This window comes from Salvia miltiorrhiza, chromosome 5, assembly GCF_028751815.1.
Source record: "Salvia miltiorrhiza cultivar Shanhuang (shh) chromosome 5, IMPLAD_Smil_shh, whole genome shotgun sequence".
NCBI classification, from domain to species: domain Eukaryota; kingdom Viridiplantae; phylum Streptophyta; class Magnoliopsida; order Lamiales; family Lamiaceae; genus Salvia; species Salvia miltiorrhiza.
In genome coordinates this window covers 43062994-43135082 of record NC_080391.1, presented here as the reverse complement: position 1 = coordinate 43135082, position 72089 = coordinate 43062994, and the positions used below count along the sequence as shown (strand labels likewise).

At 38.5% G+C, this 72089-nt stretch overlaps 3 protein-coding genes and 1 long non-coding RNA gene across 8 annotated transcripts; 2 read left to right on the top strand and 2 right to left on the bottom strand.

Moving 5' to 3' along the window:
• Positions 1 to 9228: 9228 nt before the first annotated feature.
• On the bottom strand, positions 9229 to 13123 carry LOC131024651 (lysine histidine transporter-like 6). The gene is made up of 8 exons (XM_057954158.1): positions 12971 to 13123; positions 12744 to 12874; positions 11801 to 12184; positions 11335 to 11728; positions 11004 to 11109; positions 10702 to 10793; positions 10502 to 10570; positions 9229 to 9422 (listed from the first exon to the last, which is right to left on the bottom strand). Exons 1-8 carry the CDS (start codon positions 12998 to 13000, stop codon positions 9324 to 9326), a joined length of 1305 nt encoding a protein of 434 aa, XP_057810141.1. The 5' UTR covers positions 13001 to 13123; the 3' UTR covers positions 9229 to 9323.
• Positions 13124 to 15734: 2611 nt separating this feature from the next.
• Positions 15735 to 23885, bottom strand: LOC131024649 (uncharacterized). 2 transcript variants are annotated; one of them, XM_057954156.1, is made up of 8 exons: positions 23432 to 23885; positions 22657 to 23358; positions 16726 to 16834; positions 16535 to 16642; positions 16388 to 16460; positions 16210 to 16317; positions 16056 to 16130; positions 15735 to 15968 (listed from the first exon to the last, which is right to left on the bottom strand). In XM_057954156.1, exons 2-8 carry the CDS (start codon positions 22664 to 22666, stop codon positions 15957 to 15959), a joined length of 495 nt encoding a protein of 164 aa, XP_057810139.1. In that variant the 5' UTR covers positions 22667 to 23358; positions 23432 to 23885; the 3' UTR covers positions 15735 to 15956. The 2 variants fall into 2 exon arrangements, with proteins under 2 accessions (XP_057810139.1, XP_057810140.1); XM_057954157.1 differs by lacking the exon at positions 23432 to 23885 and having other exon boundaries at positions 22657 to 23383.
• Positions 23886 to 38777: 14892 nt separating this feature from the next.
• LOC131024648 (myosin-7-like) lies at positions 38778 to 42634 on the top strand. Of its 4 annotated transcripts, XM_057954153.1 has the most exons (9): positions 38778 to 38974; positions 39057 to 39215; positions 39581 to 39671; positions 40399 to 40491; positions 40634 to 40782; positions 40977 to 41088; positions 41167 to 41187; positions 41296 to 41379; positions 41789 to 42634. In XM_057954153.1, exons 5-9 carry the CDS (start codon positions 40736 to 40738, stop codon positions 41798 to 41800), a joined length of 276 nt encoding a protein of 91 aa, XP_057810136.1. In that variant the 5' UTR covers positions 38778 to 38974; positions 39057 to 39215; positions 39581 to 39671; positions 40399 to 40491; positions 40634 to 40735; the 3' UTR covers positions 41801 to 42634. The 4 variants fall into 4 exon arrangements, 3 of the variants coding, with proteins under 3 accessions (XP_057810136.1, XP_057810138.1, XP_057810137.1); XR_009101968.1 differs by lacking the exon at positions 40977 to 41088 and having other exon boundaries at positions 38779 to 38974; XM_057954155.1 differs by lacking the exons at positions 38778 to 38974; positions 39057 to 39215; positions 39581 to 39671 and adding an exon at positions 40044 to 40309.
• Positions 42635 to 64283: 21649 nt separating this feature from the next.
• LOC131024647 (uncharacterized) lies at positions 64284 to 67253 on the top strand. Its single transcript, XR_009101967.1, has 2 exons — positions 64284 to 66359; positions 66776 to 67253. It is a non-coding gene; the product is annotated as an uncharacterized LOC131024647 (long non-coding RNA).
• Positions 67254 to 72089: the final 4836 nt, after the last annotated feature.

The following is a 72089-nucleotide window of genomic DNA, read 5'->3' as shown; positions in this document are numbered from 1 at the left end:
CTTCTCGAGGGATTCACCGCTTCGGTATAAAAGGAAAGCTCAAGCCTAGATTTATAGGCCCATACGACATATTAGAAAAAGTAGGCCCTGTTGCCTATAGACTCGCGTTACCTCCAAATTTCGCGAATGTTCACAATGTCTTTCACGTGTCGCAATTGAGAAAATACGTGTTTGACCCGAAGCATGTTATTCATCGAGAGGATATATCTCTCGAACCAGACCTGAAATACGAAGAAAGACCCGAAGTTGTGTTGGATAGAAAGATCCAACAGTTGAGAAATAAGTCAATTGCCCTGGTCAAAATACAATGGAGACATCACGGGCAAGAAGAAGCAACTTGGGAATTGGAGGATAAAATGAAGGAGAAATATCCAGAATTATTTCCCGAAGGTGAGATTTCAAATTTCGGGACGAAATTTTTTTTAAGGGGGTAAGGATGTAACACCCCGTATTTTGAGAAGCTAATTGTGCCCTAGCTCGTATTTAAATTGAGTTTAAATAGTAGCTAGAGGAATTATGCACGTGGGTGAATAAATGAGATAAGAATTATTTTTGAGAATTATAGAAGGCGATATTATTTTTCTCGGGTCATATAAATTCTCTTATAGAGAAACCTATCTTCGCCCTATATTTTATTGAATTGTCTATGTGATTTAAATATTTTACGTGGTAGAATATTCACATATGATTTTGATGCATTTTTATTATGATATGGTAATATCATAATTGAGATAAGTTTTTCCCACACGAAAATAAAAATATTTCCGTGGGATATATTCCTACACACTAAATTAGTGATGTATAGTAGTCAAGCATATATGTATATAACTATCTATATTTCTCTCTCTCACTCTCTCTCACTCTTGACTCTCTCTCAATCTCTCTCAATCTCTCTCACTCTCTCTCACTCTCGACTCTCTCTCAATCTCTCTCACTCTCTCTCACTCTCTCTATCTCTCGACCTCTCTCAATCTCTCTCACTCCCTCTCGGTTTCTCTCCCTCACGCAGCCCTCTCTCTTCTCTCTTCTCTCCCTCATTACTTCATTCTCCTCCCCCATAAATGTAGCACACATGCAAGCATAGTAAGGCCCTAAAAGGCTAACCTAGTTAGCCAAACACAATCCCAAACTTTAAGCTCTCACACCTCTCTCTCATATCTCTCTCTCTCGTCCCTCACTCTTCTCTCTTCCCTCCTTCTCTCTTCTCTTTCTCTATTCACCTCATCTCATGACATCCTCAACCATTAATCCATCATTTACTACAAGATAGTGTATTTATGGAAGATCACACATGCACATGCAAGTCTCTCTCTTCCCCCCCTTACTCGATCACTCCCTCTCGGCTCTCTCTCTTCTCCCTTCTCTCATTCTCTCTTCTCATTCTCCTGCACCATTAAGAGGGTGACATACTCACCATTTATCATCCCATTTAAGTCAAGATATGCATTGATGGAAGCAATCCCTCCATCACATCCTCTCATCAAAGCATCAAGACAAGCAAGCTATCTGTCTCCCTTTTTCTTCTCCTTCGGCAGCCCCTCCCCTCTCACTCCACCACACTTTTTCTTTCTTGTTTCACCAATTATAGTAAGGATTAAGGAAGCCAAAAGTGCTAGCATCACACTAAGGCCATCAAGGGTGCATCAATCTTAAGCACAAGCTCCAAGAGGCTTACGCATCATCCCCTACTCCACCTCCATTAATCTTGTTGGTAGCAACCTCAATTCTCCTCTCATGTTATATATATATATTTTCCTTGATATATAAGCATGTATATTGAAGTATATAGAAGCATGATAGTCCCCTCTCCACTCTTGTAATTCTCGAAAATTTTGATATAAGAAAGCATGATGAATTCTTTCAACTTTCCACTACCTTCATGTGCTCATACACCTCTCCATGTTAGATGCATGAGAGGAAGAGATATATTTCTTGAGAACCCTTGAAAGGGCTATATGTGTTGATAAGTGAAGCATGATAAGTTCTTAGTAAGAAAATGCATGAGAATGATGGTGAAAGCATGAATCTATGATGATATGTGTATATGTTATAAATTCGACCATTTCGGGAATTTTCTTACGTTCTGGACTGATGAATCGACGAGGTTTCCCTCGTCCAAAAATCTTGAAAATTTTATGGTGTGTACATATATGAGTCTTGTAAGCACTGGTAAAATTTCAAGTCATTTGGACTTGGTTTACTACCTTTTTAAAATACAAAACGTTTACTGCGCATTTCCACCGGAAATTTGAAGGGCAGTCTGTGGAGTCACACTTTTCAGTAACTTTCAAAATTATTCAGCCTCCCATATTTTTATGGGAGAAATATACAAGTGTTATACAGACTCATGTAAAATTTCAAAGCATTTGGACAACGTTTGCTAATTTTTAAAAATCCTAGCTTCCAGTCGTGCCAAACTGCCGAATCTGGTAGACTGTGGGAAAACACCCATATCTCTTAAACCACTTGGAGTTTTTCACTCTACGTTTTTTAAACGAAACTAGACTCAAAGAGGTTTTCATCGGTATAAGTCTCGAATCCAGGAGATTCCTGAGTTAAAGCAGTTTATTCGTTAAAGTCGAGACAGAACAGAATGTTAAACTGGAAGTGTCCGAAAATTTTACCTTGATTTTGTGTTAAGAATTTTTAAAGAGCTTTGGTGGAATTATACACCATGATATGGCATGAAAATGCTACTAGAAAGTTTTTAAATATTTTTCAAGGCTTATATGAATATTTGGGATTTTCCCCACAAAGAAAAAGATTTCAAGTTCATATAATGACTTTTAAGTCATTTGATTATTAAGATAAGTTATATGCATATTATGTGAAATAAGTGATTATTTGAAGCATGTATGATTAAGTGATTTTTTGAATGCTATTTGCCTAGGATTGAGAGTCCTTTAATTGGATAAGATATCTGATTATATTGGGAAGTCCAGTTGGGTAAATAGTGGAGAAGTTATAAGATGAGATTAAGCACATGATGAAAGTTTAAGCTTAAGTATGAGATATGAGTTAGATGAGTTTCTAACTAGAGTTTATTTTGTCTCATGACAATCTAAACACGTGCGCCACTAAAGGTTCGAGTGACGGTCGGCGTTAGTACAACCCCGAGCGTTGTGTCATCGACTCCTGAGACAGGTGGGCTTTATTCTAACTCTATTATGGCTAGCTACCATGATAACGAGTTCAAATGCAAAGTATTATGAAAAAGAAGCATGATGAAGCATTATTGATGAGTATTATGAAAATGAAGCATGTTGAAGCATTATTGATGCATATTATGAAAATTGTCATCTTGCCATATTTATTATTGATGAGAAAGAAGTATGGTATGTTGCCTTATGAAAGACATGACTAAGTTCATGAAGCAAGATATCGGCCTTTAACTGATCCAGATGACAGTAAAGGTTATGTGCACAAGAGGTGATCGTGAGCCGTCTCTAGTCGGCCGGTCACGGTGATTTGAAGGAGGCCTCCTTCTCTTCACCTAGTATATATATATTATATGAGTTATCATAGTTGGCACATACCCAGTATATAATGTCTGCAGACTAATGATATTATTATGATGATGCAAATGAGTTTATGACAGAAAAACATGAACAGGTATTTTTAATCTCAGTTAAATCCTGTTGATGCATTGAAAAGGGCAAGATTGACATATAGCTCTAAGAGCAAGATTTAAATTATTTCCGGCATGTGTCCACTGAGTGCTTTTTGGTACTCAGCCCTGCATATATTTCTAAATGTGCAGGTCTGGCTTGGCGCGAGGATGGGTGAAAGTTGTTGGAATTGTCAGTTGGCTGTGTCTTTCCTATGTCTCACATTTATCTCATAAGCTTTGACTCTATAAGTTATTAAACTCCCTGCTATATATCTTCACACATATAGTAACGCATCGCTGCACAACTCTGATGAATCTCTTTATTTAATTTGCTGTTGCCTGTAATATCCCATAAGGGAAAATACTTCTCAAACCTTGCTAAGTCTCGAATTATGTTTTACCAAGCAAGTAATTTAATTTAGTCTTAAAGTCTTTCTTGAAAAAGAGTATAGTTGCAAATGCTTCCGCTAAAGCAAGACATAAATTCTATTTCTTTCATGATTATTTTTATTAGTCGTACGATACTTGGTATACGCTATCACTGGCTATATCGGGCTGCGACATCTAGGTACCATCAACTATAGATTTGACAAGAAGATGTACCTAAAACGGTCTTCCGAACCACATAGACAATATAATATGAGTTCATAGTGGTGTCATTTGGATTGACCAATGCACCAGCCGAGTTTGTGAACCTCATGAACCGAGTGTTTCACCCATACTTAGACAACTTTGTCTTAGTTTTCATAGACGATGTCTTGATTTACTCGAAGAACGAGAAAGATCATGAGAAACACCTGAAAATTTTCGTAACGAATGTGGAGAACAAAGCATCCTTATGCCAAGTTCAGCAAGTGCAAATTTTGGCTTCATGAAGTCACGATTTTGAGGTACATTGTATCATCAGAAGGGGACAAGGTGGACCCTGAGAAAGAACGAGTTGTACACAAACAAAGACCGTTTACAAACTTCAATGAGATCAAAAATTTCTTGGGATAAGCAAGTTACTATAGGAGGTTCATAGAAGGATTTTTCCAATAACAAGACTAACGGTGCAATTACTCAGGAAGGGAATTAAAATTTTCTTGGACAGAACAATGTGAGAATAGCTTTCAACAACTCAAGGAAAGGTTGACTACTGCATCAGTGTTAGCTGTCCCAAAAGCTTATAAAGAATATGTGATCTATACAGACACATTCAAGAATGGATTTGGTCGCGTGTTAACGCAAGAAGGAACAGTGATAGCATATACGTCACGATAGCTTAGACCACATGAATTGAACTATGCAACCTATGATCTACAATTAGTTGCAGTAAAGACAATACCTATATGGATTTAGGTGCGAATATTCATAGAACATAAAGGTCTGAAATACTTTTCAAGCAAAGGGATCTTAACATGAGTCGAATAAAAAAACTACGCGAGAATTCGAAGGCAAGACGAGAGAAAATACCTAGAAATTTTGCGATGATATGCAAATTTCGGGACAAAATTTTTATTAAGAATGGTAGTATGTAGTAGCCCGCTCTTTTATTTATGATTAAGATTAGTAAATGTGATATTTAATTATTGCATCCTCTAGTAATGTTAATCCAGCTGAAATTCTGAATTAGATATTTCCACGTGAGATGGTCGTGGATTTATTCCGACTTGTTAATCTAATTAAATCTACGGATTTAATTTAGATATTAGACGACATGTGAAGCAAATTAAATCTACGGATTTAATCTAGAATTAGCAGGCAAGAAAATAGATATTGAAATGCGGGATTCATTAGAGTAACTAGTATTCGACTACAAACACGCGATATTAGCAAAACTCAGAGCTAGTATTACATATATAGATTTACCAAGGCAGAATGATTTTCTATGTATAATCACATCACACCTTTTATCACTTACAATCATCATCCTTCCTACCCCTAGTTCCTACCTTCCTATTAGACCATCTGCGAGCAAAAGAAATAGGCAAGAAAAGAAGGAAATGCATAGAACAGTTCAGCTGCAACAACAACTCCCATCCTTTCCTTACAGCTGGAGCAGATTCAACCATGCCAAGGTACACCTAGGGGGTCTTTCAGCCACCCTATGACAGCCTGATCTCTCCAGCCAACCACCACCTCCAAGGCTTTAACGTTCAGCCAACAAAACTAATCATTCATTTTCTTAGACACCAGATTTCAGAGGGAGTAAGTTGATTCCTGCTGCCAAGCTTCGACTTACGTTTTCTCCATTTCATTCTTGCTTCTCCTGCATTTGTAAAGAAAATTATTTGCAATTTCAGCTATTTTCTCATTGAATACAATAGCAACAGGCAGCCAAACACCAAACTTCACGAGGTAAATACTAAGCTCAGCTCCAGTTCATGCATCATATCATCAAGCATATGTTTAAAAAGAAATACATAGTATACAGGTGTGTATATATATGCATAGAGGGATTAAGCAATCACGAAATCAGTTTATACCTATGTTTCCTTCACAAGGCACTAAGAAACTCTTGGTACAGAAACAGGCCACTATAGCTAGTAGAACCCTTGCATAATCGACATAGAACAAAAGCTTCAGGAAATGGGTGTATATTACACTTTGATAGCTATAGTTCATCAAGAGATTCACGAACGAGGATTTATTATAGCATAGAAATCGAAGTTAGTATTTGGGGAAAAAGGGGGAGTCTTTGGGTCGAACCTGTCCCATTAAACAAGGAGAAGGGCGGCTACCTCGATTCCACCGGACCAGAGAGTACCAATGGCGGTTGAGAGACAAAAGCGACCCCATCGAAGGTCAAACCAAGGCAGACCGTGGAGCCAAAACAAAGACACAGCGGCGAACCCGGGGCCGCAGATTCAGTTTTAATAGAGAGGGCACGAATGGCGTTGTCCTCGCCAATTTTAGGGGAACCTCTGAGTGGCAGCGGAGCTGGAGAACTCAGCGGTGGCCGCACTGGGAGCTCACGGTTGAACTGGCAGATTGAGGAAGAGAGGAAGAAGAAGGAGAACTATGGCGCGAAGGTGTCGACCACGCCGGTTGAGAGAAGCGACGCCGGAGTTTTAGAGCGTCAAAGACAGCGGTCTGCCTCGCCGGAGAAGATCCACGGCAGCGGCGATTTCGAGCTAGGGCTCATTTAGAAGGGCGGTGATTTCTGATGAAAAAGAGCTAGGGCTCGGGTTTGAAAGGGAAAAGTCACCTGAGTTTTTCAGTGATAGGGTAAATGTGAGATGAGGATGAGAAGTGGAAGAGCGGCGACTCGCCGGACTCGCCAGCGGATGTAACAGCCGAAAAACGGCGGCGGCACATCTCGCGTAGAGAGAGGAGACGTGGAAGCGATTTTGAGAGAGAAGATAAGATGTTCGGCGTGATTAATTTCAGAACAAAGGGGTTTGGGCCAGCCCTTTTTGGGCTTAGTATATTTGTTATTGGCCTGAGTTTCATTTAGAGCTTATGGCCTAAATTAGTTCATATTAGAAATTATTTCAAGTATTGTCTTGCCATAAATGTTTCAATTTTAGTATGATATCTATTGCTTTGGCTTTGCCAATGATGCAATCGAATTCGGGTCCTGAGCAGTTGATAGCTATCCTGTTAGGACTAGTGTACACCAGTGACCGTGAGTCATCTAGCGGGTTGGCCGATCAAGTGACCGTGAGAGGTGGCCACCTCTCCGGCACACAGTTCCAGATATGATAGATTACAAGAGAACTTAGTCTGCAGACGAACTTTAAGAGTCACAAATGAATTTAGTAAGCTTGGGCCTTTTAGCTAAAACTCCCTTGCTGTACTGTTTATGATGGCATGACAATTTACAGCTTTACGAAGCATGTTTATATGTTTACTTAGGCATACGTGTCCACTAAGTATTTTTGTACTCAGCCCTGCATATATTTCTAAATGTGCAGGTTGAGCAGTGGTTGATGAAGATGAAGTGAGGAGCGGAGCTTTTGTCATAAGTTGATTGAATAAACTCTTGGATGCATGTCTTCATACATGTAATCAGATTTTATTTCCACTGCGTATTCTTAAGTAATAAGCCTTTTGAATTAAGTCGGATTCATCCGAACTTACGAGTTAATTGAATATTTGTGGCTAAACATAAGTTATATTATAAATGTCCCCTTCGTTGTCAATGATTAAGTTCGATCCTTCATTATATATTTACCCTTTTCTATCCCCTCTTCTAATCTCCATCCCTTAGTCATGGTTTCCCGGCTTAATTATCCTTAATTAAGTCCGGTCGTGACAATCGGTTAATCCGATAACCGATTCGGGTTAACCGAATAACCAATTTTTTTAATTAATTATTTTATATATATATATTTATATATATATATATGTAATATTTTAATTATTAATTGGTAGAAAATTAGAAATTACAAAATTGGGAGGAAGAACCCTAGTCCAGCGCCTCCCGTCAGTTATGTTCTGCCCCTCTTCCTCTTCCCAAATCCCGTCTCCCTCCCCTCTCCATCCGATCGTCCAACGCCATCGCCGCCTCCGTGAGACGCCCTCCGTCCAAATTTGTCCACGCCGCTTCGCCACGCTGAATCAGTCGACGCCGCCCTGCCCTTCGATTCTGAATCAGTCCAGGTTGTTCCGCGATGCAGCTCCGCCACGCCGCCGGCCACTTCGCTGTTCATCCGCCATCCGGTAAGTCCTCTTCCTGTATCAGCTAATTAACGCCCAATTAAAACCTAGTTTAATGCTTTCCTTTGTATGTAGATATGTAGTTATGTTGTGATTCTTGTGAACATTTTTCTATGTTTATTACTTCTATTCTATGGTTCGGTAAAGAATTATTCAGATGGAGCTAAATGAAGCAACATAAGACACAAATGATTATACCAAGGAAAATTTTGTTTTTTATTTGTTATCAATTTTCGTCTCAAATTAAAATTAACATGATGGAGCTAATCCACCCAATCTTATTATATAGTCCATATATCTTTAATTTGATTGAATTGCTTATCAGAAATGATTATATTGGGGGCAGCAGAGCATTCTGAACTGCAACGATGTATTTTTGTATCATGCCTATGCTAAATGGAGGCTGAATCTTCTGAACCGAAAATTTTATTAATGTGATTGTCTGAGTTTGTGATTGAAATGAGGCTAAATCTATTCTTTGAACTAGATTAAATGGAAGCTTCACACGAACATACTCAACAAGCTTCAAATGTCCCTCCAAATGGAGAAGAAGCACCCCAATCTCAGTCACATACAGAAGCTACTGTTACCACAGGAAAGAAGAGCTTGATTTATGTTGTTCTTGTTTTTGAACTTATGAATTACTAGATGTTTGCTCGTGTTGAACTTAAGAATTAATAGTTGTTTGCTCGTGTTGAACTTGTGTTTTTATTCATGTTGGTGAACTTGGTATGTTGACAACAATTTATTTGAATTTTATTTTTTAAATGGGTATCCAAATAACTCAATTAGTTAACCGAAGCGGGTATTGGGTAACCGAACTCCTAAATCGGTCCGGGAACGGTTATTAAAATTTGGTAATTTCGGGTTCGAGTAACCCAAAATTCGGGTATGGGTAACCGAACCCGAACCGATCGACAGCCCTAAATGCGAGTGTGCTTCTAAGTCGTCGCTACAACTATAATCTACAAAAATTCTAAAATTCTGGGTCGCCTTTATTCAAATTTCATTCATCTCCACACATTACCTAATCCAAGACTTGATTCCAACTACAACTGATTTAATAATATTATGAGTAGAAATCATATGTTGAAGAATCGACGACGACGTTTCGCACTCCGCTGATGGTTGATGCGAACATGATGAACACTCCAATAACAATGCATGCCTGAAAATTCCCCACAAAAATACTAAATATTAGCACACTACAATGGTTTTCTTTACTAAACTTAATCATGAAAATTTCTATAACTTAGTATGTAGTATAAGTATCAGTTTTTGTGAAAAAGATTAACAAGCCCAAATATGATGCCACTAAATATTACTAGAACAAATTAAATTAATTCCTCTAATTAAACTTAATCTCCATATGATTTCGTCTAATGTTTTCCTTCTTTTTATATGTTTTTCTCGATAATTAGAACGAGTAATAATCAAATTATCTGAAGTAAAAAGGTTCAAACGCGATGAGAGGTAAACAAAACGTATAAAGTAAATAATTAAAATGAAGGATGCATGTACAAAAAAATTGTTCCCGATTTCTAGTATTATACTTCTCATATATATATATAGTAAACTGTACAAAACAAAGTTACACAAAATTACTTGAGCATCTTTATCTCATATAACTTGTTCATTTTTAACTCATTTTTTTTTTACATATAATCAAATTAAAGCTCTCGTCACAATATTTAATTTAAAATGCATATTGAATATATTTTCATTAACATAATAACATGATTTTGCAAAACAATAAAATTATAGGAAAAAGAAAAAAAAGAGAGGAAATATATAACATATAATAAAGCTTCAATTTTATTCTAATCACAAAATTGCCACTCAATTTTACATGTTGATTTCTAATTGCCGATTCACATTTTTTTATAATTAAAATTACAATTAAATAATTAAATTTAAAGATTAAGCCATGATGCATTAACCAGTCCACCGTTAGACCAACACAAGAAGATTCACGTTTTAATATATAGTAATAGATTTGCATTAATTTTTTAGAAACACGTCTAATGAGTTTTAATATATATATATATATATATATATATATATATATATATATATATAGTAATAGATTTGCATTAATTTTTTAGAAACACATGTCTAATGAGTGAGAATATATTTAGATTAGTTTGTCCTAGCTATGTGGACACCTATATATAATGAAATGAAATTCGAGATCGAGATAATATAAAGATGTAAAACGAAGATAATAAAAGAAAGTTGTGGAGTTACCCAATTGAATGTCCACGACAAGCTGAATCTCCGTGGTTTTTTAATTTTCAGCCAAATTATGCAGGGCAACTGCATGAACCCCAGCCCAAAAAAGTTACATTTCTATGGATGAAAATTTACAAAAAAAAAAAAAAAAAAAAAAAAAAAAAATCAACAAAGTGAATAAAAAAATACTACTACAATTTAAGTAGTAGACTCACTATGTAAGAAGTTGAAGCAAAGCCAAAGCCACCAAACAGACCGAGAAGGTCGCCAAAAAATGGGAATGTCACAGCAACAAACAAAGTAAAAGCTGCACACCATTAGAAAAAAAATTAATTTTAGTCGTGTATTTTCATAATGGAATAAATGATCAAAATAATCTTGTCAATGATTCGACTCCATCAATATGATGAAAAAAATATCACTATATTAATTTTATCATGTTGTTATATGAACTAAGCTTTAAAATGAAATAAAATACTATAAAATTGTATAAAGAAATTGGTTAAAAAAGGCTTGCCAACGTAAGTAGAACGAACAAAGAGCCTGAGCCCTAGTCCATGTGTTACATTGAATCTTGCAGATACTGTCCTCTCTACAACCTCGAAAAATGGCATTGCATAAATCTGCAAATTAATTAAGGTGATCATTCAAGTATATATCTCAAAAAAAAAAAAAAAAAAAAAACGTTAACTGCCTGCATATTTGAATAATAGTTTAATTCCGAAAAAAAGAAGTTCATGCATTGGCCACTAATCTAAATAATACCCCTCCAACCTATTACTTTTGGACTCGAATATTAAAAAAATAGTATAGTTAGTGTATAAAATAAGTTGGTGAAAAATGTTGACCTGATAGCTTCCTACAACATGAACAAAAACCATGAAATTAGCGGCGGCGATGAGCCACGACGGCTTCTCTAGGGCGACGAGAACGTTGTCGGTAACATCCTGTCCAAAGGCCCAGTAGCCCACAAGTGCGACCGGAAAATAACAGATGGCATTGACGAAATAGGCCCACACGGCGCCCCTCCACATCGGTATGCTCGATGGTTTCTCTGGGGCCGACGGAATGGTGGCCTGAATCTCTAGCACAACCGCGTGGCCGGCGTAGGCCGTCGTGATCTGCCCCAACGCATTGAACACACGGAACATGTAATCCACGTCGCTCGTTTTCTTGTACTCGTAGCTCACGTTCGGGACCCTCCCCCGGCTCAGGCTGCCTACCCACGCTATGGTCGAGTAGCTGCACGCGTGCACCCACAATTTTAAGTATTCTGACAATTAAATTGGCATCAGAGCTAGGATAATTAAACACCTTAGTGACATGATAGCTGCAGCCAATGAAACACCGGAGATGGAATTGATGTCTGGCATCTGAGAGAGGAAGAAGTGAAGACTTCCAAACATGGCAATCCAATAAGATTGTTTGATAGGGGTGCAATTGTTGCAAGCAATCTCCATGAATTTCTTGAGGCATTTCCCTCCGGTGACCATGTACACCACGTTGCAGCCGACTTGGACGATGAACTGTTGCGGGAGCACGATCCATGTGCCGAGCCTCGGCCCGAACGCGTGTCGTCCGAGGTCGTAGTAGCGGTCGAACCGGACGCCGGCGACGCACTCGTGGAGCTGGATCAGCTGCCTCATTGTGTTGAGCGTGATGCACCACGCTAATACCATCACCAATGTCCCCGGACCCCTACCACCACAATAAATTCTTACTTATTAGGTGCACAAAAATGATTTCAATTGAGGTCAAGTTTTTTAAAAAATACTCCCTCCGTCTCAACGAAGATACTACATATTTTTTTTTGGGCCGTCCCAACGAATATGCTATATTTAAATATGAAAAAAAATAAGGAATTTTAATTGCAGAATTACAACTAATTAATTAATCACCCATTAATTATTACCTTCTATCTCCTGCTTTATCACTTTATTACTTTTTTTCTCCTACTTTGTCACTTTTACTACACACTTAAAACACTAATCTACAACTCCTTAAATCTCGTGCCGAAAAGAAATGTATCATCTTGGCTGAGACAGAGGGAGTATATATTAATGAGGGGTGCTATTTGCTAAATTAAAAATAAAAATTTCTAAAGAATTCAAATTTTGGTTGGGGGGTGTTGATGCATCCCAGCCCTCATGTATTAATCATATATATACATGTACATGTATAATGATGATATTATAGTAATATATAAGAGCGATAATATATATACATTAATGGTCGTTTCTACTTGAGGAAATCGTACCAGCCCAAGTAAGCCATGGCATAGGGCAGGCTGAGAACTCCGGCGCCGATCATGGCCGTGACGGTGTGAAACGTCGAGTACCACCATTTTGCTCGGCGATTTTCGACACTTTTTTCAGTATATGGAGCCTCCTAAAACATACTTATAAAAAATCGTTAATTTATGCAAATATTTGGATTCATCATGTAGTAATTTAATTGAAATGTACTCGTATATATTAGTATTACCTTGGGCTGAGGAGGAGAAGTAGAAACCATAGCTGCAAACAAATTAAAATAAGCTGACTTAGAGTTAATGTACGATGAGAATGAGCACAAACTTATAGTGGCTGATTTTCCTCTGAGATTCTTGGTGGAGTAAAGGTGACGGTTAACCCTTTTGATTTTATTCGCGCCTTTTGTTTATTTTTGTGTAAATTTAGATTACATAATCTAAAAAGCTAATTAATAATTGTTTAGTGAGTATTGTGGTTAGAAAGTGTAATGGACTTTAGACGTAATGCACTAATTATTTGAGTTGACTAACGAGATTCTTCATTCTTGTCTATATAGGTCAAGAATTTAGCCACCAACAACTATGAAAGTTGTAACGACGTTTCGAGCTTCATTAGGCCTCAAAACCATACATGTTCCATCATTGGCAAATTTTCTTTATTTTCCATTATTTCATTTTTTTAGTCTTATATATATATATATATATATGCAAAACGCACAATGATGCGCTAATAAAATTAATTTATGAATAAAAATATAATACGAGCTGAAAATAATAAGAATGGACATTACGTAGTATGTCACTAATCAATAACTTAGGTCACCATTGATTGCGCACCGTTAGTGGCTTAAAATTGAGCGATTATAGAAAGTGGTGTGGCCCTTTGCTCAAGTTGCATCGTGGTTTCGTTAATGACTGACGGGAAATATATATATTCCGTTTGTTTTAACTGTTTACGTCATTAACTCCACTCATTCTTCATCATAACATATATATGTGCAGCACGTGTGCCGTACGTTTTTTATACTTAGGGGAGATTGGATTCGATTTTAGAGGTTTAAACTAATAAAAAAGCAACGACTATCAACTAATTACAACTTCAACAATATTTTGTGACATGTGTTAATTTTTCTAGCTAGTATATATAATTAATTATTTATGACTGGTTTTGAATGTCAACAGATTATGCTAATCTACGAACCGAGCCGAGCCGAGCCGAATACCTACAGATTGGGGTTCAGCTCGCGAAAATTTGGCAAGGCTTGAATTCGGCTCGAGCTCGAGCTCGGTGCGATTATGTATTAAACAAACTCGTTCGATTCGTTTATCTCGAGCTCGAGCTCGGCTCGATTTTGGAGGTCGATTTCAAACTCAGACTCGATTTAGATTGGGGACCGACGGAGGTAGGGACTTACGCGCGCGGTGGCTTTGTTGCTACTGTTCGGCGGCGGTAGGGACTGACGCGCGCTACCGAGGTGCAGCTGTTGTGAGCAACGGCGGTGGCTCCTTCAAATTGACCGCTCGGTTGAGAGAGAGGAAGGCGGCGGCTCCTTTGGTTGATACTTGTGAGAAGATTTTGAAATTTTAGGGCTCGTCGATTTCAAACTGGAAAAGCTGGAGTTCTATTTTTATTTTTGTTAGAGTTAGAGGAGAATTTTATTTTTTGCATAAAAGAGGAGTTAGTAACCAGCCTGGTGGTCGGCTGAATTCTATGTTTTGGGGCTCGTGCAATTCTATTTTTATTTTGTTTATTAAGTTTTTATAGTTAAATTTTATAGACTATTCATAATTAAATAGTAAAAAAAACTTAGTTAAATGATATTATTCAATTATAGTTGCTCTAATTATGCACTCGTGACTATAATTGTCTTAATGTCATAACTAATTAATTATATAAAGATCTTATTAGTATTAAAGCTATCTATAAAATAAATACACTCACTTCGTTTACTTAGTATATATATAGTAAGTACTAAAAATATCAATAAAAATATAAAATAAATACACTATTTATTAGTTAATAAACTAATTAAGTTACATGTATCTTATATAATAAATTTCAAACTATAACTTCTATTATTAGTTATATAAGTTATATTTATAAATTATAGGGGATAATTGCATGAAAAAACACCAATTTTGATCAAAATCCAAATTTAACGCAAACTTAGGATTTTTCAATTTAACACACCAACTTTCATTGTTGTCCAAAATTGACACGGCTCAATTCTTAAAAACTCAAAAAATAACCCCTTTTTGAAACTAATTACACAAAGACCCACTTATGTTATAATTTGGGACATTCTAAACCCAATAATTTTATTTCCTTATGATGTTTTCTTTTAATTATAGATCCACGCCTAAAATGGTATCAGAGCGGGTTTTTATTGAAGAATTGTATTATATTTAATTTATTTTATAATTAACCTATGTGAGAGGACTATTAAAAAATTATGGATCTGGGCGAGTGTCCGAGATGTATTGTATACAGAAATTCTCTTCAAAATTTGGAGAGAAAAACTACTCGTCTATTAGACGACCTCAACTGGAATAATCGAGCCCTCGTAACGAACATTCGTCGAGGAGAAGATGGAGAGATTATTCGTGATACACTATTAGAAAAACTCTCATATATGACATTTTTTAAGCGTCATCTATGTGCATCCGCAAGTGTCAAAAATAGACATGTCATCTATACCCTCTGAATAAGATGACGCTTAAGAAGCGTCATCTATACGCTCATAGATGACGCTTTTATAGTATAGATGGCACTTAAAAAACGTCATCTATGAGAGTATAAATGAAAAAAGTATCATATATATAATAAATACATGACACTTGTTGTTTTGATAGATGACGCTTTAAGTGTCATCTAAGATATAAATAGATGACGTTTTTTATGTTTTAGATGACAATTTTTCACCGTCATCTATTATTTTCGAAATTTAATTTTTTTTTTTTTTTAATTTCCTGTTCTAAATTTTGAAATATAGTAAATGTAACATTTCAACACATAATTTAAATCCTCAATAACATATCCATGCATTAATTATCCAACATTAACAATCTTACATCCATATTATAACACAATATCCTAAAAGCTTGGGTTAATGTTTGAATCCACTCTAAACTAATACAAACAAAAGAAGCTCGAAATAGTAGCCGTTGGAACATCATATCCAAAACTAACGAAGGTCTTCATAAACCAATATTGTCCTTTCACTTGTCAATCTACAAAGCAAAATAATTTAAAGAGTTATATGCATTATTTAGATATTATAATAGTGAGATATAAATATCATGGATTATTTGACAAACCTCATGGATCACACAAGAAGCCCAATCCTCACGAACCTCGTCAATCTCACATTGAGAATACTCAGATTTATGAAACTGGAACAACATAAGTGCATAACATTGTATTTAGTAATTATAATAAACGTTAGCAACAAATAAAATGCATTTTTGTTACCAGTTTAGTCAAAGAAATGGAGTCATCACTTTCAAACGCCTTTACTATCTCCTTCATAAACCTCATCACATAAAATCCGCATAGCTTTGAATCAGGTTGCACAGGACCCTATGTTGGAAAAAGTGATAGGTTTGTAAAAAGTAAAGAGTATTATATATCTACCAATAAGATTACACACCTTTACAATTTCCCAACTTGGTGCTTTCTTGAATTGTCTTTTGTCTTTATTTGCATTGAAAATGGTCATTGCGCTTCAAAGAAAAGTAACATTAGCATTAATATCCTTTAAGTGAGCAATGAAATTACCGCAAATTCTAAATCATACGTGTCGACCACAGATTTCCATGTTGCATCTCGATTTCGATGATAAAGCGGATCCATCAAATAGACACGATCTTTGAAAGGTTGAATGACTGTCAAAATCCAATGTTTACTATCCAATGTTCAAAGAAAAGTCACATTAGCAATAATACCTTTTAAGTAAGAAAATGAATGTAAGAACATATAAATACTTACTCAACGTTGCAAGGCACCAATACAAGTTGATTTTGAGTTGCATCAAGTAATCTATCTGCTAACTTGCGCGCCCGATCATCACGAGTAGATCCATGTGATATACCAAATGGATTCACAAATAAAAATTTAGCAGTCGTGCCATTGTCATTCATCTTCTTATATAGGTGCCTACCAATACAATAATGATTAGCAAAACACAATTAATTTGGCATGAGATATTAGAATCAATATTTGTGTTCGACGATTTTCTTACCATACATAGGTGATAATGCAGTTTCCTGTGACTGGGTCCATTTCACAAAAGGGAATGAAATCGACACGCCGCAAGATCCAAATATCAAGATCTTTGCCAAAAACTTCATCATCCAAGTGAACATGCAATCCAAGTACATCACTAAATCTAGACTCCATTATGAAACATAATGCTTTCAATGTTGTTGGCAACGATGAATAACACTTAACCATCTTATCCTTCACCTCCTTTTTCTCATTCTTTTTCTTCTTTGTATGTTTCTAATTAATGTAGACCATGTGTTAGAGGTAATAATATTTTCGAAAATAAAGATGAAAAACACATATAATATAAAATATACCTCATCATTTACAATCACCAATTCTTTTGGCCATGCTACATGGGTTGCCAATGCATGCTCTACAGTAGACATCTCATCTTTGACGGGAAACGGAAGTAGCGCATCCTTATCCAAAACTTCATCAACTGACACACGGAGTGCATCTCTAGGCATTCGAACTCCGTGAATCATCGGACCACCAACAACCACCGTACCATGAGCAACAATCTTTTTGCTAGATTTAATCATCAATGCAACTTGCTTTCCCTTCAAAATAAATTACAATCAAACTAAGTACAAGAGTAATGACAATATTGGTATTAATTACCTAAAGTACCTGTAAGAAGTTAGAACTGTCAACAATGAACACATCATCATCTTCATCATCATCATCATCATCTGAAGATCTAACACAATCACTTGGAAACTTCACAGAGTTACTACCTTTTTCGATAGACCTATTATCTCCTGCATCCACTGCAGCTTCAAGTCTCCCAATTCTATTAACCAACTCATGTATAATACTCCGACATTCATTCATTTGTGTATCATGGTTTTCAATTCTTCTTTTTGCTTCTTCCAGTTCAAGTGTTTGCTTCTCATAGTCCTTTGGTCTACTTTGTCTTGTAGAATTGAAGAATGCAGAAGGGGTCACATAAGACCCAATACCACGAACATGCCCAGAGTTATCTGGTTTCTCTAGAACAGATGATAGCAAGTCATCTTGACCACCTTTTGACTTGAAGAACCCTTCATCTTTTGCACATATTAAATCATCCTGCCAAGTGTTCAAAACTCAGTTTATATACATAAATTCAAATCAAATAAGAAAAATCTAACTGAATAATATCATACAATTTTTTCAATCACTTTCTTCAAGTCTTCATTGTCAACGCTCCCATCTTTATTCAATCTTGCTTTCTTCCACAATAAAGCTCTATCAATTTCATCATCACCGCGTAACTCATCCTTCTACAAGTAAAAAAAATTAGACAAAAACTTAATCAATATCATTATCACATCTTACATAAAAAAAAGTCTAAATTTGTTTTTCTTATATATTAACATACCATATCTTCAGCTTTTCTTGCATATCCTTTACGAGAAAGACGATGATTGTACAAATTTTTTCGCCTTCTTTCCTTTTGCTCCTCACTTAGTTTCTACAACCACATTAGTAGAAATGAGAAAATCATTTATTTTATGTTAATTATAATTCTTGTTACATTGTTATAAAATAACTTATACAATAAAGAATTACTTACCTTAAAATCATTGGAAATACGACTTATTACAAACTGGTTCCATTCTCTTTCAGAAATACCACTTTGAGCAGGTGGTTCGAACAACTTTTTGGGATCATTTTCATTAGGCAAAATGAAGTCTTTGTGAAGATTATGCTTCCATGTACGCCATTTTGTACTGGCTGATTTCAAGCATCCAGCCTTCCATGTCGGAGGAACTTTGTACGATAACTACACAAGTATGAAATACAAATAATTTATGAATAATAACACTAACATGCTCACGAGCAAAATGAAAGTTATATGATTAATATGAAATACTTACATTCACTGTTTCCCATATGACCTCTTTCACGTCTTGTGGTACTTGTCTCCATGACTCAATATTCACCTTAACATGCTCACGAGCTAGCATGCCAATATAACTCTGCATTTCAGATGCAAATTTGCCCACTGGTTGTCCATACTTGTTGAATTCAACTTCATGCTTGATCCCTTTAACCCTCCTCTGAGCAACAAGATTGAGGCAAACTTTTCCCCTCTTAGACCTAGAAGATGTTGCTGCTGAATCATCGGTACCTTGTGAAGCCATGGCAGCCTACAAATCTGAAGAAGAAAATCATTTAAAGGTTAGTATTCAAGTACAAAATAACAATCACAAAATAATAATTATAGTACAAATGCATCAAACATGTCTAAATAGTGAACCATACCAACATTCAAATTTGCATTGTTCACCCAAATTCCATCACAATCATCACGAACACATGGTGGCTCATGTTCATCTAATTCATTGTTTGTATCAATAGAAGGAACCCACTTTGAAAAACTTTGGAAATGGATAGAAATATCTCCCAAATCATCACGATTGATCAATTCATTATATCGCTTCGTAGGACTAGCAAGCACCACTGACCATGCTGGATCTTTAGGATCTTCAATATAGAACACTTGTTTTGCCTGATTTCCTAAAATAAATGGATCGGATTTGTATCCTATTTTGTTCAAATTGACTAAGGTGAAACCAAGGTCATCCACTATTACACCTTTTGTTTTATTGTCTACCCAACAACACTTGAATATTACAACTCGAAAGATACGGTAATCAAGCTCCCATATCTCCTCAATTGTTCCATAAAACATCATATCTCCTTCAATTGGATTTTTGTCCTTTGCACTAGAAACTTGCATAACAGTAGCACGTATGCTTACTCCAGAATTCTGAACAACTCGTGCCTCATCACGCTTCTTTGTATGGAAAATTACACCATCAATCAAGTAACTAGAATATTCAAGAACTTGTTTCATAGGCCCATAAAACATGCTTTTCAATCTCTCTGGCAAAGGACAATTTGAATTGGCATTTTGGTCAGCAACCTATTATTGCAAAATAAATATAGTATTAAGCTTAATTTTATAGAGAGATAAATTACTAAGATAAATTCTATTTGTTATGCTTACACGTTCGCGTAGCCAACTAATAAACGATCGATTGTGTTCATCTTGGATCCATCTCTTCTTTTTTGCATTCTTAGGAAACATTGCTTTCAAATGTTCCTTGTGTTCCCTATAAAATATATTATAACGATAGGAGGTAATAATAAATAAAATATTGAATAAAAAAAGATGAAAAGTTAGGTATCTTACTCAATATATGGATCAATGTCGTTATCATTAGTAACTACATATCGATGAGCTTGCTCCCATTCTTCATTAGTGATTGTTTTCAATCTACCTTGTGATAAAGGCTTGGTCATGCAGCTTTCGAGATTGGCTGATGGGATCCCTATGGTGTGTACATTAGATAAATATTCTGAACAGTACTCCACGGCCTCTTCAGCAACATAACATTCAGCAATGCAACCTTCGGGCCGATTTCTATTTCGTACATACCCTTTCAAGATTTTCATGAACCTTTCAAAGGGATACATCCATCTGTACCATACCGGTCCACATAATTTAACTTCACGTACAAGATGTACAGTTAAATGGACCATTATATCAAAAAACGAAGGAGTAAAATACTTCTCAAGCAAGCACAAAGTCTTCACCAAGTCCTTCTGAATTTCTTCTAACTTTGGCACATCAATCACTTTGGTACATATCTCATTGAAAAAAAAACACATCCTAGTGATTGCAACTCTTACATGACTAGGCAAAACACCACGAATAGCGATTGGAAGCAATTGTTGCATCATAGTATGGCAATCATGTGATTTAAGCCCACTAAGTTTCAAGTCATTCATCTGCACAAGAGTACTAACATTCGAAGAGTATCCATCAGGCACCTTCATCCCAAGAAATGAAGTACAAACCTTTTTCTTTTCTTCTTTGCTTAATGTATAACTTGCAGGGGGCAAGTATGTTTTTTTTCCCACGACATTCGGCGCTAGTTCACTCCTCACACCAATGTCAACTAGGTCCAATCTGGCAGTAACTCCATCTTTTGTTTTACCCGGGATATCAAGTAATGTTCCAATTAAACTTTCAAAGACATTTTTTTCGATGTGCATTACATCAAGTATGTGACGAATATATAAATGTTCCCAATACTCGAGATTAAAGAATATCGACTTCTTCTTGAAGGGTGAAGTTTCCATAGTAAGCTCTACTGACTCATTCTTCGTCTTCTTCTTCCTCTTGATGGACTTAGTTTTTATTTTCTTCCCCAACACGTAGTTGCACTCCTTCATTTTTTTCAACACTTCATGCCCATTCAATGGTTTCGGGGCATGGTGAAAGTCTTGTAAACCATCAAAAGCTTTCTTTTTGCCTTCGATATGGATGAAGTTCGGGTAAAAACCTTCTATGACCGGTATATGATACTTTTCTACTATGTGGTAGCCATTTAGAATAAGTTTCATCACCACATACTGGGCATGCTTTGTATCCTTTCACACTACACCCTGACAAGTTTCCATAGGCGGGAAAATCATTAATTGTCCATAGAAGAACAGCTCTGAGTGTGAAAATCTGATCACGATATGCATCATATGTTTGGACACCTGATTCCCACAACACTTTCAAGTCGTCAATCAAAGGTTCCAAATATACATCAATATCATTCCCGGGTTGTTTGGGACCAGAAATCAGCAGTGTTAGCATCATAAATCTTCTCTTCATGCACAACCAAGGAGGAAGGTTGTATGTCACAAGTACAACTGGCCAACAGCTATACTTGGAATTCATCAAACTATGTGGGTTGATACCATCTGCAGCTAAAGCTAATCGAAGATTTCTTGGCTCTTTGCCAAAGTCCTTCCATTTATTGTCCACTAGTTTCCATGCAGGTGCGTCAGCTGGATGTCGAAGATAACCATCACGTCGTCTTTCATCATCATGCCAAGTGAGTTCCTTTGAAATTTCTTTCGTTCGAAACATTCTTTGGAACCTTGGTATTGGTGGAAAATACCACAATACCTTTGCTGGCACACCAACTAGAGACTTATTGTTTCTCCCGATTTTCCATCTAGAAGTCCCACATGTAGGACAACCAATCATTTCCTTATATTCCTTCCAGTATAAGATGCAATCATTAGGGCAAGCATGAATTTTATCATAATCTAACCCTAATGTGCTTATGCATTTCTTTGCCTCATACGAAGACGAAGGCATTTCATTATGTTCTGGAAGCATTTCTCTTAGCAGACTCAATAGATCATTAAAACTAGTATCACTCCAACCATATTTGGCCTTCAGGTTATATAATTTCACCGTCGCAGACAACTTAGTAAATCCTTCATAGCCGCAATATAATGGTTTCTCAGCATCTTCAAGCAAAGTTTGAAAATTACTAGGATTATCTTTTAATGAATCATATGCATCATGAATCATATCTATTGGCTCGTCAACACTATCCTCTGCATCACCTCTATCACTAGCATGTGTTGACCTATAGTCTTCCCCATGCCATACCCATTTCGTGTATGTCAGGTCAAAACCATTGACTACTAGATGCGCCCGTATGATATCAACATTAGTCTTCCTAGTGTTAGCACATCTTGCACAAGGACAAGGTATTCTGTTAACATCAGTAGCATTTTGCAAGGCAAATTTCAAGAAAGCTTCAACCCCATTCTCATACTCGGGCGATAATCTACTCATTGGCATCCATGTCTTATCCATTATCTCAATGGACTAATTAATATATAGCCTGTATAGGTACAATTTAGAATAATAATATATGTTACATTTCATTAAAAGTAAACAAAATCAGTCCCAAGTTTAATAATCTACCAAGTTCTTGACAAAACGATTCCATAATTTCTATTTTATACCAAGTTCTTGACAAATTAATTCCCTAAATAGAAATTTCTATTTTCTACCAAGTTTTCAACAGCCCTATTCACAAATTCATCACTAACAACACCAACAATAATATGTCAAACAAAATACATTATTGACAATCTCTTATTCATACTCAACAGTTTTCTATTGTTTTGAAGTTATGCCTACTAAACAAATCAAAGGTAGAGGTACACAGCTGACAGCACAAACTAAATTTGTGATTTATAAATTAATCAAGGTATAGAAAGATCTAAACTACTGAATTACACAGCTGACAACACAAACTCGACAGCCATATTCACAAAAAACCATCACAAACATATCATCATTTACCAACAATATTCGAAACTGAAAATTGCAACAATGTTTTAATTACAAATTCATGACCAACAAGTATAGTGCACTAACAGGAGCTTACAAGTTATCAGAAACGAGCATCTCAAGAAACAAGTATGCAACAATAATTTGGGAACTTACTTCAATAGTGCATATGATTGGAAATGTGGGTTGAATTTAGGTTGATGAATGACCTGGATTTATATGAAATCAGTTGTGTATTATCGAACTTAAAATCTTAGAAGAGGAAGGGAGTGTTTATTGTACCTGTTTAGTCGAGCCAAGGGAGCGACGGTGACAAGCTTTTGCTTCCTCACCGAAATCTGAGTACAGCAGCAACGTCGGTCTAAACACAGTGGCAAACTTTAGAGACGGAGGCGAGTTCTAGGTCGCGGCGGCCCCGTCGGATTCCAGTAGTGACAGTTGGGAATTCGCGTCGTCGGAGGCAGCAGAATGAGAGAAGCTTCGGCCGTGAATGCTGCTACAGAGTCTTCGTCAAAAGGCGGTGGTTGAAATCGCGCCGTTGGAGGCGTTAAATCTGGCGGAGATTCAAATGCGGAAATGGAGATGGTCGGAGATTAAAATGCGGCGGAGATGGAGATGACATGAGATGCTAACTTGCGGCGGTGGTCACAATGGAGGAGGATGAAATGAGGCGGAAATAGAGTTTCAGACTAGGGTTCGCGGAGATGGAGATTGAAAATTGTTTTTTGTTGAGGACGAAGCGAAGTAATTAGAGCAGCTTTATTTCTTATCCAAGGTAGCAATTTCGGATATTAATACATTAGGAATCGTTTTATTAACAAAGCAATTAGCTAGTGTAGTTGGTGGAGGGAGCTAGTTTAATTTTAGTCAAAGGGTCATGGGTTCGAACCCCATTTTAAACGTTTTACACACATATTTTTTTCTTTTCATTTTATAAAAATATTTCATCATAATTTCTATAATAAAAATTGACTATATCTAAATTTAAATATTTTATTCAATAATAATAAACTTATTAGAAACACTACTTAAAAAAAACCAAATAAAATTTTTAATATTAATATTAATATCAATAATAATTAATTAATGGTGTTGTAGATAAAGGATTTAAATGTTAAAAAAATATAATATAAAAATAAAATTAAAAAGAAATTACAATAAAATTTTGAAGAACACTTTACGTTTTTCACACATATTTTTTTCTTTTAATTTTATAAAAATATTTCATCATAATTTATATAATTAAAAGTGTCTGTATCAAAATTTAAATAGTTTAATCAATAATAATAAATTTATTAGAAACACTACTTAAAAAAAAACCATATAAATTTTTAAATATTAATATCAATAATAATTAATTAATGGTGTTGTAGATAAAGGATTTAAATGTAAAAAAAACATAAAATATAAAAATAAAATTAAAAAGAAATTAAAATAAAATTTTGAAGAACACTATCATACATGACGCTTTTCACAAAGCGTAATCTATTTTAATTCAAAAACAAGCACATAGTTGACGCTTTTCATAAAACGTCATCTATATACATTCAGAAACACGCACATAGATGACGCTTTTCATAAAGCGTCATCTATGTTATGAATACATGACACTTATGCATGACGCTTCTTGTACAAGCGTAATCTATTACAATCATGACACTTCATACATGATGCTTTTTTTACAAAGTGTCATCTAAATCAAAAATGCGCTCATAGATGACGCTTTTTTAAAAAAAGCGTCATCTATCTAATGTCATCTATGTGCATTTTTCTAGTAGTGATATCATCACGAGTATTCAGTTCTACCATGAACACCTTATAGATATTGCCGAGACCAGAATGGCGATTGAACGAGCAAAAAATGGTGCCCATCAGTCACACGACTAATGGAACAGAAGGACAAAGCTGGAATAGCCTATCCAGCTTATCAAAAGATCGAGCCAAACTCTTCCGATAATGTCAACTTGCGGGAGATTCAAAGAACGGTGGAATATTATGGCAATAAGCTATATGATCTACCGATGGAGATGAGCCAAATATCACTCAAACAAGAAGAAATCTTAAAACTCTTGTGTGATATTCAGAAAAAGGTGGAGGATATTGAAAGGCGAAAACCATGTTCTAGAAAAATTCGGAATACATGGTCCAAAGACCCAACTTATCCGTTACCACTTAATGTAGCGCCCAAGGAACTGCAGCCGGAGGACATAATCCGAATCGTGAAAGGGAAAAACCATGAATAACCCTGATCGAATCGGATTAGAGGATCTATAAGAGTTAGCAGAATCATTTGCTAACCTAAATATGGTGGATCTAAAGATGAACCAAGGAGGTGAGATGCCCAAAGCAGAGCACCCACAAGAAGAATCGTCCAGGAGAGGTAAGGCTCGTGAAGAATCGAGCCATTATCAACGAACCAGAAGATGCCGACCCAAGAAGCAGGACACTCCTGTAGGGAGGGCCACACTGGGACCAATCCACCCATACGGATTGATTCTCAAGCTCGATGAAGCCAGCTTTAAAGATTGGGAAGTTCTCATCGATGACTGGGCTTCAGCTATGAAGGTCGTGATTACCACGATAGAATATGATAGAAATGAATTTATCAAAATCTTCGAGGCAAGTTTTGCTGGGATGGTAAAATAATTTTGGGATAAGGCATCAACGGAGGCTAAGAATGAGTTTTTCACCAAAGAATCAGCTCTGGAAATCCTTGAAAATGCCGCCCACCAGATTAAAATCTATTTTCTTGGAATGGGTTTCTTTGAAACATCAGAGGAAAAGAAGCGCAAAAAATATCGACAAGCACTTTATAATCTAAGATTGGTAGTGCTGGAGCCAAAAGCTCTTGATGAATTTTTGCGCTTATATGCCATATATGTCCATATGGGGTTAGTTGATGATCAGATAGCCAGAGACCTCTTTTTCACAAAGTTTTCGAGTCCATAGAGGGAAATGCTCATCAACGAGTACATATCACCAGGAGAATATCCACTTGATAGTGCATCAAGAAGGATGTCATATGTTCACAAGAAACTGTCCGAATGGTGCCAGAAGGCGGCGGACCAGAGAATCTCAAGAAATTGAGGAGGCTCAATAAAGAATCTCCATTGATGTGCAATAATCTTGACCTTCCAACGGAGATTGGGGCTGAGTTGCTGTATTAACAAAGGAGAAAGAAGAAACATAGGTACCAACCCTATGAAAGAAAACCAAGAACAAAGCAGAGTTCTTGGAAGCCAAGAACCATGTAGACCCGACAGAAGGCACGCTCTTACAAATCAGGCCAACGGAGCGGACCATCAAGGAGCCGATTCTCTTTTCAAAAAAGAACTCTAGTAAGGAAAACTTTCAGGCGTACCCAAACCAAAACAAATGAAAGTTTCAAAGATTGCAACTGTTGGACGTGCGGTGCAAAAGAGCATATTTCTACAAATTGCCCTGACAATGAGAAAAGAGGGATAAGGAAATTTGAATCCACACCGGATATCGAAGACGCCCTCTACAACCAAGAACTGATACCTGTGTATCAGTTCGAAGATATATCCTCCGATGAGAGTATATACGAGCAGTAAGAAGTCTTTAGTTCTGAAGATTCGGATATGACTGATGGATCATCCGGAGACGAGTTAGACTAAAGAGGACGAGGTTATCCACTTTCAAAAAGAGGATCAGGAGGGATATACCAGCCATTCCCTGATCCCGCAGGAAAAGGTGGTGGAAAAACTCATGAAAAAAATCAAGAACAAAACCATGGATATCCAAACATTCCAAGGGTTTTCAAGAGGAAGATTGGATCAAGTTCTACAAAGCTTGAGTCCATTCAAAAGGAAGCATCATGTCTTCTTCGGCACGACGAGTCGGGAGTTAGCGCTTCCAATAGAAATAACGAACAACCAAGTAGAGATCCAATTAATTCCAGCCGAAGATGTGCGGAGGGATCTCTCAAAAATGAAGCCAGAAGTCGCTAGAACGATGAAATGGATTCATATTGGAGCAATCCAGTTGGTAATCAAGTCCTCACTTTCACCAGGGACAGATACACCAATTGATATTGCAATTTGTGACAAGAGGATTACAAATCCAAGAGATGCAGTGCTGGGAGCCTTCTCAGGCAATCTCTACGCCAAGAAGATTGTAACCGAATTATACCCACAGATCGCTTATAATCTTCAAGATTCAGCCTTCAGTCGAGCCCTAACATTCTACCAAGACTACAAGAGGAAGGATCTATTGACGGGAGGAAATAGGCCGTACTCGATTACATATCAAGTATCATATGCCCTATCAAATTTCCACCACACGGATTATTTGTGGGGAAGAATTTTATTGAAGTCCCAGAAGTATTCAAAGAAGTAGCCAAGGCAATCAGCCCTGACCGAGTTGAAATTCCCAAAATAAGGGAAACTGGCATCCAAGTCGGAGATAAGCAGGTGCTGAAACATAATCAAAGTCTCAGATTGGGAGCATGGTGGACGTCGCTAACCACCAAATAATTCCTGCAGAATTATCAAAATAAATTAGTATAATGATAAGCAGGGTCGATCCCACAGAGAGCAGGTAAAATCATTCAATCCCCTAAAATCTATAATTTTGGTGTAGCCACCACGCCTTAAATTTGAGAATAATTAATTAAAACTAAGAATGCAATTAATCAATCCCTATCAACCAACCAGTTATAGGATACCGTGAAACGCAACGGACGTACCCCAATTCCTACTTACTGTGTCGATAAGCAGCTGGAGACGCCAGACATGCTTATTCCCCTTATTAAAATATAACCTATCTGGAGACGCCAGACCTAGATTTAATATTCTAATAGCATTAAGATGAAGGAACCCAATTTATATCAATTATCCTAGAGACGCTAGTAATAATTAATATACCAATTAATTCCCCCTACGAACACGGTAGTTGTATCACTAATTAGTCCAATTCCAACAATTACGGATTGGCAGGAACTAATTGACTGTAATCCAATTTAATCTAAGTTGATCAGGCTTAAATAAATCAGAACTATCTTTAAACACAAGGAATTAATTGAAATCAATAGGAATCAATTTTATGCTCAATTAGGTCTCACAGATTAATAAATTAAAGTTTCATTATTCTCGCCGAATTAAAGAATTAGCTACTCATAATTAAAACTAGAACAATCAAAATAATTAAAAGCAAACATAAAATAAATAACGAACAGTAATCGAAAATAAGCAAAATAAAATTAACAAACCAATCTACCACTTTTGCAATAAGATGAAAATAGAATTCTGCTTCAATTTAAACAACTCCAAAAAAAAGTCGAACTCCAAATTCACAAATCCTCAATTACACGTGCTCGATCGAATACTGCCAACTCTTCAACTTCAAAGTAAAAAAAATCAAACTAATTCTAAAAGCTTATGATGATAAAAACGTATAATGCCTAATGGAAAAGTAATTAAAAGTCAAAAACTCTCCTATATGCTAAAAGGCGGCTCTTCACTAAACTAGGAGTCCTAATCTATCTCAAAAACAAGGGATCAAACCCTTAAGTGGCCGAACACCCCAACATTAGTGGGTTTCGGCCCTTCCCAAAAATTAAAGCCCAAAACTTAATTAAAAGAGTATTTGACTTAAATAAATTACAAGATAAATATCTCCAAAGCCCAAATCTCTAAATCTCTTCACAAATTCACCAACTTCTTCAACCAATTTCTCGACTTTCAATATTTCTTCCATTTTCAAGCTTTCTTCTCCATCCATGCAATTCCTGCGCCAAAATGTCACAAACCATGTAAAATCATATAAAATCATGGCGAAACACACACTAAACTAAGTAGCTAAAATACACACATCAAATCCCCTCACACTTAGATCATACTTGTCCTCAAGTATGAAATAAGAGAAGAATTAATGGTGAAATTCAGCCACTAGAAGCAACCCCCTTCCTTGACACGAAGACTCTAAAAACGAACGAACGGAAATAGACACCACAAACATGCACACAAAGACAGAAAATAAAAAAGAAAACGAGACAAGACACGGACAAACCAACCGACTAACTCAACAGACAACTGCAGCCAAGAATCATCAAACACTAGCAACAAAACCTACTGCCAATTCAAATCGTGCAACTCACAATCGATCTTCAACTCTCAAATCAAGAAGGGGAAATATCAAACAAGTGTTTTTATTGTCTATCCAGTCCAAATTAAGCAACAACAAATTCCTCTCAAGATTCACTCTTCTCTCAAAGATGTATTTGGAAATTCACACTCAAGAAGGAAGATCCAATCGGTCGTGATATGTCGTGGTCACATAGTAACTCAAAAAGGACTTTTCTCATTGGTTATAATGGGGCTAAGGACTATCAATGATGTAGGCAAGATCCTATGGGTCCTAAGCTCAAACATTGAAGATCAAGTATTGTGCATATTAAAACCGAATCACATCCAAAAACACTAAGCATACGAGGAACAAACACTAACTCATCCTTGGGCAACAAGATCATCACAATCAACTGCATGCTCAACTAATTCAACTTGGTGCATTTTTTTTTCTTTCTTTTTCTTTTCTTCTTTTTCTTTTTTTTTTTTTTTTTCCAGCACCTTTTATTCACATATTCAAACCACATACAGAGAATCATTTCACAATTCAGCTCAGTACAGAAAAACTTAGCCCAACCATCAACAATAGTCCCTGTTTGGCCAAACAGATCGTTCCTCCACGGTTCAGAACAGTTTTCAGCATGGATTCTGTTTGGGCAGACAGATGCAACTTCCTCCAGAATTCAAATAGGATGTAATTCAATTCAAACATGCACAATAGGGTCAAAGAGAGAGTCCAAAATAGGCCTTGGCTAATTATTTTAGTGACTAACAACAAAGAACATGGTCAAGGCTGCAATGGGCTCACTAGGGGTGAATGCATAGGTAAGAAATGAAAAGCAAGCCAAAAGGGCTACCCTAGTGCCTTCTATCATGCATTACCAATGACACACAACATATCATAACCTCATGAATAACAAACCACTCAAGAATAAAATAGTAGAGGGTGCTCTACTCTAATAGGCTCAAATCTCACTTGTATGTGGCTTTTTATTCATTGTTGCTCTTATTTGTCATTCTGAATATCATCCAACAAAACACAGAATTTTCAATCACCAATTCCTAATTCTCGAGTGTCAAATCTTAAGTTCATCACACAATCCAATTCGGCAGCATGTTCATCACTAACATTTCAACAATCCTAAGGCTAACAAACTGCAAAACTCAACATAAAAACTAACTCAACGAAACACAAACTCAAAGACGCCCCCCTCACACTTAGATTTTGCTTGCCCTCAAGCAAACAAAATAAAGCATAAGTAAGGAACAACGAAGACACACAACGAAACACAAAACACAAAGACAACACAAGAAACAAGCGAAACAAAACAAGAAAAGGAAGGAAATCACCGTGTGCGTCGCCGCCTCATCTCCTGTCGAATGGTGGCACTCAAGTTTGCAATGCTCTCTTGTAGGGCTACCATGTTCCCATCGATCTTTTTTTTTTTATATAACTGAAACTTAACAAAAATTAAAACTAAGGAGGAACTAAGAAACTAAAAGGAAAACTGATTGAAACAAAAATAAAGGAAGAGAAAGGCAAAACAGGAAAATAAAAAGGAAAGAAAATCGGGTTGCCTCCCGATAAGCGCCATTATTTAAAGTCTTTGGCTATACTATTGATGCAATCAGAATCTCGTCTGAGGTGACAATGGAATTTCTTCCACTGTTGTCATATGAGATGCATCGCAATATGGCTCCAACTTGTGATAGTTGACTACAAACGTCTTTGCCGTAGCCAAACTCTTAATCTCCACTGGTCCGCTTGGCCAAACAGACTGTATCTCAAAAGGACCTATCCATTGCTTTCCAAGCATGAATCGGACCTTTTCACCGACTTCAAATGTTCTCCAGAATTGATGCTTGTGATAAGCTATCGCTATTAGATCTGCATACCCCATGTTGGTATTATAGGCTTCCAAACGGAGCTCCTCCTCACACTTATCTTTTAAGTCGGGTGGTTCCACATTAAAATGCAGAGTTCTATAACGTGGCTTCCGTCTGGGCAAACGAACCGTATGTCCAGAACCTGTAAATTTCGGGTCATCATGAAGAATTTTGTCCTGTTTGGGCAAACAGAACGTATTTCCAGAATCTGCCAATTTCGGGTGGGCATGAAGAGACTTGGTAGATTCTTTGACTTCTTCATTGTTCATCCCACGAGCATCAAGACCAGTTGCTCTTTTGATCAAGGTCGGTTCCAACTTGTCCTGCACAGATTTAGTCTCAAGATGTTCTTGGACAGAAGGGTCAGTAATGTTAGTGGCACAAACAGTTTTAACAACAAGAGGATTTTTCATGGTATCATCAATATTGAAAGTGAACTTCTCTCCATGATAATCCAAACAAATGGTACCACTATAAACATCAATGACTGCCCTAGTGGTCCTTAAGAAAGGACGACCTAACAGAACACCGGCTGACTCTTTCGACTGCATACCACTCATTTTCACCACATAAAAGTCAGCAGGATAAACAAAATCATGCACCTTTACTAGAACATTCTCTAGAAGACCCTCAGGATGAACACGTGACCCATCAGCCAACTGAATCACCACCTTAGTAGCCACTAACTTCACACCAATTAGGTTATTATAAACAGCTAAGGGCATGACATTAATAGAAGCTCCTAGATCACACATAGCATGCTCAATCTCAGTATCACCGATGAAACATGGCAGGGAAAACATACCTGGATCCTTGCATTTGGGCGTCAACTCTTTTCGTATCACTGCTGACACGTTCTCGCCCATCACAATCTTTCCAGATTTCTTAGACTTTCCATCGATGAAGTCCTTCAAAAACTTGCTGAGATGAGGGAGTTTGAGTGCTTGGAGGAAAGGAAGATTAATCTCCAACTTTCCAAATATCTTCATGAAGTCATTGATCTCTTCCTCAGGCTTCTTCCTTGCTAACCTTCTTGGGAAAGGTACTGGTGGCACAAACTTAGGATCGCAGAGGCTCAGTATTGGTTCCTCCTTGGTCGAATCATCTTCAACATTTTCTCGTTCTGCCTCTCTTCCTTTCTGCACAGCTTCGGACTCACCGTCCTGTTTGGGCAAACGAGACGTATTTCCAGATTGACCTCCAGTGAGCACTAGTTCTTCAGAATCGTTCTGTTTGGGCAAACAGTTGCTCTCGCCAGATTCGTCTTCTCGAGCTTTTTCCACTTTCTTGATTGGTGGTTCATCCAATTCTTTGCCACTTCTCAAGGTGATCAAGTTCACACTTTCCTGAGGATTCACTTGGACTTGCGATGACAATTTTCCTTGATGGCCCTTGAGTTGATTCACAGATGTCGCAAGCTGAGACACTTGACGAGCCAACCCCTCTATCTGCACCTTTTGCTCTGCATGAGACCGTTGAAGCTGCTGCACATTGCCTTGCAAAAATTGTTGGTTGCCAATCAATTCCGCCATCATCTCCTCAAGAGATTTGCCTTGTTTCTCGGGAGGATGTTGCTGAGTTTGTGGAGCTTGATACCCCGTCCTTTGATGTGGAGGGCGGTAGTTTTGTTGCTGTGGCTGCTGCATCGTTGGTGGCTGCTTCGGCTCGGGATCTCTCCATCGAAAATTGGGATGGTTTCGCCATGGAGCATTGTGATTGTTCGCGTACTGGTCCCGTTTGGGCAAATGGGGCAGTGGCGCGTCGCAGCTGTAAAAATTGTGGGAAGAGTTTGCATGGGCTTGATACTCTTCCTCATCCCCTGTGCATTGCAAACTCGTGTGGCCGGAATTACCGCATGCTCCACATGGCTTTTCTGTCGGTTGTCCAGCGGTTGCAACCTTCTCCACCACAGTACTCAACATTCTCTCCAATTTCCCCATCATTGCTTCGAACTTTTCCTCAAAATCTGATGAACTAGCTTGAGCAGCTTTCTTGAGCAGTTGGATGCGCGGCTCCTCATATTCCCTCGTAGCTTCCACCAAATGTTGAATTAATCTTTTGGCTTCACTCACCGTGTTTTGGGAAAATCCCCCTCCACTTGCTGAGTTCACCAAATTCTTAGTGTCAACGGTCATCCCTTGGTAGAAATACTGCAACAAGTCACCCTCAGAAAACTTGTGGTTTGGACAACTATCCACCAATCTCCTAAATCTGGTCCACTAGGCGCTTAACGATTCATCATACTCCTGCTTGGCACCACTGATCTCCTTCTTTAGCGCGTTCGTCTTGGTGGGAGGGAAAAAGTGCTCCAGGAATAGCCTTTTCATCTCCGCCCATGTAGTGATAGAATACGGTGGGAGACTCGCGAACCAAGAGTTCGCCTCTGCTGTCATGGTGAAGGGAAAAGCAGCTAATCTGAAGTGTTCCTCCGTTACATCAGTGGGGCGCTTCTGTACCTTGCAGATCTTGATGAATTCGCTCAGGAAATTATATGGATCTTCTCCTTTCTTCCCGTAGTACTTAGGAAGAACATTAAGCAATCCAAGCTTAATCTCTATAGCAGTAGCAGCCGCCGGCATCCGGATCGGGGTTGGGGGGTCATCAGCTTCGTGGCTGGAGAGATCGCACAGTCTCGGATCGTCAGCCATGTCACTCTTAGTACTTGCAACCGAAATTGAGTCAGTTTCTTCTTCAAAGTCTGATTCTGTCTCTGAGTCGTGGTCTGTTTGGGCAAACAGAACCTCTTCAGCAGCGACAGAACTGGATTTCTCCTCGACGAACTGTTCTGGTCGAATGGGAAGGTCAGCCTGCGAATCCAGCAGATCCAGTAGCTTCCTCGCCTTCGCCTCCTTCCTTAGCTTCTTCACGGTCTTCTCAATTTCACTATCGAAGAGGAGGTTTGGCTTGGACGATCTGCTCATAAACAAAGAAAAAAAAATAGACAAAGGGAAAAGAATTAATTAACACCGCTAATGATAAGCATGGTCGATCCCACAGAGAGCAGGTAAAATCATTCAATCCCCTAAAATCTATAATTTTGGTGTAGCCACCACGCCTTAAATTTGAGAATAATTAATTAAAACTAAGAATGCAATAAATCAAATAAAATAACTCTAGAAAAAATATCAATAGAAAGGTAATTCGGCTCAAATAAATCCACTCTAATTCAACTCTGATCCTAGACGCAATAATTAATCAATCCCTATCAACCAACCAGTTATAGGATACCGTGAAACGCAACGGACGTACCCCAATTCCTACTTACTGTGTCGATAAACAGCTGGAGACGCCAGACCTGCTTATTCCCCTTATTAAAATATAACCTATCTGGAGACGCCAGACCTAGATTTAATATTCTAATAGCATTAAGATGAAGGAACCCAATTTATATCAATTATCCTAGAGACGCTAGTAATAATTAATATACCAATTAATTCCCCCTACGAACACGGTAGTTGTATCACTAATTAGTCCAATTCCAACAATTACGGATTGGCAGGAACTAATTGACTGTAATCCAATTTAATCTAAGTTGATCAGGCTTAAATAAATCGGAACTATCTTTAAACACAAGGAATTAATTGAAATCAATAGGAATCAATTTTATGCTCAATTAGGTCTCACAGATTAATAAATTAGAGTTTCATTATTCTCGCCGAATTAAAGAATTAGCTACTCATAATTAAAACTAGAACAATCAAAATAATTAAAAGCAAACATAAAATAAATAACGAACAGTAATCGAAAATAAGCAAAATAAAATTAACAAACCAATCTACCACTTTTGCAATAAGATGAAAATAGAATTCTGCTTCAATTTAAACAACTCCAAAAAAAAGTCAACTCCAAATTCACAAATCCTCAATTACACGTGCTCGATCGAATACTGCCAACTCTTCAACTTCAAAGTAAAAAAAATCAAACTAATTCTAAAAGCTTATGATGATAAAAACGTATAATGCCTAATCTATACTATATTAAAAAGGGAGTTTTCAATTTGAAATCAATTTCAAATTGATTTCAATGGCGATTTTGTAATTTATTGAAAACATAATGGCTTATTGTATATATTCAAAAATTAAGTAAACTAACTTAATTAAAATTACGTGTCCCATGTGGGGCACCAAAAAAACTGCTTTAATTCATGCAATAGATTGATAAATTGCATTTGGATTTAAGAAAGTGGAAATATAACATAATTTTGTGCATAAAAAATTATTTTTTATTTATTTTCTTTAATTTCATTATTTTTAAAAATCCCCGTTCAAGAAATTATATGCAATATGGATCTTGAATTAAAGATCATGATACAAGCTTTAATTTGATATATGATATTTAAAAAATGAATTTAAAATAAACACATTATAATCATTTAAAATTCCATAATGAATTATATGTTTATATATATGTGTGTACACAATTTATGGGCATTCGTTGTAAATAATTTACAAATTTATATTTGCATAATACTAATTTATAATATATTAAGAAGGTAATTTTAAATTTCAAATTAATTTTAAAATTAATAAATGACAATTTTGTAGTTATAATAAAATTGAAGGTTTATTTGTCAAGTATAATTTTTATTTATTCATTTTTCTTTATGTTCTTATTTTTTTTATTTTATTTCTTTCTAAAATTGTGAAATTCGACTATTTATAAAATATTTAATATGCATATCAAATCTAATATCACAATAAGAGCTTTAATTTAATATGTTTTATGTTAATATTTGATTTAAAATGTAAGAGTTACATTTATTTAAAGATTAATTTTTTAAAAAATTCTCTCACATCTCTCCTCTTTTTGTAAAAAAAAACTTTTTTTTTTGTTTTGTTCTTTTTACTCATGTTATAACTTTTCATAAAATTATTTTTTTATTATATTTATAAGTATAAAAATTAAGTTGATATCAATTTTATATAAATATAAAAATATAAAAATATTTTCCGTGCATTGCACGGGGTGCAAATGCTAGTGGAAAAGTAATTAAAAGTCAAAAACTCTCCTATATGCTAAAAGGCGGCTCTTCACTAAACTAGGAGTCCTAATCTATCTCAAAAACTAGGGATCAAACCCTTAAGTGGCCGAACACCCCAACATTAGTGGGTTTCGGCCCTTCCCAAAAATTAAAGCCCAAAACTTAATTAAAAGAGTATTTGGCTTAAATAAATTACAAGATAAATATCTCCAAAGCCTAAATCTCTAAATCTCTTCACAAATTCACCAACTTCTTCAACCAATTTCTCGACTTTCAATATTTCTTCCATTTTCAAGCTTTCTTCTCCATCCATGCAATTCCTGCGCCAAAATGTCACAAACCATGTAAAATCATATAAAATCATGGCGAAACACACACTAAACTAAGTAGCTAAAATACACACATCAGAGCACCGAGGCTATTGTTCCAAGGAGACAGGCTGACCTCAAGGCCTTTAGAAAGAAGTTTATCTCATTCCTACGAGAGAAAGGCGATCCAGGAAATACCAGCTCAAGGCATAAGAGTGAAACTCAAATGCCCCGAATGATGGATAAGTGTTTCCACCAAGTTTGATACAATCGAAAGGAAAAATCAGTTTCCTTGCAACATGTTGTATTATTTGGCAAATCCAGAAAGCAATCGATATATTGGACTTCTGGATTGGAGGCTTTGAGATCCAAGTCGAGGGCAAAGTCGGACAAGAAGCTGACGTTCTGATCTTAGGACGGGATTTCCTTGACAATTATCAACTATGGTCAAGGAAAGCCGGTGGGGTGGAGATCACAATCGGCGAAAAGAGGTTGCTGATCCAATGACGAGTCCATTCTCGATATACATCTCTGTAGGGATGCTATACGAGAAGTTCAAAGCATAATATTTTGCTGCTTATATTGATTCAGGAGCAGGAATCTGTACAGCAAAACGAGGAGTCTTTCCAACAGAAGTTGAAGAAGAACTGCCTCGAATTGCGGGAAGGAATTTCTCAAAGAAGATTTTGCTCTTATCAAAATGAGTAAAATAAACAGAAATATTGATCGGTGGAGCAGGACAAACACATTGGTACAAGGTTCAAACTCCACCCATCTATTTCGATGACACAGGAGCATATATTTTGTTCGGAAACAATTTTCTGCAAACCTTCAAAAGGTATACACAGGACAATAAAGCCAGAAGACTTGTGTTCACAACCAATTGTGACCACAAAATCATTGTGCAACGGCTTGAAGGAGCTTTTAATCGATCAATGCCAATCAAATTCCGCAGCAAGCGTGGTGATGATGGCAGACTCAGGAGACCACAAATGAAGGATCAATGGAGATTTAGAGATGTTCTGCTCAAATGCAGAGCCGTGGGATTTCCACATCTCTCCGAGGAAGAAACATAAATCCTCAAAGTTTCCTTGATATCACACAAAGATATTAGGGAAGAAGAATAGGTGTCCATAGCCGATGTCAAGAGGAGAATCCAAAAGTGTTATCACGAGGATCATTTGGCATGGTGGGACAAGAACCAGCTCAAAGCTACATTGAAAGTTAAAACTGGAAAGGAGCATGAGTTCGTAAGGTTCAGACCTATCCTGATGAACACTCAAGATCACCAGGATATGAGGAGTATAATCAAGGAACACCTTGATTTGAAGTTGATCGAACCAGGGAACTCGCCTTCCAGCAGTCCTGGATTTCTGGTGAGAAATCATGGGGAGATCAAACGAGGAAAGCCAAGATTGGTCATTAATTACAAAAGAATTAATGACATTCTTGAGTTCGATGGATATTTTATCCCGAGTAGAGAACACCTTATCAACTGCATCAGAAGTGCAAAGGTATTCTCAAAGTTTGACTGCAAATCTGGATTTTACCAGATTCGGATGGAGGAGGGGAGTAAGAAGTTCACAGCATTCTCAACTCCACAAGGACACTATGTCTGGAATGTCATGCCAATGGAGCTAGCCAACGCGCCTCAGATATTCCAAAGAAAGATGGATAATCTTTTTAAGGATTATTCTTCATTCATGTTTGTTTATATTGATGACATTCTTATTGCATCAAGAAACATTCATGAACATGTCAGACATCTGGAAATCTTTGCGGAGGTTTGTCAACAAGAAGGATTGGTACTGTCTGAAAAGAAGGCAGTCGTGACAACCCAGAAGATGGAGTTTCTGGGAATCGAGATCGATGAGTCTGGGATCACTACTACAAAAATGCACATACATAACGCTTCATACATAACAGTTTTTTTTAAAAACCGTTATGTATGAGCGCATTTTTTGAATAGATAACAGTTTTGACAAAAAACCGTTATCTATGTAGTGTTGTCCATAGAAATAGATAACAGTATGAGATAATCCGTTATGTATGAGCGTTATCTATTAGTTGCATACATAACGGTATTATCGAACCGTTAAGCCGACCGTTATCTATGAGCGTCTTTTTGTAACCATTGTTTTAACCGTTATGTATAAACGCCTCAAAACTGTTATGTATTACTTTTTATATTTATTTTAAAATTTAATAATATTATAAAAATCAAAACCCTAGTTATCACTAAAAGAAATCTCTCCTTCCCAATTGCAAACAAAAAAAAAAACCTTTGTTCTTCTACATTCAGTCAACAATGGACGCCTCCTCCCCACGCCGCCCTCCCCCGCTGCCGCCCACCCCCCGTCGCCGCCCTCCCTCGCTGCCACCTCCCACGCGCTGCTCCACCGCTTCCTCCTCCGCACGGCGCCCTCCCCTGCCAAGCCTTCCACCCATCTCTGTTAAGATCCCCCGCTGCTGCCCACCTTCCCGGCTTCCCCACGCCATTCTCTCCCGCCGACTGGTCCCAACGCCGCCCTCTCCCGTCAAACCGGCATTGGAAAAGTAACAGGTACTCAACAATTTATTTTCCCCTTTCCAAGCCCTAATTTAATTCATTGATTATTTTAACAACAATTATTTATACCGATCAGGTTCAGGAAAAGTGATGGGAAATTTCACCGGAATAAGCGTCGGCATAGTCGTTGGAACTCAAACGATCGACGAAACATAGAAAATTTGCAGAAGCTTCCAAGCTCTCGACACCATAACTTTCGCCTATTCCTGCTCCTTAATTCTTCATCGAGATTCAGGTACATTGAATTAATTTCATCTTTGTTTAATTAATAAAATTTCTAAGTTGCGCGTTTAATCAATCACTAAATTACTCATTGCATTTAATTGTTGTCGTCGTTGCTCTCTCCACCACCGTCGCCCTTCTTCCCCTCTATGTCTTACACTTTAAATCTTCAGTCAGTGTAATGAAGTTTTATCCAAAATTAATTTAAATGAGCTTTATCTGAATGGAGTTAGCATCCTGAAATAAAATTTGCTGTGAATATGTATATTCAGGCTGATGGGGGAGCTGTTTTTGTGTGTATGCATTAATGGAAATATAAATTTCTTAGTCTGGTGGCTTTTCTTGTTGGCTAATAACAGTGAAGTAGTTTACTTTCAGGGATACCGGCAGCAGGAGCTTCTGGGATAGTTCTGGTTGTTGGCATCACATTTGCTGCATTTTCTATTAGTGGAAAGAGTACTTTAAGTGGGTAAGTCCTTCCTTGGTAGTTCAATTATTTGATGTGTTTTTTCTGATTTTTCTTGTAGTGTTATATGTTGTTTGTGTTCTTGTTTCTTTGATCAGTTTTTGGAGGGGTTGAATGAGAAATTTTAATTGTAATCATGTTTGTTATTTCTTATAGTTGAAGGCCACTCCATATACATCCGCAATTTGCCTCTTAGTGTCACAGCTTGTATCTGAACTTTAGAAATGATTAAATGGAGGATATGCATCACATCTAACTTATAAATCCTCAAAAAGTAAACAACTTCCTAGGGGTAACACTTACATGCCCTTTCTTGTGTTACTATATCTATAGATTTGGGTTCCCATGTGTTTTTCCATATGGTTGATGATGGCGGTGCTGTGTTGGTTATTGAGCTTCTATTGCTTGTACAGATTAGCCTCATACTTTCTTTCACTCTGCAGAGGAACAGATACAACATGGTAGTAGTTGTCTACTAGAAAACTGACTCACATTTTTGTGCTTTTTAGATTCTGTTTAAAGTGAGCTCTGTTTTCCTATTGCAGATTGATTCCATTTGCATCTTACTCCATTTTGTTGCTTTGAGTAAATCCTATTTCAGATTGATTCCATTTGCATCTTACTCCATTTTGTTGCTTTGAGTAAATCCTATTTCAGATTGATTCCATTTGCATCTTCCTCCAGTTGATTCCATTTCTATAGCGATTTCTTATTTTTCCCCTATTATCAGGAGTATGTGGCAGAAGACCGTGAAGCTAACAAGGATGTGTCCGAACTTGATCCCAGCCATGTGACCGAGCTAAGATGCTAGGCCTCTATTGAGGTTAGTACAAATTCACTTGCATTTTTCATGAGCATCAGCATCATGTATGGAAATTAACAGCTGAAAATGAAAAGCTGAAGGTAACATTTGAGGTCTGCTTTAACTATCTCTTGGTGAATATATGTTTCGTAACTCATGATAGGCTGTGGCGAATCCTGAATGGTTGGTTCAGAGTTTAGTGAGTTCTCTGGAAAAGAAAGTAGATGAAGGAGAGAAGAAGTATGAAGAGTCGAACAAGCTAGCTATGGAGGCAGAGACAGAGATAATTAAGCTGAAGACCGAAATGCAGAGGTTGATATATAACTTTTTTTCTACTCTTGAATCAGTTATCGGACAATTAGCTCATTATTTCCATGTAGTTTATTCTTTTTAAGTCCTTAGAAGAGATAATATTGGTTCTTTCTCACAGGTGAAAAAAATTAATGAAATCAATAGATTGTGTTTATTTGGCCTCATGGTATATTCATTAATCTTCTATCTTTTAGGCTTGAAGAGAAAATTTCTGACATGGAGACAGCAGATCAGGTTCTCCGTCGACAGGCTTTAATGAATAATCCTTCAGGGAAACTATCTGGGCAGTTACCTTCAACTACTCATGTTAGTATTTCAGCTCAATTGTACTTAGGAACTGTCTCAGCATTTGGTTCTTATTCCTTTTCTCCTCTTGATATACAGGAAGGGGAGAATGGTCATCAAGTAAGTGCAATTTAAAATGGCGGTTCGATGCTTATTCTGGTGCTTTATTAACCAACTAAAAAATTACGTTCTTTACCATTCTGATTGTGCTTGTAAGCTGTTATGCAGGAACTTTTGAGTGCAGCACCAAGTAAAAGATTTGGTACTGAATCAGATAGCGCATTGAGGAAATCTACCATTGAAAGGCAACGTGTGAGTTATTCTATGAAAGCTTTAAGTTAAGCATATTTTTCTACTAGTGCCTTCTTTGAAACTGATCCATCATGAACTAGAAAGGACTAAACTAAGACCTCCATATTTTATTCAGCCTTCAAGTGGGGCTCTTCTTTCCAGTGAAGGATAAGTAACTAATCATAATATCTGCTAAATATTTTCTTGACTATTGTTTTTGCTTTTCTTGTATGACTTCTACCTAAAAAAAATCTTTTGGCAGTAAAGTCTATACCGGTTGAAGCAATATATAGTCTAGTTGATTGTCTTAATAGAAATAATATTTGTTGTATCCTTACTTTGATAATTGTTGCTCTATGTTTGAATTCATCTTCTCTTTCTCAAAGCATAGCTGACTACCAGCTTTTAATAAGCTCACTCGTCATTGCAGGGAAAAGCTTAACTCCATGAATTTGATGCTTTATATGGCACCGATTGCTGTTGTAGTTTGGCTGTGTTTGTAATGGAACCTGATATATTTAACTTAGTTGTCGCACTTGGAAAGGAACATAAATTCATGTGGATTCTTCTTTTCGTTAATTCAACAGTGGATTATGAAGCGAACTTGTGCAATTTCCTAGTGACTAAGCATACAAGTGCTCTAACACTCCAGGTTCGTCTCCCTCGACCAAATTGTGTGTAGGGTAGATAGTATGTAATATGTTTATCTCAGGGGCATTTACTTTTTAGTATTAAGAATATAGTATATGATTGTGTATTTGAAAGATAATACGAGTGATGTGATAACATTAGACCAGTTTAATAAAAATTGCCAACTTATATGGAACTCACATCACTGTCATATTTGCTTATTCCTACTGAGTTCTTGCATCAATTTTGGGTACTTTTAGTGTTTAGTAATATTTCCTAAAAAATGTGAAATGGAGAAGTTTTTAGTGCTTAGTAACTTGATAGGTTTTGTCCATTTTACCAATCACTTTGATATGCTTTTTAAGTGTTTATCATGATGCTCTATATTGTGATTCTTGGTTGGCTCTTTGTATGATTTTGTGGCAGGTTTGTGGTGGATTAAATGAGTTGTACGTTGAGCTGAAGAGACTTGTGAATTCACAAGAAAAGTTGTACCATATGGCTAGCTAGTTGCATATTTAATATGTTTAGTATTTTTGTAAGGCATAATAGTATAGATAGAACAGTTGTTGAATTTTGACTATATTCAAATCTTGTATGAATTCTTTTTTATGATAATAATATAAAATTAAATATTTTGGATGATATATAATATTATTATTGTTGGTTTTATCATTTATATTGTTATGTATAAATTAATAGATAACGGAGAAATAGAAATCTAATTACGGTCAAAAACGTTATACATAACGGATTACCAAACGTTATTAATATAAAAAAACCGTTATGTATAGGTGTGTACATAACAGTGAATATTAAACTTTCATGACGGTTTGAAACGTTATGTATAATACTATAGATAACGGATATAATCCGTTACGTATATATAAACAATCGTTATGTATAATAGAATAGATAACGGATATAATACTATAGATAACGAATATAATCCGTTATGTATAATACTATAGATAACGGATATAATCCGTTACGTATATATAAACAATCGTTATGTATAATAGAATAGATAACGGATATAATACTATAGATAACGGATATAATCCGTTATGTATAATAGAATAGATAACGCTTAAATCTCCGTTATGTATGAAATCCACATACATTACACCATTATATATTACGGATGTTTTCTCACATAGATAACGGATAAAATCCGTTATCTATGAGCGAATCTGGCGTAGTGGATAATTCTACAAGATCATATTGTGGAAAAGGTCCAGAAATATCCAGAGGATCTCAAGGATAAAAAGCAGCTCCAAAGCTTTCTTGGAGTGGTTAACTTTGCAGGGATGTTCATCAAAAACCTTGCAGAATATAGGAAAATATCCAGTCCTCTACTGAAGAAAGATGTTCCATTCGTATGGAAGGAAGAACATCGCGAGGGTATGAAAAAGTTAAAAGAGATTTGCAAAAACCTCCCAAAGCTTTTAATACCACAAGATGAAGACGAACTAGTCCTATACACCGACGCGAGTGATTTATGGTCGGCAGCTGTGCTCACTAAAATCACCCCTTATGGAGAGGAACCATGCAAATATTGTAGTGGTCTCTTCTTTGACAGTGAGGCTGTGCGATGGCACATCAATGAAAAGGAGTTCTATGCAGTCAGGAAGGCGTTCAAGAAATGGCCGCTATTCTTACTTGCAAAGAAATTCATTCTGAAAGTTGATAACACTAACGTTAAGGCTTTCTTAACCAAGAAAATTGAGTCTAAACCTGAAAATGCTAGACTACTTAGATGGCAAGCTGAATGTTAATATTATGATTTTGATATTGTCATTCTGAAATCTGATGATAATGTTCTTCCAGATTTCCTAACAAGAGATGGAGCCAACTGAGGTTGACGCCATCATTGTAAACCAGAGGCAGCTCTAAGAAAACATGGAGATGCTACAACTGGAATGGCAAGAGTGTGTACTCCATGTCAAACAAGCTGGAAGGATACAGTCAGTTGATGAAGCCAAAGTGTCTGACCGCATACGAGAATGCCTTAAGAAGATGATAAATCTTCATAAAGCAACCCAAGGACCGCTCATTCACGCAATCAGAGAACCTCTGATTAAAGAAGGTATTACCGTGCAGGGCGGATTACCTGTAGCAGGGGATTCAATTACCTCTAGCACAAGCTCTGAGGATATGGCTTCTAAGCCAAAGACTCAAGAGGAGAATGATGTTAAGGGTTCACACCCTGAACCATCATGTCAACCTGACACCTCTGGGTTAAAGAGGGAGAGATTAACCTTAGGCCAATGACGGGCAAATCTAAGGTTAATACTGATCTTTTTGAAGTATCTCCAAGTTGGCAGGTTTACCAGTCTATATGGGAGAAACTTAACACAAGAAGGGGCATTAATCCGGGAAACAGCCGGGTTGATGTCGGGAGAAAATATCCTCGAGTGTGGATGACAACCGGAGCCAATTCACAAGATGTCAAGGAATGGTATGAATTTAGGGCACTAGCCTTGGTTTATACTATTTCCCCGACGTTCAACGAAATCAAGGGTCTACCAAGGTGGATCCAAGAAACAGTCTACGACGCTTGGGCAAACAACGAGTCCCTCAAACGAGGGGATGTTTTGGAACTGTATTTCTTCAGTGCAGCGCCAGAGCCTGCAGGAAAGGGAAATCATGAGGCTTTCCATTTCATAAAGCTTCGACGGTCCGACAATCATGAGGCTTTCCATTTCATGGAGTGGGAAAATGATGCTCGTGAAGGAATATTAAATTGAATTAATGCTCCGTTTGCCCGATGATCATTTCTTGGATTATTATTAATTTATCATACAACGATTAATCCTAACATGCTCCTATGAATTTAATTGCTCCACGTTGGAGTTAGGATTACTTACTTGAGAAGCGTATGCAAAGACCGTCGATGATCGAATCGAATGACTCCAGTTCTGATCTTCTGAACTGTATCCCGCTCAGCTTTCACCGTTGGATGGACAACGAACTATGAAAGTCCCAAGGCAGAAAGCTCCTCACGTTTTTCTGCGCCTCTCTGCTATCTCAAACCCGTAAATAATTAGTGTGTGTATTTCCTGAGAGCAGACAGTTGTATTTAAATAAATAAATACGTATGGGGCGCAGAATAGGTGTAGGGGACGATTTCTGCTCCTTCTAGGGCTAGGAGACTTTGGGCCAGTCCAGGGACCAAATACAAGGAATAAAGATGGGCCTCAAATAAATTAATTATCCATGGTCAGCCCAGACCATAATTAATTTATAAATATTAGTTCATTCCACTAGAGAACCAATATTGACTTACCCCTTTATTGCGGGTGATGAGTCGGGGCTTGTATTTAGACTTATTAAATCCCCATATTTAAAATATCTGACATCCATTAATTAATTAGAGCTCTGACAGCTTAAATTAATTAATCTCTTTGTAATCCTTAAGAAGTACCACTCAAACCTTATTATTGCGCCTGAACTTAATCAACCTGCAGGGTTTAGCACAATAAACCTTATTGAGTTCCTTAAGGGGATGTCATTATCCTATGTCGGATACGGGTACTAATACAGATAATCAAATATCATATATTAACCGCTATCACCCAAGATACAGAGTACTCAAGTTACTATATAACTCTCACTCATAGTAAATCAAAGTGATACACGAATTAACATATATATCTGAAATCTTATTAGTATTAAGATTTTATTAAGTCACCGAGATCTTGATTCTTCACTTAAGTCAGATAGAAGAATACATCTCACTGTGGTCCTATCAATACGTTATGACGTACCAGTATAGACAAGTAGCCAAGCCAAACTACTTCCATCTATACTGCAGCCTAAACCAATAACTTGTCCTAGAGTTATTCCGGCTGTGATCATTTTATATCTCTTAAGGTTATTCCAATTATATGGTCTTCTGTGATCTACAACACACCATATAATCTACTTATATAGAGATAAAGAACATGCATATGCAATCATGAACACAATCAGATAGGAGATTAAAACAGTGAACATAGGAATCATTGTATACAAGCATAAAAGGTTCTTGCTTTCAGTATACAAATCCAACAGCTCGCACACCTGGTCTATGCCGGACCATTCCACCGGATTGCAACACTTCTCCGACGTCAAGTTCCTCTCTTCTCTCACTTGTTTCTAGTGACGAAAGTGTCTTCCATCCTTATGCCAGGAGCCAAGAAGCTTCTAAGCTTCAGGAGGATACAAGTTGAAGTAACAATGTCCAAAAGTTACTTCAACTGGTTATCAAGCCCTTCTCACGTATCTTGTATACCTCCATGGCATGCAACAACAACGAGCCCTCACTCGTTGTCTGCCGGCATCTTCTGCCGCACATGATCTTCTCAACATAGACCTAGTGCTAGAAAATCGACAGTGCTAGTCCTCACGACTATCACTGATTCAATTTTTGCCTCTCACACCCATCCCACCTTGCCTCTCTCCCTCTCCATCTCAAACCCTTTTTCCACCCTTTAAGGTCCGTATACATAGACGCTCTTCTTTGTCTTTTCACAAGAGCTATGCATACTCACCTTCATCTCCACATCTACGCTCCTCTTCTCCTCTCCCTCATCATCTCCCTCTTCTGAGTCACCTCTGCTCAAACTCCTCTCGAATCTTCTCACGGGCTTCTGAGAAACGGAGTTGGGTATCATCCGATCATAGCTTCCATCATTAGTCATCCTTCATTTTTTATGTTGCCAAAAAGGAGAAAAAGAAGGCCAAGAAAAACCATCTGAGACTGAAGCTGGTAAAGCAAAAGGATCACCAGAAGCTCAAAAGGGAGACGAACCAGTAAGACCTCGAGTCAATGGAAAACAAGTGTTGAAGAAGAAACAAACAAAGGAACAAGAAGAAGAAGAAGAAGAAGATCAAGATCAAGCTGGAGTCCAACACTTTCCAGTGTTGTGTTTTCTCTGCATTTTATTTTCTTATGTTTTGCTCTGTACTGCAATTGATTTCTCATAAGTTATTTTGAAATGAAAATACAACTCCTTTTGATCTCAACCTGAAGACAATATCTTTTTGTCCAGGCTTAGATTACTTATTTCAGTTATGTCTTCGTTCTGTTCTTTAACTGTTCTATTTTTCCTCTATGTGCAAGTTTATAGGTTATCTTGTTAAGGGGGAATAGTATTCACCCTGTTTAGTAACTTGCCTTTTGGTTTCAGTCGCCTTTTGTCTTAGAACTGATTGTATGGTTTTGGCATCATCAAAAAGGGGAAAATTGTTGGAAACTTAATGAAATATTATAGCCCTAGTTTTGATGATACCAAAATCCTTTAGTTTTCTTTCTAATAGACTAGAACCTTTCGAACTCAAGTGTTGAAGTTCATCTTCTAGTTGTTTAGTGTTCTGAAGACTGAAGACTGAATACCGGAGGAATGAAGAACGAAGAACGGAGGACTGAAGACTGAAGACTGAAGAACTCGACTGATGTTCGCGATTAAAGGCAGAGTCAAATACTGATATTTGACTAGAACGAGTTTCTCAACTGAAGAATAAGTTATAACTAATTTATCTAATGTTGGCTACATGGAATCAGCGAACTGATACTAAAGTCAAGTATCAGTTGACATTCTTCCTCGGACTGACACTCCAACATTAAAAGGAACCCACGCAATCAAATTACAGCTGCATTAAATGCAGAGATACAGAGGATCGTCCTTTCTCCGCAGAGCATTCTTTTTTGATGATTACCTTTTCAAAGGCGCCTTACCTCCTGTATCTGAGTAGTCATTTCTCACCAAACAAGGAACCTCGAAGATTGAAGCCTCAGCAAAATTTGAATTACTCTCCAACGGATGAATTCTTGAAAACCATCTCCGCCAACAGATCTATTCAAGACCTCTCCTATAAATAGAGCTCGAGGATCACTTTAATCTTCACCGATTCAAATACACAAGCTGAAACGTTGCCGAAATTGCAACTTAGCCAATCAAAGCCTTCCAAAGTATGAATCGAATAAGAGAATCCCAAAGTCAAAATTAGTCCATTGCTGATTACATATATTCTCTTAGAACCTGAGGAAAATATTGTTTATCCAAAGCCTAAGTTACTGATTACAGACAGCTTGTTCTCTGTGATCTAGTTGGCAGTTTTCGAACCTCTTTTCAACTGAGCGAAAAGAGTGTTTGAGTTGTGTGGAGTTCAGACCAGTGTTCTAACTCCAAAGAGATCTTAGTACCCAGTGCGTGCTAAGTGATTGAGAAATTCAACCCAGTGTGTTGGTACTGAAAAGTGTATTTTCAGTTCAAGGTTTGTTGTGCATCCGTAAGAATAAGCCCAGAGTGTTTGTCAGTGTGATCAACTGACCGTGGACGTAGGAATTGGATTCCGAACCACGTAAAAATTCCTTTGTCGTTTACAGCTTTCAGTTTTACTTTCTTATCTGTGCTCAAACGTCTTTAACTAAAACTGATTAACTGCAACGTGAAACATAAACCTGACAATGTGTTAATCACAAAGGCTATTTTAAAAGAAAAAGTTTTCCGCTGCCAGTGTTATAAGTCTAACTGAAAATCTTTGGATAGTCAGTAAAATTCATAACACTCCTCTGTTTTATATTTAAGACTGAAGCATTGCTCATATCAGTTAAAGTCTTGGACTTAACTGATATCTCCTTATTGAAGAGAGATTCAGTATCAGTCTTCAACCTTTGGAATCAAAGTTTTCCTTAACTGTTTCTATAACCAAAAGGTTGTGCTTGTTGCCTATAGGTATATTTTCCTTCCCCCCATACACCTATTCTAGACCTTCCGAAACCTAACAGAGTCGAGAACATTAATTTCTAGAGAAACCCAATTCAAAACTAATAAACTCTGACGCAGGATTATTGAATTAAGACTGCTTTTCCCTTGACCCTGATGAATCAATTCACCACTAATCAAACCTAAACCACGATTACGTATGGCCGGTTCAATTGCCTGTATAATTAATTCTAACCCACTAAATATTGTGCATTATCTATTTAGTACACTAATCAAAATAATTGATTGCTAAATCTTACTCTACATAAAAATAAAAAAATTGAATAATTTTAAATGTGAACGATATATTAACATATCTACTAATATGTATTGTTTCTAAATAAATAAACAAATAATTATTATGTAATACGAGGGAGAAATTTTTAGAAAATACAAGAAGTGTGCAATATTTTAATTTTTATTTTATTTAATGTTTACGTAAAACACAGTTTTACTATTTTTGTTTGGTATCATCTTGGATAATATATGCATCGTCCTTAATGAAAAGTCATTTAAATTTTTGTATAATGTATTTGAAATAAATAAACAAATTATAATTATACCAACCAAACAAATAATTTATTTATTTATTATTGTTTTCTAAAGACTGGACGTGTTTACATATTTTTCTTTAGTTCCCTTTTCTTATTTTCTCATTTCATTTTGATTTATTATGTCATGCACTTCTATTTATTTTAGGTATAAAAACTAATAGAAAAAATAACATTTATATCAAAAGATATCACATTATATATTATAGTCTATTTTATAAAGGAAATTACAAATTGATCACATTACAAAAGTATTAGGTCCTTAAGGGTCTCGAATAGGTGTATGGGGGGGGGGGAATACACCTATAGGCTATTTTCATTCGAAAACAAACTAACACAACCTTTTTCAGTAAAAAGCATTTAGCAAAACTTAGGTTGGCGACTGATACTGAATACTCTTCAGTAAAGAGTTATCAGTTAAGTCAAAGACTTTAACTGATACACGTTAGGCTTCAGTCGAGTTTGCAAAACAGAGGAGTGTTATGAATCTTACTGACTACCCAAAGATTTATCAGTTAGACTAATAACACTGCAGCAGAAAACTTTTCTTTCGAAATAGCCGTTGTGATTTAAACAAGTTGTCAGGATTTATGTTTCACTTTGCTATTAATCAGTTTCAGTTATCAAAAGGTTTGTGCACAGATAAGGAAAGTAAATACTGAAATCAATAAACAACAAAGGGATTTTTACGTGGTTCGGAAAACACTTCCTACATCCACGGTCAGTTGATCACACTGACAACTTCACTGGACTTGTGCTTACGGGTGCACAGCAAACCTAAACAACCGAAGATCCAATCTTCAGTACGAACACACTGGGTTGGATTTCTCACTCTTTGCTTCACTGAGACAAAACTATGCCTTTCCGCAAAGACTAAGACCGCACGGAGTCAGAGCACTGGTCTAAACTCCTCTCGGCTCAAACTCTCAATTCGGTCAGTTGAAACTAGATTACAAAGAATATGTTCTATGTAATCAATTTTACCTAGGATTTGGATATACAATATTTGCCTAAGTTCTAAGAGAATGTATGTAATCAGCAGTGAATGATTTTTGGCTTTGTAATTCTCTTCTTCGATTCAAACTTTGGAATGGCTTTGAATTGCTGAGTGACGAATTCGACAGCATTTCTACTTGTGTAGTTGAATTTGTGAAGATTGAAGTGATCATTGAGCTCTATTTATAGGAGAGGTCTTGAATAGATCCGTTGGCTGAAATGGTCTTCAAGAATTCATCTGTTGGAGATAGATTTGAACTTTGCTGAGGCTTCAATCTTCGAGGTTCCTTGTTTGGTGAGAACGGCTACTAAGGAGCAGGAGATAGGACATCTCTGAAAAAGGTAATCACCAAAAAGAAATGCTCTGCAGAAAAAGGACGATCCTTGAGATCTCTGCATTTAATGTGGCTGTACTCTGGGAGTGCGTAGCTTCCTTTTAACTTTGGAGGTTCAGTCCGAGGAACAATGTTTAACTGATACTTGACTTTAGTATCAGTCCGTTGAATCCATGTGGCCTGCATTAAGTAATCAGTCGTAACTGATTCTTGGACTGTTCAGTCAAATATTAGTATATATTTGACTCTACCTTAATTCGTTACATCAGTCGGCAACTTCAGTCTTCAGTCTTCAATTCTCCGGTCTTCAGTCTTTAGTCTTCAGAACACTAACTAAACTAGAAAAGAACTCTAACACTTGAGTTCAAACAGTTCTAGTCTATTACAAGGAAAACCTAAGGATTTTGGTATCATCAAAACAAGGATTAGGATATTTCATTAAGTTCCCAACAATTTCCCCCTTTTTGATGATGCCAAAACCACACATCAGTTCTAAGACAAGAAAAGACTGAACAAGAACAGCAAGTTACTAACAGGGTGAATACTATTCCCCCTTAACAAGATAACATATTAATTTGCATTCGAAGAAAAAACACAACAGTTCAAACGAACAAATGAAGACATAACTGAAGTAAATAATCAAAGCCTGGACCAAAAGATATTGTCTTTAGGTTGAGATCAAAAGAAGTTCATTTCATTTCAAGAATAACTGATGAGAAATCAGTTGAGCTACAGAGCAAAACATACAAAACGAAGTAAAAAGTAAAACACATGGAAACCCATGGACTCCAGCAGTCTGCCTATTTGCGCCTTGAACTTCGTGTTTGATCTTCATCTTCGTCTTCTTTTTCTTGTTCCTTTGTTCATTTCTTTTTCACTTATTTTCCATTGACTCGAGGTCTTACTGGTTCGTCATCCTAGAACTTCTGGTGATCCTTTTACTTTACCAATTTCAGTCTTTCGAGAAGATGCAGAGAACCAACTTTGAGAAGGTGTTTCTCTGACTTCTACTTTTCCCCTTTTTGGCAACATCAAAAAGAGAGAGCTGATGATGGAAGCTATGATCAGAAGGTACCCAACTCTGAGTCTCAGAAGCTCGTAAGAAGATTCGAGAGGAGTGTGAGTACAGATATGCAGAATGGGAAGACGCCAATGGGAAGGGAGATGATGAGGGAGACGGAGAAGGGGAAGAGGGCTCGGGATGGAGAAGAGAAGCCTGGAAGAAGAGAAGATGATGGGCGAAGAGAAGAAGGTGAGTGGGGTAAGGGTAATTATGCATAGCTCTTTGGAGATAGACATGTAAGAGCGGCTATGCATACGGACCTTAAAGAGGAAGATGAGGGTTTGTGATGGAGAAAGAGGGAAAGTACGGGAGAGGGGTGTGAGAAGGAAAAATCAAATCAGTGACAGTCGTGAGGAGTGAGGACTAACACTGTCGATTTGTCGGCACGAGGTCTTTGTTGAGAAGACCATGTACGGCTGGGGATACCGGCAGACAGCGAGAAAGAGCTCGTTGTTGTTGCATGCCATGAAGGTGGGCAAGATATGTGAGATGAGCTTGATGACCTCCTGAAGCTTAGAAGCTTCTTGGCGCCTGGCATTAGGATGGAAGACACTCTTGTCGCTGGATATAAGTGAGAGTAGAAACAAACTTGACTTCGGAGAAGTGTTGTGATCCAGTGGAAAGGTTCGACGTAGACCAAGTGTGCGAGCATCATTTTCCCACTCCATGACTTCGTTGTCATTGATCTCTCCATTATCGGAACGAAAGTTTTCTGCAACTTTAGAAAGTATTCTCACAGAGGGATCTGTGGAAAGTTGTTAGTTGTGAAAAAGTTACAAGTGAAGAAGTATTTAAAATACTAAGTATGAGAAGATGAAAAGTTGTTCGATTTTCGTGTCTAAAAGTATTTTGAAGAAATTTTCACGTCCGCCGTCACTGCAGAGGACATAAGCCTCGAAAGGTAGATAAAAAATAAAAATCATTGCAATTTATCAAATCAATGAGATTTTCAAGATTTTTATTTCAGAGGCAAAAGAGTTGGAAAGAAGCTAAGTAAGGGATCAAGACAAGTTAAAACATTTTTAAATCCAATTAAAAGTACTTGTCCTTCACGGATATTTCATTTTTATTTCCAACAATCTATTAGAGTATTTGAAAGATACTGATCAGTTAGAGAAAATGTTTTAAACACTCATAACTGAATTAACTGATAGATAAAAAGTCAATGTAAGTTAAAGATACTTATTGGTCGACTGATCATTGTAGTCAGTCGATACCACGATTTGAGTTGACTTTTAGAAAAAGTTCCCCCTGAGATGAAGACTCATCTTGTTTGATTGCCACGTCATCAGTTGAGGAGCACCAGTTGACTGCGCATCAGTCGTCGTGACTGCAGTTGAAATCTTCAAGAACAACATCATTCTTCGGGGTTGATGAGACCGATCCTTCTACAGAGATCGTTGAACCTATCTTCTGGAAGAGCTTTGGTCAGCAAGTCTGCTCTCTGAACTGCGGTTGGAATCCATTCAACTGAAACATTCTTCTTTTCCACATGATCACGGATGAAGTGATGACGGATTACGATATGCTTGACTCTTGTGTGGTGAACTGGATTCTGAGAGATTGCAATAGCATTGGAGCTGTCGCAATAGATTGGGACTTCATTTTCTTCGATCCCATAGTCCTTCAGTTGTTGGACTAGCCATAGGAGTTGTGAGCAGCAACTTCCCGCAGCAACATATTCAGCTTTAGTTGTAGATGTGGCGACTGAAGTCTGCTTCTTTGAAAACCATGAAATGAGCTTGTTGCCTAGGAACTGACATGTTCCTGAAGTTGATTTCCGATCAATTTTGCATCCTGCAAAATCTGAGTCTGAGTATCCGGTAAGCTTGAAGTCGTCGTCAGCTGGATACCACAGTCCTATATTAGGCGTGCCTTTGAGATATCTTAGAATCCGCTTTGTTGCATCCATATGAGCTTCCTTTGGATCGAACTGATATCTTGCACAAACTCCGACTGCAAATGCAATGTCTGGTCTGCTAGCAGTTAAATAGAGTAGTGATCCAATGATTTCTCTGTACTTGGTTGAAGATACAGATTTTCCTTTAGATCCAGGATCCACCTTCCAGTTGGTGTTCATTGGAATCTTGACTGATTTCATATGCTGAATGCTGAACTTGTTGATCAGTTCTTTGGCATACTTTGACTGGTTGACCAGTATTCCTTCTTTAGTCTACTTCACTTGTAATCCCAGAAAGAAATTCATTTCTCCCATCATTGACATCTGGAATTTGTTTGTCATAATATCAGCAAACGTTTTGCACATCTTTTTGGATTTTGATCCAAAGATGATGTCATCGACATAGATCTGAACAAGTAGGAGGTCATCTCCTTCTTTCATTGTGAACAGGGTTCTGTCAACTGATCCCTTCTTGAATCCTTGTTCAACTAGATACTCAGAGAGAGTATCATACCATGCTCTTGGAGCTTGCTTCAATCCATAAAGCGCTTTCTTCAGCTTGTACACCTTCTCAGGTCCAGCAACCTCAAACCCTGGAGGTTGTTCCACGTAGACTTCATCAGTAAGCACTCCATTGAGAAATGCACATTTCACATCCATTTGGTGTACTTTGAATCCTTTGTGAGCGGCAAAGGCTAAGAAAAGTCTGACTGCTTCTAGTCTGGCAACTGGGGCAAAGGTTTCATCGTAGTCGATTCCTTCTTCTTAACTGTATCCTTTGGCCACTAGCCTTGCTTTTTTTCTCACCACGTGTCCTTCTTCGTCCTTCTTGTTCTTGAAAATCCATTTCAAGCTAATAACTTTTGCATCGTCTGGGCGATCCACTAGTTCCCAAACTGAATTCCTGTTGAATTTATTGAGTTTTTCTTGCATTACGATAACCCATTGAGTGGACTTTAGTGATTCTTCAATGTCTTTGGGCTCAGTGTCTGACAAGAAATAGCTGAAATGTTCATCTTCGTTGATGTAGTTGTGGTTGATGTCGTAGACAAGGTTGCACATTGATCTTCGAGTCTTCCACCGTCTAATAGTTCTCCAATGATACTTTCTTTAGAGTGAAGTTCGAACCATCTTCGATACTTCTTGATTTCTTCTGGTGAGGGTGCAGGTTCTTCAGTCAGGATTGATTTGAGTCTTTCATTTGTTTCTCGAGCAGGGGAGTGTTGAACTGGTGTTGTAGCAGCAGGTTCAACTTGTTCTTCAGTTGTTGGAGTTCCCCCTTAACTGATACCTTCTGTAGCATCTCCAGTCGGACGTTCAGTTCTTTGACTGATCTTCTGATATTGAAACTTTTCAGTATCCTCTTCTTTTCCTGGTCCCCATACCAACACTGCAGTGGGTTCGGTATTTTTTATTTCAGTATTGGAAACTTCAATGTTCTCAGCATTTCCTTTAGTTTCCTGTTTCCTGAAATCATCAATAGACTCGTCAAAAATAACATGAGGTGTTTATTCCACACAAAGAGTTTGAGAGTTAAACACTCGATAGGCTTTGCTGGATCGTTCAGTGCCAGAGTATCCAAGGAAAATTCCCGGATCAGCCTTGCTATCAAAGGTGTTTAACTTTCTTTTGTCGTTGTTGTGAATGAAACACCGAGAACCGAAAGCATGAAAGTATAAAATATTCTTCCATAGCTCGTATGGAGTTTTTCCATGTCTTTGAGTGAGGAATGAGCGGTTCTGTGTGTAGCAAGCGTTGTTGACTGCTTCAGCCCAAAACTTCAGTGGGAGTTTCGATTCAGCTAGCATCGTCCTTGCAGCTTCCTTCAAAGACCTATTTCTTCTTTCTGCTGCTCCATTTTGCTGTGAGTTCTTGCTGCTGAGGTTTTATGACTGATTCCTCGCTCTTCGCAATAGTCCCAAATGACTGCATTGAGGAATTCAGTTCCTCTATCTGATCCGATGCTGATGATGTTAACTTCCTTTTCAATACTTAGTCTTTTCAACAGCTTCGGCAGTTCCAGCAGTGTTTCTCCTTTGTTGTAGAGAAATATAAACCAAGTATATCGAGAATAATCATCTACGACAACTAAGGTATATTTTCTACCGTTATAGCTTCTGGGAGATATTGGACCAAAAAGATCCTTGTGAAGCAGTTGGAGAATCCTTTCAGATGAGTGTCCTGTCTTTTACTTAAATGAAGTCCTTGTTTGCTTTCCTCTTTGACATGCTTCACATTCTTACTTCTTCTGGAACATAATAGAAGGTAAGCTTTCTACTAGTTGATGCTTAGCAAGTTTGTTGATCGTCTTGAAGTTGAGGTGGTTGAGCCTTCTGTGCCAAAGTCAGTTGAACTCTGAGTTGCTTTTGCTGATGAGGCAAGTTTCAGGTGGACTATCTTCCCATGATACAACGTAGAGAATTCCTTGCCCGATTTCTCTCAGCACCACCTTTTCTGGTTGTTTCTCACAGTGAACTCATCTTTCTTGATCTTCACTACGAATCCGCTGTCACAAAATTGACTCACAGACAACAAATTATGCTTTAGTCCAGAAATATAGCTAACATTACTGATACTGGCGTTACCCATGTTGAGCACACCATAGCCTTTTATTTCCTATTTTTGCCCTACAAGGAAGAGTAATTTTAGGTACCCAATCAATGTTTGGGTCCTTCAATGTCAGTTCGTGTTCCTTTTGGAACCATATCTGCTTTAGAATAGGTCTTGATGCTGATCATCTGCAGTTGATTGGTCGTCTGACTGAAGTGGTTGGTGCTTCAGTTTGCACATGTTCTTTCTTCGATTGAGCTTTCTTCTTGGTAACCTCATTCATGTAGAGTCCTTGACTGGTGTAGTGTTGAGGTCTGCTTTGCTTCTTGGTGTATCTCCTTTGAGATACTTGAGTTGTTCTTGACTAATGGAGTCTTGACTGGTACTGAGAAGCATGAGACTGGTGATGTCTGAGCTGAAACTGATAACGTCCAGTTGCACGGTGTTCTTAATGAAGTTGAGCTTGTCTGGACTTGTCATTGTTCTGTCTCCATGGTTGTTGCTCTCTTTGAAACTAAACTGGTTTCAGCTTCGTATTGTTCTTCCCCTAGACTGTTGAGGAAGACTCTGTCTCTTTGTTCCGCTGGCATGTTGTTGTTTCAGTCTGGATGTTCCTTCCCCATACTGTGACTGAAATCTGTTTTCCAGTCTTCTTAGTAGAATGAACTGGTTAGGGACCTCCTTGGCTCGTCTGTAGCTTTGTGGAGGTAGGGCTATAAATGAACAGAGCTACTCGCAAGCTATTCGAGATTCGGCTCGAAAAAAGCTTGTTCAGAGCTCGATTCGATAATAAACGAGCCGAGCTCGAGCCCAATTTCGAGCTCGAAATTTTTATCGAGCCGAGCTCGAGCCTGACAGTGCTCGGCTCATTGAGCTCGCGAACATGTTCGAATTCGATTGTTCGCGAACATGTTCGCGAGCCTGTTCACGAACCTTCAGTCGAGCCTTCAATCGAGTTAGTACACAAGCCTTAAACGAGTCGAACTCGAACTCGTGTAACATATTAATTAAGAAGATTTTCTTAAATTTATAACAAATTCGAGCTTGAACACCATATATACGAACATTTAACGAGCCGAGCTCGAGCTCAAGCTCGAATTCGATATTATCGATCATCACCCGAGCCGAACTCGAACCGAGCCCGAGCTTAGTAAGTGGATGACGAGCCGAGCTCGATCATCAAGATAAAAGCTCGAATCGAGCTCGAGCCGAGCTCGAACACCCGAATATTTAAACGAGCCGAACTCGAGCCTACTAGTATTCGGCTCGGCTCGGCTCGGCTCGTTTACAGTCCTATGTGGAGGTGGAACATTTCTTCTCGCCATCCGTTTTCTCTTTTGGATTTCCTCCATATCATAATCCCTTGACTCTTCTGAGGTGTCGTCATTCGATGTGTCAGTCCCGTCCTGGATTATGACTTTCTTTCCTTTGTCGGCAGGAACCATCTTTCCTCCGATATTCTCCACAATGGCTTTTGATGGAAAGTTGTTCGAACTACAAGAATCTGAGTTTTCAGCCACACACGTAAATGTGGTTAAAGGTAAGGTTATGTGTAGGTATATATATTTACCCACATAATGCAAATGTCAACATGTGTCACAATAAAAGTGTAGAGAAAAGTTTTTACCCACACATATATTTATGTGTGGATAAATATGTTAATATTACCTACACACACACATACACACACACACACACACACATATATATATATATATATATATATATATATATGTCGCCAAAAGTGGTTTTTATGTGTAGTTAAATAGGTTTTTGTCATAATATAATACTGATGTGAAAATTACGTGGATAGTGACGTGGCATTTAATATTAACATGGGATAATTTATATGTGCAGGTAATTGATATATCATATGTGTGGGTAATAAGTTTCAATAAAAATATTTAAATATTAGTAAAATATTATTATTTTTAAATAAATTAGTAGAAAAATATTATTTACTTCTATCTATACATAAATTTAATAGTGGGTAAATATATTTTGTGTAAGAATTTTATTTATCTTTGGTATTTTTATTTCACAAAATTAAATATAAATACAAAAAACACATGAAAATACATTTAGACACGATTATAACATATAAATTTTATCACATAATATTACATAAAATCAAAAGATTACATATATCAACACAAAAGCACCAATGCACGTAACAAATCCCAAGGCCTAAACCAATGATGAAGTGAAAGACAAGACTGCAGCAACGATTGAAAGCCACCAAATCTCATCAAAATTTGGGATTTGTGAGAGGATCACTTGCACCGCATCAAATGCAATCATGTATGGATTGCTGGAGACTTTGCATGAATCTTGATGCCCTTTTGTGTGGAAGCAATTTGATCTCTTAATAGCCCTGTTCCATGCAATGTATTAGTTCAGGAATTATGTTGATTTTAAAAGTCTCTGGATTTTAAAAATCTACGGATTTCACACAGATTCTTCATTTATTTTGGAATTCTAAACATGTCACGACCGGCCTTAGCTAAGGTTAGCTAATCCGGGAAACCGTGACTAGGGAAGGGGATTAAGAAGCGGGGTTAGAAAGGGCACATTTGACTTATTCATAACTCGATTATAGACATTGATATCTAGCATTAATTCTTGAAATAAAATTTAAGACATTGAAAGATTGACGCATATATTTAAAAAGGATACTCGATAATACAACTCGTATTAATAATCATGTTGAAGAGAACGTGAAACTCCTAGCAACTCTCACGATCACGCAAGAATTAACTCTCAATGTAAAATATTCATAGCATGAGCCTCAAAATAACAATTCCCTAGCCTTATATAATGGCTTGGGCGACATAGCAAAAGGGAAGTAAACAAAATAAACCCTAACTCTCTACCGGCTCTCAAGCATGGCCCAAAGAAAAAGATAAACACTTGACTAGATAAGTTCTATCAAAACAAGGAAAGATATGATCTAAATCGAGAGGTGATTATGTGGTGAAGCGTGTGGGTTTCTTGATCTCTCTACGAGTCCGCCGTTGGGCTAAGCTGGGCTCTTCTTGCTGCTGGGCTTCGGTTATCTCGACAGTTGTTATCTCGGCAGTTGAGCTCATATCAACTCCCCCATCCTTAGAAGCCACCTTGTCCTCAAGGTGAAAGTCTGGAAAGGTTGCCCGAAAAGAGTCTAGTGATTCCCATGTGGCCGCATCCGGGGGAAGGCCTTCCCATTGGACCAAGATCTGGGGGGTCGGGACACCGTCGCAAAGGATGGTGCGAGAGGAAATGACGACCACCGAAAGGAGAGCAGGCAGGCCAGAAGAGTCCACGGGAATCAGATTCAATGGTGCCGAACTAGTGCCAACAAAAGGTTTGAGAAGAGAAACATGAAAAACCGGATGGATGCGACTACCCGAAGGTAAGTCGAGGCGATAGGCCACGGCACCGATCTTCACAGAAATTGGATATGGCCCAAAATATCGTTTGGCGAGCTTCGGAGCAGGGCGACGCTGCACAGAAGATTGGCGATAGAGTTGTAATTTGACCCACACAAGATCACCAACTGAGTAAGAGACATTACGCCGATGTTTGTTAGCCTGCTGTTGCATTCGGTGTTGGGCGGAAGACAAGGACTCTTTGAGGGCGCGTAGCAGCGTATCGCGCTCCACGAGCAAGGCATCTAAAGCATTGATGGAAGTAGAGCTGGGAATATAACGAGGAATCACCGGTGGAAGACGCCCATATACAGCTTGAAATGGACTCATGGAAATGCTGGAGTGATAAGAGGTGTTGTAGTGGAATTCAGCCCAGCCCAAGTACTCAAACCAACGAGCTGGGTGGTCGGCTGTCATAGCGCACAAGTACTGTTCCAGGCAGCGATTAACCACCTCGGATTGGCCATCCGTTTGGGGGTGATAAGCCAAGCTGTGCTTAAGTGTTGTCCCGCTGAGTTTGAAGAGTTCTGCCCAAAATTTACTCATGAAGATGGGGTCACGATCTGTGATGGAAGACGGGAAGCCATGTAACTTCACGACGACATCGGTGAAGAGCCGAGCCACTTTGGCTGCAGTAAAGCCAGCAGATAAAGGACCAAAATGCGCTGCCTTAGTAAGTCGATCAACGACGACCATAATGACAGAGTAGCCATGTGATGTAGGGATGTGAGTAATAAAATCCATAGTGAGCTCACTCCAAACCAAGGCAGGAATGGGTAACGGCTGGAGAAGTCCGGCTGGGGCTGTAGTAAGAGTCTTCACTTGTTGACACGTTGGACATGCACGCACAAAGGCTTCAACATCGCGGCGCATGCGGGGCCAGTGAAAGAGTGTCGAGAGACCGACTAGTGTTTTCTTGACACCACCATGACCGCCAACAGGGGAGCAGTGATATTCCTCAAGCAATTGCTGTTTGAGAGGCGAAGATGGGGTGAGAAAATACTTTCGACGAAAGGTGAGAAGACCATCGATTACAGCATAATTCGAGGGAAGGTCGCCGACATTAAATTGTTGATGGTAAGAGATGAAGTCAGTTTCTACCGAATCAGTACGGTGCAACTGATCGAGGAAGGTGGAAATAGGAGAACTCTGAATGGTGAGGCAGATGGGGGTGAAGATGTCGGAAGGATGAGCAACTGGAGAGTCAACCTCGGCGCCGGGTGTGCGGGAGAGAGCATCAGCGACAATATTATGTTTCCCCGGCTTGTACTCAATCACAAAATCATAGCCAAGGAGCTTGCGGATATATCGATGTTGATCCGGAGTATGGAGTTGCTGGCGAAGTAACTCTTTTAAGCTGTGATGGTCGGTGCGAATAATAAATCGGCGACCAAGGAGGTATTGGCGCCATTTAGCAATGGCTTCGCTAATGGCGTGAAGCTCCTTGATGTAGGTGGATGTGCCCCGAAGGCGAGGACCAATTTTCCGGCTGTGGTAAGCAATGGGAAGATTATCCTGGAGTAGGACGGCCCCAAAACCAACATCCGATGCATCTGTTTCGATGGTGAAGGTTTTAGAAAAATCCGGCAGAGTCAAAACTGGTGTAGTAGCCATGGCGGTCTTCAAAGTATCAAAAGCCGAAGTCGCGGCGTCAGTCCAGGTGAAGTTATCCTTGCGGAGAAGGTCTGTTAAGGGGGCAGCGATAGCAGCGTAGTGCTTAACAAATTTTCGGTAGTAGTTAAGCCGAGAAAGCCCCGTAGGTGTTTCGCCGCAGTAGGCTTGGGCCAGTCGAGCATAGCAGAGATCTTTGTTGGGTCGACACGGAGCTCACCGGCGCTAACAATATGGCCCAGGTAATCGACCGAAGAGGTGCCTAAGGTGCACTTGGATGACTTCACAAAGAGCTGATGATGCTGGAGGCATTGGAGCACCTGGCGCAAATGAGTAATATGCTCGTCCTCCGAACGGCTGTAAATAAAAATATCATAAAAAAAACGACGACAAATTGCCGCATGAAGTCTTTAAGTATAAAGTTCATTGTGGCTTGAAATGTGGAGGGCGCATTAGTGAGGCTGAACGGCATGACAAGAAATTCAAAGTGACCGTCATGAGTGCGAAAAGCCGTTTTGAAAATATCTTTGTCGTGGACCCGAATTTGGTGGAAACTGGCGCGCAAGTCCAGTTTAGAGAAGACTCTGGAATTTCCGAGTTCATCAATCAACTCGTCCACCGTGGGGATGGGAAATTTATCCTTGACAGTGACGGCGTTAAGGGCACGGTAATCCACGCAAAAGCGATAGGACCCATCTTTCTTCTTAACGATGAGCACTGGCGAAGAGAACGGGCTGTGACTGGGCGGATAATGCCTTGGTCCAGCATTTCACGCACCAAACGCTCCATCTCATTCTTTTGGAAGTATGGGTAGCGGTAGGGGCGGACATTGACGGGCTTGGCACCGGGATCCAAGTGGATACGATGATCGAATAAGCGGTGGAGAGAAAGGTCGCGTGGTGCTGCAAAAACATCAGAGAATTCCAGCAAAACAGAGTGGAAAAGAGTCGGAATACTGTCGAGGTCGAGAGCAGCCTGTGGTGAATTAGTCGGCGTCTCAGCACGAACAAGCCAAATCTCAAAAAGGGAGGAAACTTCATCAGGATGCAACATAGCTTGAAGCATTGAGAAATTGATTTCTCGAGAACTGAGGGAAGCGTCGTCGGTGAGAGTAATCGGCTTGTCCAGCCAAGTGAATTCCATACGGCTGCTACTGTAATCATGTGTGACGCGGCTGAGCTCTTGGAGCCATTGCATGCCAAGGATAATATCGGGACCCTTGATGGGTATCACAAATAAGTCGATGGTGAATGTTGTCCCTTGCAGCTCAAGGGGTATAGCGGCGCACTTCTGTTGGCAGAGAATAGAATCGTCGTTGCCAATATAAACTCGAAAATACGGAACCGGAGTGAGAGGGAGTTGGAGGCGCTCCGCGAGAGCAGGAGATATGAAATTATGTGTGTTGCCGTTGTCTATCATGACGTGGGCGCGTTGGTTGCAGCAAGTGCCCCATAAACGAAGAGAGCGCGGTTGAGAAGAGCCGGAAAGGGTGTGCAGGCTGGACACATCCGCAAGAATAAGGTCCTCATCGGACCGAGCAATATTGGGATCTGGATCTTCTTTTGGTTCGGTGGTGTTGGTGTCTTCACCATATAAGAGCAAGACTTGGTTTTTGGCTTTGCATCGATGTGCCGGGTTCCACTTCTGGTCGCAATTGAAACAAAGCCCTTTCTCACGTTTCTCACGTGTCTCGGTCGGGGTCAGTCGGCGAACTGGGATGGTGGAGGAAGAGTCGCGGCGTTGGATGCCGGGAGGGCTGGCCGTGGAACTAGATGGGGGTGGAACACTATTGGTGGCTGGAGGAGGGCGCTGGGGCGCTGGCGGTGTAGTAGCTGGCCGCGAAAACGGGCGGGCGAAACTACGAGAGTCGGGTGGTATATCCAGTAGTTTACTTTCAAAAATACGTGCAAGAGAAAAAGTTTCATCCAAAGTAGATGGACGATTCATCTGGAGTTCTCTGCGAATCGACGGTTTGAGGCCGGATATATAGAAAGAAATAAGTAAGGGCTCAGAAATACCCGAGATGCGACCCATCAAATATTCGAAAGTAGTTTGGTAATCAGCCACCGAATCATGTTGCATGAGTTTGGCCAACAAACCCTCGGGATCCTCAAACTGTGATGGACCAAACCGGGCACGAACTCGTGACAAGAAATCTGGCCAAGTAGATAGCATGCCCTGCGATTGCAACCATTGAAACCACGTGAATGCTCTGCCATCCAAGTGAAAGGCCACGATCTGCAGTCTTTGGTCGTTGGGTGTGATGAAAACTGAAGTATTGTTCAATCTTAAAGATCCATGAGTGGGGATCCTCGCCGTCAAAACGCGGTACCTCGAGGCGGATTGGCGGGAAACGGCCACCGTTGTTGTTGTCGTGGGATGAGGATGAAGAGTGGGTGGAGCGAAACAGCACAACGAGCTCGTCGATCTGTTTCTGCACGGCGGAGAGCGGCACTTGCCAGTCGGGAACGTCGGGGGCCATGAGAACAGCAATGAAAGCACCAATTAATACAACTCGTATTAATAATCACGTTGAAGAGAACGTGAAACTCCTAGCAACTCTCACGATCACGCAAAAATTAACTCTCAATGTAAAATATTCATAGCATGAGCCTCAAAATAACAATTCCCTAGCCTTATATAATGGCTTGGGCGACACAGCAAAAGGGAAGTAAGCAAAATAAACCCTAACTCTCTACGGGCTCTCAAGCATGGCCCAAAGAAAAAGATAAACACTTGACTAGATAAGTTCTATCAAAACAAGGAAAGATATGATCTAAATCGAGAGGTGATTATGTGGTGAAGCGTGTGGGTTTCTTGATCTCTCTACGAGTCTGCCGTTGGGCTAAGCTAGGCTCTTCTTACTGCTGGGCTTCGGTTATCTCGACAGTTGTTATCTCGGCAGTTGAGCTCGTATCACTCGATGAACCCGAGTAAGCGTTAGATATTTCTTGAAGGGTAATTGGCATAGTTATAGACTTGACTAAAACATAATCAGTGTTTGCAGTGGAAGACATGACTGAGATACATGTATGCAGACATATACCCTTTCAGAGCCTATTCTAAGTTCGATAAAAGCTCCACTCAGCAACACTTCATCGTTCATCACAGCTCAACCTGCACATTCATAAACATATGCAGGGCTAAGTACAAAAGTACTTAGTGGGCAGTTGCAAAAAACTAAAATATAAGCTTAACATTTTATTAACAAACCACAACATTATATAAGAGACACGAGCCTTCTTTCAAATCCTTTGTTTACTAAACATTTCCAAAACCATAAATAGCGTGAGTGCATTCTTCATCATCGAAAGTCTTATTAATAAGCATCGTGTCGTGAGGAAGGCCTTCCTCAACGAACACAGGCATCGCGCCGCAAGGGAGGCCTCCCTCAGCGGACACGGCATCGTACTGTTGGGGGAGGCCTCCCCCAACAGACGCTAGCATCGTACCGTTGAGGGAGGCCTCCCTCAACGAACGCTTGACCGGCCAACCCTCTCATTGACTCACGGTCGCGTTGTGAATTTAAATCCCGGCGGAATAGCTATCCGCTCAGAATTCAAACTCGTTAGCATCGTCACATTTCAATAAAAAGCATAAAGCCTTCAAGCGTAACAAAGCACAAATCACATAGGCGTAACAAAGCGTAAAGACTAAAGCGTAAAATATTTAGGTGTAAACATCATAGCGTAAATTACTTAGGCGTAACAAGCGTAAACAACAAAGCGTAAAGCATTTAAGTAAAACAAAGCATAACTCGATTAAGCGTAATAAACGTTACTCAATTAAGCTTAATAAAGCGTAATTTATTTAAAAATCTAATTTAAAATTTTAAAGCATAAAAATTTTAATAGTTCTAAAATAGCATTTTATTTTACGCGTAATAAATGCCCACATGATAGCAAGGATTTGCTAAGGCGTTGTGATTCCTTGAATAGCTCTCACTCTCGCGCTTGTCCTTTATTACGAGAATATAAAATAAGATATTGACTCGAGGGAAATTCTCAATTAACGAGAATGTATGTGTAATTTAACTATGCGTGACTCTTATTCAAATAATTATTATTCAGGAATAACAATCCAAGAATTTCTATCTTTCATCCAGACTTATAGGATTTAGGGCTCGTCAATAATATTGGATTAATAACTTTAATAATCTTCTTAGTTTAGGGTATTCTAACCCACTTGCTAATTAAATAAGTCTCGTTCTAAAATAATCCATAACTAAAACATCCAAGTCCAAATAATCACTCAATTAATCTGAAACTACCTTTTAATCGGGTTTAAATAAAATAGAGGAATAATAACAGCCCAATTATTCAAGAAAGTTCGCACTATTAAGCCCATCTGAAATATGTGAGGAAAATCAGGCCCAACCTGAAGTCTAAAATAATTACTGCCCCCAACAGCTTTAATAATCGGCCCATTGAAGAAAAATAATTCAGCCCATCCCTTAATAAAATCTGGCCCAAAATACTTAACTCCAACCCAAAGGTTTGGCCCAAACCCCCATCCTCAAAGTCAAAACTCACGGCTGTATACCAGTCTTCTTTCTCTCTCTCTCTCTTGCAGTGGTGTCGGCCGCTGTGGCTGAATCCGGCGAGCCGCGCTTCCTTCTCCTCGTCTATTCATCTCTCTTCCTTCACCCTTTTCAATTTCTCACCCCAAGTTACACGCTCAATTTCAAAGATTGAGCTCTAGCTCCTTCCTTCAAATCGCCGCCGAGTCTCCCCTTTTGCAGCAGATCCGCCGCCGCGGTTCCCTTTCCGGCGAAATCGGCATCAAGTCGTTGGAGTACCGGCGAGGCCGCAGCCGGCAACTGGCGCTGCTCCCTTCGTCTCTGACTTCCTCTTTTTTTTTTTCCTCCCTTGCCTCTCTATCTCTGATCGTGCTCTCTCCTCTCAATTTGCACGACCTCAGCCGTGCATCCTCCTCAACAGGCTCTGCCATGGCCGAGTCCGGTGAGGTTGGCGTCGGCGTCAGCCCTTGCCCAAAACTCTCTCATCTTCCGTGTTTCTTCTCTGAAATTTCAACTCTAGATTATACCCCCAAATCGAACCCTAATTCTTTCATCATGGACTACCACCGCTGCTGTCCTCTTCGGTGTAGACGGGCTCGATGCCTCATCGCGCCGCTGTTGTTATAGTCAGATTCCAGCGAGGCAGCAAGGGATCACCGCCGTCATTCCCTCGGCTCGACTGAACAGGTACATCGATCTAGTCCCACTTCCTTTTCTTCTGCTCAAGTTCACTTCTCAAATCTACGTTGAGTCTTGGTTCTCTATACTATATGTGCAACGGATTAATGGCGTTGTGGTGTTGCTACTGTGTTAGCCCTTGATTTCTAGATTACAGTGGAAATTATAGACGCATAGGACATTCTACATGACATGGGTAATCTATATTACTGATACCTGATTTTGCTAAGTCCATTACGCATATACGTCTCAATTCTATATTCTGACTTAACAAATAGAAGCATGCTCTGTTGGTGTAAAACATGGACTGAATAACTGAGATTAGCAATTACCTCGTGTGTTTTGGGCTTGGTTGGCTGCTGTGCTAATGAATTTAGGAGTGAATAAACTGAAACATAATTGTGGATTTTGCTTAACCATTTCAGGCTGAACTCAAGAAGAAAATGGAGAAGTTTAAGTTGAGCTTACCTCTTGGGGTCCAGATTGCAGCTGAAATAAACTCTCTATGATTTTTGGTGCATAAAGGAAGAAGGGAGAATCGTAGCTGGTGATTTAAAGGGGGGAGTTTTTGGCTGATTAGGTGGACTTCCATGTGAGACTTTGAAAATTGGAGTATGCATAATGCGGCTAATAGACCTCCTCGTTGTACCTTAGCATGACTTCAAATATTAAATTGTGGCTTTTGCAGGGAAAAGAGCATGGCCTTAGCAGAGTAGAAAAGGAGCTGATATGCGTGTACTATGCATATTTTATTTCTTGATTTTGTATACTATGTTGATAGTGTAGGAGACCCTAGGGAGTGGAAAGAAAAATGATGATTGTAAAGTAAATAGAATTGAGGTGACTAATAAAAAAATCATCTGGCTTGATTAATATTAATTAATCAAGTATTTGTAAAACTAATATTGGGTTCTACTAAATAACGACGCTTCGTTATAACTCTCTACGAATTAAATATCTAATTTAACTCGTTCTTATAATTTGGAATTAGATCACGACTTCCAAGTAAATAATAGAAATAATATTTCTATCGCATATAAATTACTCTCTCCGTCCCAATAAATTTGTCTCACTTTCCTTTTTGGGTTGTCCCAATAATCTTGTCACATTTCCCTTTTTAGTAAAAATTAGGGGTCTCATTAAAAATTAATTAAACACAATTTTAATTAACTTTGTTAATTAAATCCCTTTTACTCCACTATACCCTACTACACTCGGCTATCTCTCTCTTTCTCTCTCTATCAGCCCCAATTGACCGGCGCCGCCACCACTGACCTTCGCCGCCTCCGCCGCCCTCCCATCTCCATCCCTCTGGCCTCCGCCGCCCTCCCACCTCCATTCACCCGGCGCCGCTTCCCTCTTTCCCCCTCTGTAAATCTGCCTCCCCATTTCCCCCTCTGTAAATCTGCCTCCCCCTTTCCCGCTCTGATCCGGCGCCACCACCACCGCCTCCGCCTCTCGCCTCTTCGCCTCCACCTCCGCCCTCTCGCATCCAACGTTCGAGCCGCCTCTCGCCTTTCGCCTCCGCCTCCGCCCTCTCGCCTCCACCGTTCGAGCCGCTTCCGCCCTCCTGCTTCATCTTCTTCGGCCGAACGGCCAGAGCCACCACCTGTAGAAATGAGGATTTACAGAAGAAATGAGGGTTAGCAATTCTTGGGGGTGTGGTTTACAGAGGGTCGTGTCGCCGCTTGTGTGTGTTGTTGTGAGGTTTTGCGCTGCTCTGAATCTGAGATCTACGCGGCGGCGGGCGGTGGTGGCGTTGCTCCGCTGCGCTGAATCTGAGATCTATATCGGTCTGTGGTGTATTTCTTTAATTTCTTGAATTTCTATAAACACTTCTTGAATTTGGGGGAAATGATGTGTGTTAAATCAATTTGTTGGTTGTTTGAATGATGGTGTGTAGGGGGTGGAGAGAGACAGACGAGGGGAAAGGAAGGAAGCCGGCGCCGGCGCCGGCTTGCCGGAATTGAGAGCCACGTCGGCAGCATAATTTTGAAGAATTAATTGTTGCTTTGTTAACAATACTTAAATCAATTAACAATATAATTAAACATGTGGGTCATACAACTTAACCTCTAATACAACTCTCCTTAATACCCGTGCCGAAAAGAAACAGGACAAGTTTACTAGGACGGGGGGAGTAATAACTTGACTTTGCTAAGTCAGTTATTAAACTGGATAATAAATTATTGAATGCTTCAATAATTCAATTGCGATCATATCACGCAATGGCATCAAATTCAGATTTCTGAGCTGAATTAGTTGATAACTAAACACTAGATTTACCATAACTGAAGATGCAATATACTCCCTCCGTCCCAATATTTAAGTCTCCTTGCTTTTGGGCACGGGTATTTAGGAGAGTTAAATTAGAAGTAAAATTAGTAGGGACCACATAATTAGTGTTTTATTTAATGTTATTTTATTAACTAATTAAATTGACTAATGAAGTCCGCCCTCTCTCTCTGTATCTCTCTGCCGCCGCCGGCGAAGCTGTTGCTGTGCTCGACTTCCTCCACCATCTGGAAATCCGCCGCCGCCGCTGCTGTGCTCGACTTCCGACGAGGCAGCAGGAGATCCACCTTCTCTAATTCCCGCCGACGGCGACGCCACCCCCTAATCTCTCCTCTCACAGATCTCGCTCTTCCTCCCATTTGATTTCTCAACGCCCCAAGATTCAATCTTTAAGCCATCATCAGCTAAACCCATCTTCCACAGAAGCAAAAATAATCAAAATCTTCCCAGATTTCCCACCTCTACATCTCATGTCGCAAGGGTGGAGAAACCCTCCCCAAATCAATTGAGTGATAGATCTGCAACAAAAACCAATCATCGAGGCTCGAGGCGGCGGAGGCGCGAGGCTCTGTGCTGGATTTGTGAGTGGAGGGAGAGGCCGTTCGTTGAAGAGATTCAGCAGAAGGAAGAGAGAGAGGCGAATTAGGGGTTAGGGTTTTGCAGAGGGCGGCGCCGCCGCTAGAAAAATGGGCGGCGGCTGGCTGCGCGGATGTGTCTGGGAGAGGGAGTCGGTGGAGGCGGAGGAGATCAGAGGCGAAGGCAGTGGATGCAGAGGGTTGAGGCGGTGGAGAGATAGGAGGCGGAGGCGTCTTGCTGACGCCAGGAGAGGGCAGAGCCCTGGTCGCCGGAAAATGGGCGGCGAGGCAGGGGCCTTGTCGCTGCGGTCACCGGGAGAGAAGAGGAACGGTGGTGGTGAGGCGTCCGAGAGAGAGAGTGACAGATTTGGGAAAGAGAGTGAGAGTGAGAGAGAGTGAGATTAAAGTTAGAAAGAGAGAGAGAATACCTAATTAATTGAACTAATTGTATTGTAATTTATGCCAAAAAAGGAAAGGAGACTTGAATATTGGGACGTCCCAAAAAGGAATAGGAGACTTGAATATTGGGACGGAGGGAGTAACAATTATCGCAATTACTGGTCTTAATAAAAAATAAAAGAGCGGGCTACTACAAAACAGGAGTCTGCTAGATTTTTAACGGATTTTAACAAGAATTTGACGTGAATTTTACGGATTTCAAACAAAAAATCCCAGCGGTCGTTGGCTTTAAACGAGCATTGGACCCAACGCCCAGCGATCGCTGGCTTATTAAAATTTTACTCTTTGGGAAGGCACTTTCTGCACGAGGAGAGATGCTTCTTTCAGGACTTGCACTAAAATCGGTAGAGCCGAACAAATATTTTTCTTCGTTCTTTGCACCGTCGGGATCCTAATAGTAATGATGATAGAGTAGCATTACAAATAGAAATAGGAATTGGAAAGATGAAATGGAATAAATTTCAGCTCATAACTGTACTTAAAGTATAAGTAACATAACACCAAAGTTATACAGTGCTGATATGCTAGAGAAAGAAACTAAGCTGCCTTTAATTATTAAACAAATTATCTTGTAGGACAAGTGTCGCGAAGAAGAGACACATAGACGGACTTTCGTATGTTGTTGGCCTCCCTGGACTTCCACGTGGACTCTTCGACTCATCTGCATCAAAGGCACTAGCCTCGGCAATAAAGGGTTTCTTCGAGCCCAGCGATCGCTGGGTATCAGCGGCCATTGGCTTCTTCGAGCCACGACCGCCGGAACCCAGCCGGCGCTGAAATATGAAATCTTTCGAATTCTCGTGGTCGGAGGTCGGATTTGTTTATGTGTATTTTTTGAATGAAATCAATGAAAATCAATTCAATTTTAAAATCCATAGATTTTTAAATATCTCTAAATTTTCATAGATTTTTAAAAGTTTGAAACGAATATCTCTGGATTTTTATAGAATTTTAAAAGTCTTGAATGAATACCTCTAGATTTTCATAGACTTTTAAAAGTCTTAAACGAATACGCCCAGATTTTAAACGTCTGCAGAAATCTATTAAAATGCTAAACGAATACACCCCCTAAACATCAGCACAACATTCAAACATTACATCGTAGTAGTAGTAGTAGTAATAATAATAATAATAAAACTCACATCATGCGTATAGATGTAGCAATGTTATAGCCAATAACAGTCCCAAAAAGATTCAAGTACTAAACCGCCCCATACAATTTAACCTGCACCCCACCTGAAATTCAACACAAACGCAATTATTTCCAAATAATCCTTAGATCGATTTCTAATTAACAAAAGGATATAGTCGTAAACCGATTTCTTAGCTGGATTGGAGAGGACGGCCCATGAAGCGGCGACAAGGCGAAAGGTAGAGCCCTCTGTTCGATCAGCCCGCGCAATTATCTGAGCAGCCGGAAATTGCTTCCAAGGTGACTCTCTTTTGGAATATTTGGATAGGGTAGTGGGGATTCCACTGGGGAGAGGAATTGGCAATTTAAACCCCACTAAAGATTGTGGGGCAACCAGAGACTGAAAACTGCCTTAAGGAGGGAATTTTTGTTTAAGGCGGTAAACTGAAAATAATTTTATAACTTGAATTTTTCGCCTACGGTGTTCATTGTAAAGAGATAGATGATACCAATCCTAAAATCTTGCAACTGTAACAAATATATTTGATATTTTTTCTATTTCTTTTTCAGTTTTTCTCCCTTTTTAGTTCTTCACACGGAAGATAAGAGTTGACATATTAATAATTTTAGATTTACTTAAAAAAATAAACGTATTCTACGAACTAGTGAAATATCATCACTATATATACTAACAAGCTAGATGAAGCAATTGGACAAAAATATATAATTCAGTATTTTATTAGCCACAAATTGAAGTAGAGTGATATAAATGCAATTTGAAAATTTAACTCTCAAAATGATAATTATAAAAATTCATTAGCCACACATAAATAACTTATAATTATGTGTGGTTAATAATTTTTACTAGCTTGCCACGTTGGCACAAAAATTCAAAGATAATTTTTTTTTAATTAAATAAAACTTAATAAAAAATACTGTAAAATAATGAATGTGACTAAAATGTTTTTGCTACACATTTTATATGTCAATAATTAATGGAACCTTTCTACTTGATTCACCTACACATTTTTCAAGATATGTGTGAATAAAATTTCAATTAAAATTTAATAAAATAATTAATTAAGACAAAATTATAAATGTCACTAAATATATTTTCTCACATTTATTATATGTCAATAATTAATAATTATAAAAATTCATTACCCACACATAAATAATTTATAATTATGTGTGGCTAATAACTTTTACTTCCTTTGTCCCACGAATCTTGATACGTTTGGTTTTGGCGCGGGAATTAAGGAGTTGTATATTACTCCC

What these genes read in the sequence shown, in the direction of transcription:
- LOC131024648 (XM_057954153.1), top strand. Translation starts at nt 40,736, where the DNA reads ATGGAGGCAGAGACAGAGATAATTAAGCTGAAGACCGAAATGCAGAG. An exon ending in CTGAAGACCGAAATGCAGAG is followed by an intron (nt 40,783 to 40,976) that starts GTTGATATATAA and finishes TCTATCTTTTAG; the next exon opens with GCTTGAAGAGAAAATTTCTG. An exon ending in AGTTACCTTCAACTACTCAT is followed by an intron (nt 41,089 to 41,166) that starts GTTAGTATTTCA and finishes CTTGATATACAG; the next exon opens with GAAGGGGAGAATGGTCATCA.
- LOC131024651 (XM_057954158.1), bottom strand. Translation starts at nt 13,000, where the DNA reads ATGGTTTCTACTTCTCCTCCTCAGCCCAAG. An exon ending in TGTTCGTTCTACTTACGTTG is followed by an intron (nt 10,794 to 11,003) that starts GCAAGCCTTTTT and finishes AATGGTGTGCAG; the next exon opens with CTTTTACTTTGTTTGTTGCT. An exon ending in TGTCGTGGACATTCAATTGG is followed by an intron (nt 9,423 to 10,501) that starts GTAACTCCACAA and finishes GGGAATTTTCAG; the next exon opens with GCATGCATTGTTATTGGAGT.
- LOC131024649 (XM_057954156.1), bottom strand. An exon ending in TGGAAATCTGTGGTCGACAC is followed by an intron (nt 16,461 to 16,534) that starts GTATGATTTAGA and finishes TTTTCTTTGAAG; the next exon opens with CGCAATGACCATTTTCAATG. An exon ending in CAAGTTGGGAAATTGTAAAG is followed by an intron (nt 16,318 to 16,387) that starts GTGTGTAATCTT and finishes TTTCCAACATAG; the next exon opens with GGTCCTGTGCAACCTGATTC.